Raw genomic sequence first — 72,089 nt, forward strand, 5'->3', positions numbered from 1 at the left:
TTGGGTGAACACATAAAATAAAATAAAACAGAAATATTTATAGTAATAATAAATAATAAAAATAAAAGTAATAATAATTATAATAAAATTAAGGCTCCCTAGTTTTTTTAACTGGTAGAGCCCTTGTCTGTTCCTTTTTGTTTTTCTTTGTCAAATAAACATGTACATGAATAAGTATGGGGGAGATCTCTCATGCATAATGAACACACATCCGAGATCCCCCACCAACACGATGCACAACATCAACGATCAAGCATGTAGAAGGATAGGACAGATAACTTCAGAGAGGATTGGCTGAACCTCTTGTTGAGCCAAACCATGTCTGATCCTTTAACTCCTTCCTCAACAACGATGGTTTGTGCAACAATCCCCTCAACTCTCCCGAATTTTGAAATTAAAAATTGAACAAATTCAAAAATGCAATGACGCTCCATCTCCATGCTATCCTTTGATAAAATTTGCATACTTTTTATTCCTTGCTAATATTCCTATAACTTGTGAACAACTATCATAGGGACCCCATGTTATCTAAGTAATTGGAATATGAGATATAGTGGGATGAAAATGAACCTTGCTCTCTTATGCAAAGAACTTGGGATTTATTTTACATAGTCAAAATTCAAATAGCATGCTCCTCAATTATGTTCAAATTCCTACCAAAGCCATATCTAGTGATTAGAACTTAAAACTTCCAAAATTATGCTACTTATTCCTGCATTGAGTTTTGTCAAGTCTTGTTGACCCTTGTTGAGAAAGTTATCATGCCCCCAAGATCAAGATCACGTACACACCACATATATTAAAGCTATTCCTACACTGGGAGTAGACAAAAAATATCTTAGAAATAAATACTCCATGGTCTATGAAATAGTGATCTCTCTCAATATGTGGTTTAAGAGACATGTGCTATGTAAAAGTATTTTTAAAAAATAGGACACATGAAGGTCCCAAGGTATTAAAAAAATATTGGACACATGAAGGTCCAAGTACAAAAGAAAAAAATGATGAGCACACGAAGGCTCATGTAAAGAGAGAGAGAGAGATAGTCATGTTCTCTAAATAAAAACTTATGAGAGAGATCACTCATATCAAGGAGTATAGTATAGGTTTAACATTGTTTTATGCACACATTTGCACTTCTTGATCTAAGGGTATGGCATCTTTTCTCCTTGGATCCGAGATTTGACTTAACAAAATATGCAGAGTAAGTATGCCTTCATATCTTTTCCTACCCAAAGACCCATATAAGCTTTTTAGAAGTAGGAAAGAAAGAAGGCAACACTATGATATGCCTTGGTGAGGAACCAAACACATATATGAGTGATTTGAAAGAATCATTTAAGGAGCTAAGCTATGTTTACATTTTCAAAATCTAATGAAAACTCAAGTTTCTGAACTGGTTGATGCAAGGGGATTTGAATCCATGTTGTTCCATTATTCAATTACCCAAGATAATATGGTAGACACTCTAAAGTTCACAAGTGCAAGTGAAGCTTGGAATAACTTGTATGCAGATGTCATATCAAGGAGATGACCCATCTTAGTCCTTAACCTTACTCAAGGACGAGCAAAGGGCTAAGTGTGGGGGAGTTTGTTGGCGGTCCTTAACTCCTTTTATTAACAACCAACTATCACATAAAATGAAACAATATGGACACCAAACTTAGAATTAGGGCTTATTACTAATCAATTCCATGAGTTTTGGTGATTCATCCATTTAGAGGAGGACATGTCGAAATAACAGGGAAAACACACCCAAATATGCAACAGGAGAAGGCGTAATATCATTTGACATGAGCCCAAGGGGAGAAGGCCCACTTACCATGCAAATCAGGGCCCCGTCAGGTGGAGGAAAAAGCCCAAACCCCAAAGCAAACATGCTCCAAATAGCACGAAACTTTGTAGGCCCACTCTAGAAGGTCACAGGAGGCCACCAGCCGAACCTGGGGTCATTTGGGCCGAGTTAGGGCCTGGAGCGGCCGCGCCGCCACTAGCGCACCTTGGGCCAAACTTTGGTTGGTTGGTTGATTCCACCTTTGCAATGACAGTTCCGTAGGTCCCCGGTCAGGTTCAATGCATCTTGAGGTCAGTTTGCACCTTCCGTGAGGGGATGAGACATTTTCCAAATGACCCCTCCTCTCCACCTATAAAAGGAGGCCTCGCCTCTCCTCATACAACAACATTCGAGGATCAAGAGCTAGACCACTAGAGTAATAAGAGCTTCACTCCATGGGCTTATGGCCCTAGCTAGCTAGTAGACTTGGTTTGGGAAAGATGTGAGGGAGAGTACGGGGAAGAGCCGGACTTGTCGGTATCTCCCCAAACTTGTACCTTGACGGAATATTCGCTAAGTGTTCATGGTTCCTTATGGCATTAAGTCTTTTGATTAGTTAAGCTATACTCTTACTTGTTTGCGGGTTTGTCGTCCGTCCCCATGGTGGATACTCTAGTAGAGGGCCTTAATGAAGACGGATAACCCTGCACAACGCTAGAGTAGTAATTAATAGCATTGATGTTGTGTCTAGGCTAGAGGTTACCTTCATTTGCGTCATATCCTATAGTTGAGGGGGTAGGTGGCAGTTGATGATAGCCCTATCCGTCCCTCATAATCCCCCATGTCCGGGTACGGCATAGAGCTATAGACCGGCATCGACTGGCAAACCAGTTGCAACCCGATGCCCAAAGTAAACAAGTGAAACTCACTACCTCAGAAATCTTTATTGTGGTGGGCAAAATCGATTAACTGAGGCAGTTTTCGCAACCGCCTCGGTGCAAAGGTCACGGTAAATGAAACCTTAACCGAGGTGGTCCAAATGTCCACCTCAGCAAATCAAATAAAAAAACAAAAAGAACCTGTATCCCGCCCTAATCGTGCCTAGATCTAGGCCTCGAGCCACCATCGCTACCCGATGCTGGATCTAGAGCCACACCACGGATCCACCGCTGGGGCACTTCTCCCTGCTGGATCCACCCTTCTCCTTGTCAGATCCACTGCCGGCATGCTCGTCCCCGCCGGATCCGCCGCTAGAGGGCTCCACCCCACCAAATCCATCGCTGGAGGGCACCTCCCCACCAGATCTGCCGCCTCCACATCGCTGCTCCCCGCCGGATCCGCCCACCGCCGCCGTGGATCTAATCATCGGTGAGGGAAGGAATGAGGGAGATGAAGAGAGGAAAAGAGAGGGAGATGGGGAGAGCGGACCTACCTCGGACCCACATCGGCCGTAACCCCGTCGTCACCAGATCTGATGCATGCCGCCATCGCGAGGCCCACCCTCCACGGATCTGCCGCCGTGGAGCTCCCCTTGGCCCTCCTCATCAGATCCAACACCGGTCGCCATCATGAGGCCCACCCACCATGGATTCGCCGCCCTGGAGCTCCCCTTGGCCCTCCTCACTTCTCTTGCTGCGCCTAGCTAGGAGGGGGCGCCGCCGAGAGGGGGCCCTGGCTGGGAATGGTAGAGGGAGTGGGAGGGGAGGGAAGGGGAGGGGAGAGTAAGAGAGTGGGCGCATTGGGCTAGGAGAGGGAGTGGGAGGGGAGCGCATCGGGAAGAGGAAGCACGCCATGCGAGGAGAGAGGGGCACCGCGCAGGTCGCTAAGAGAGAGAGGGCTGTTGTGTGAGTGAAACCCCAAGTCTTATATTTATATGAGTCCGATAAAAGGTCCTTGTTTGGTTTTGGTAATTGAGTGACAACCGAGGTGGACTAATTGTGTTTAATGTCAGATACATAGATGATTAGTCCACAAGTACATGTGTGTGAGCAACATATGCCATGGTGGTGAAAATGGCTCGAAGATGTTGCAAAGCTCACACATGTGATGTAGGAGCACATTGCAATTGAAACATGACATTGAGTCATGTGACCAAGGTGGAGAAGATCAAGACAAGGCTTGGCTTGATGGACTGGTTGCAAGTGTGAAGGGCAAGTTGAGTGATGACTTGGCACCGATGGATCGAAGCAATGGTGAAGAGCAAGTGAAGTCAAGATCGATGTACCAATATGGTCATGTGATGATATGAAGTAGATCATATCATTTGTGACTTGGTTGGTGCATGTGTTGCATCAACATTGGAGGAGACAGAATGGAATGCGCAAGGCAGATCATATCATTTGTGACTTGGTTGGTGCTTGTGTTGCATCAACATTGGAGGAGATAGAATGGAATGCGCAAGGCAAAGGTATATTTATAGGGCATTTCATTTCACCAGTCATAGGTGTGTAGAGAAGTTTATGATCGGGTTTACGATAGATGGTCGTACTATCAAGAGGGGCAAACTTGTTTACATATCGGTCATCAAGTGCCACTTGAGCGATCTAACTTTGTATACTTGTTAGGATCGAGTGGTGATGTGAATTGAGTGATTAACTCCTTAAAAATGATCATGAAAATGCTAACACACATACACATAGTGGTGTACACTTGGTGGTGTTGGCACATTTGCTAAGGAGAAGAAGTTGGAGTTGTTCTGGATCAACTTAGAGATGAGAAAAAGGTTTTTCGGTGTACTCCAAACTATAGGCACTAGTAGAGAACAGACCTTTGATCCTCGGCCAAAATGGGCTCAAGTCCCGGAATTTTTTGCGCCCGGGACTAGAGATACCTTTAGTCCCGGTTGGTGGCTCCAACCGGGACTAAAGGTCCCTACCCAACGGCTACTGCACCAGAAAGAGGTGGTAGGGACCTTTAGTCCCGGTTGGAGCCACCAACCGGGACTAAAGGTATAATTTTACTCCCGGTTGGTGGCTCCAACCGGGAGTAAAGGTCTACTCCCGGGCCGTGGCTGCGCCCGGGGTTGGAAAGTTACCTCTAGTCCCGGTTGGAGCCACCAACCGGGACTAAAGGTCCCCCCTTTATATTCTGGCCGTCTCCTTCCTCCCCGAGCCTGAGCTCAGCACATTTTGAAGCTCACTGCAGTAGTGTTCTTGCTTCCTCCCTCCCTCCATTGTTCCTCCATCCATTCTTTGATTCCTCCGTCAATTTCTTCGATTTCTCCATCGATTCTTCAGTTGTAAAGGTTACCAATCTCATACACTCATTTTTCACCATTGTCTTATCTCATTTTGTTCACTATATATATATGATTCTTTATTGTGGTTTTTTTCATTTGTAAGCAATTTGAGTTTAAAATCACTTCAAGCTTGCATATTTACATGAAAGAAGGTTAAAGTAGCTAGTTGAACTTGCGGACCGTGTTCATCTCGGCGACCATGTTCTCTGCCGAGCGGTAACGGACATCAAGGAGGAGCTTTGATTCTACGAGGGAGAGCGGCAATGGTCGTGGAAGACCGTGTTCCCTTCCTCGTAGAATCAGAGCTCTTCCGTGGCAAGTATGGTGCCGTCCAGTGGAGAAATGCTCGCCGAGATGATCACGTAAGCAAGTTCAACTAGTACGGATGGTTATTTATTCACATGTCCCGATATTGTCGTAGTAGTCTGTCAATCACCGTACTTTTTATTTTAACTTTTTATGAAATGAAAAACTTAGAAAATAGTTAGAAAATTATAGAAAATCCGTACTAGTTGAACTTGCGGGGCGTGTTCAGCTCGACGACCATGTTCTCTGTCGAGCGGTAACGGACATCAAGGAGGAGCTTTGATTCTACGAGGGAGAGCGACAACGGTCATGGGAGACTGTGTTCCCTTCCTCGTAGAATGGGAGCTCTTCCTTGACCAAGTACGGTGCCGTCCGGTGGAGAAATGTTCGCCGAGATGATCACGTAAGCAAGTTCAACTAGTACGGATGGTTATTTATTCACATGTCCCGATATCGTCGCAGTAGTCTGTCAATCACCATACTTTTTATTTTAATTTTTTATGAAATGAAAAACTTAGAAAATTATAGAAAATCCGTACTAGTTGAACTAGCGGACCGTGTTCATGTCGGCGAGCATGTTCTCTGCCGAACGGTAATGAACGTCAAGGAGGAGCTTTGATTCTACGAGGGAGAGCGGCAACGGTCGTGGAAGACCGTGTTCCCTTCCTCGTAGAATCAGAGCTCTTCCGTGGCAAGTACGGTGCCGTCCGGTGGAGAAATGCTCGCCGAGATGATCACGTAAGCAAGTTCAACTAGTACGGATGGTTATTTATTCACATGTCCCGATATCGTCGCAGTAGTCTGTCAATCACCGTACTTTTTATTTTAACTTTTTATGAAATGAAAAACTTAGAAAATAGTTAGAAAATTATAGAAAATCCGTACTAGTTGAACTTGCGGACCGTGTTCAGCTCGGCGAGCATGTTCTCTGTCGAGCGGTAACGGACATCAAGGAGGAGCTTTGATTCTACGAGGGAGAGCGACAACGGTCGTGGGAGACCATGTTCCCTTCCTCATAGAATCGGAGCTCTTCAATGACCAAGTACGGTGCCGTCCGGTGGAGAAATGCTCGCCGAGATGATCACGTAAGCAAGTTCAACTAGTACGGATGGTTATTTATTCACATGTGTCGATATCATCGCAGTAGTTTGTCAATCACCGTACTTTTTATTTTAACTTTTTATGAAATGAAAAACTTAGAAAATAGTTAGAAAATTATAGAAAATCCGTACTAGTTGAACTAGCGGACCGTGTTCATGTCGGCGAGCATGTTCTCTGCCGAACGGTAACGAACGTCAAGGAGGAGCTTTGATTCTACGAGGGAGAGCGACAACGGTCGTGGAAGACCATGTTCCCTTCCTTGTAGAATCGGAGCTCTTCCTTGACCAAGTACGGTGCCGTCCGGTGGAGAAATGCTCGCCGAGATGATCACGTAAGCAAGTTCAACTAGTACGAATTGGTATTTATTCACATGTCCCGATATCGTCGCAGTAGTCTGTCAATCACCGTACTTTTTATTTTAACTTTTTATGAAATGAAAAACTTAGAAAATAGTTAGAAAATTATAGAAAATCCGTACTAGTTGAACTAGCGGACCGTGTTCATTTCGGCGAGCATGTTCTCTGCCGAGCGGTAACGGACGTCAAGGAGGAGCTTTGATTCTACGAGGGAGAGCGGCAACGGTCGTGGAAGACCATGTTCCCTTCCTCGTAGAATTGGAGCTCTTCCGTGGCCAAGTACGGTGCCGTCCGGTGGAGAAATGCTCGCCGAGATGATCACGTAAGCAAGGTCAACTAGTATGGATGGTTATTTATTCACACGTCCCGATATCGTCGCAGTAGTCTATCAATCACCATACCCAAACGTAGTATATATATAAATATAAACGATAATCGATTGTTATGTGTGTACACTCCCATTCTTCTGTTAATTTGTGGAAATATCATGTGAATTACTTACCTGCCGCAGTAAAAGACGAGAACACAATGACCATTAAAAATATCATTGTTTAGAGATATAGATAATTTTATAGTTTCTTAATTTTATTTGTTTATAAAATGAGAAATTTATAGTGTATTAAAAATGAGTTTAGAGAGTAGATGGCAACTGCTTCTGGGTCCTCGGCCTCTCATGGGTTTCCAAAGCGACTTAGGCCGGGCCTCCCTCTCATTCCATGCGGCAAGTGTCGTGATGAGACGAAGATTGTGATGGAGTACTGAGTGAAGAAGGAGGGTCCCAACAAGGATCATATCTTCTACAAGTGTCCAGATCACAATGTGAGTTATTTTATCGTATTTAATGATTATGGTTAGTTTATACCTATTTTCATGATGGTTGTGATTAAAGTTCTAATTTTTTGTTTTAATTTCAGTGGGATGGCAGTGGACGATGTTCAGGCTTCTATTGGGAGGAAGAGTATGTTGAACTCGTGCAAAAATATCTTGCACAACAGGCAGATACGGCGGCTAATGAGGTAGTGATCTAGCCAAAGAAGCCCAAAGATGTTGCACAATTGGGGGATCTGTCTGTTTTAGTTGACATTGGTCGCGAAATCCTTGTGCTCCTGAAATGTATTTTAGCTTTAGTTCTTTTAGTGGTAGTTGGGATTGTCTACATTGTAGCGATGCTTTCATAAATTTGTACCTTTTGTGGTGGCACGCATGTTGTATAAATAATTAATTATGATCTAGGTTTTAATATGGTATTTATGTCATATAATGCAGATGAGCCGGCATTGGATGTACAATGCTGATCGCCGCTCCCAAGAGTTCATTGAGGGCGTGCATTCTTTGTTACGTGCGGCCGAGGCAAACAAACGCAACGGTTTTATGTGCTGCCCATGTGCCATATGTAAGAATACGGTGGAATATCCTTGCTCAAAGACTCTTCATTCACACTTGTTCAAGTCGGGTTTCATGTCAAACTATATTTGTTGGACGAAGCACGGAGAAACCGGTGTTGTAATGGAAGAAGGTGAAGAAGAACAATGGGACAACAATGATATTATTCCCGATGGTGCGTGCTTCAATGATACTGCAATGGGAGAAGCTGAAGAAGAGGTAGCCGCAGAAGATGATCTGACTGATGATTTGTGTCAGGTCATTCGTGACGCACAAAGAGAATGTGAAAGTGAAAAGGAGAAGATCAAGTTCGAGCGGATGCTAGAAGATCACAAGAAATTGTTGTACCCAACTTGTGATGTAGGGCAGAAAAAGTTGGGAACCACACTAGAATTGCTGCAATGGAAGGCAAAGAATGGTGTATCTGACAAGGGATTTGGAGAGTTACTAAAAATCCAAAAGAAGATGCTTTCGAAGGACAATGAATTGCCCGCCACTACCTACGAAGCAAAACAAGTTGTCTGTCCTATGGGGCTAGAAATCGAGAAGATACATGCATGTCCTAATGACTGCATCTTGTACCGTGGCAAAGAGTACGAGAAATTGGATGCATGCCCGGTATGCCATGCATCGCGGTATAAGATCAGGCGAGATGACCCTGGTGATGTTGAGGGCGAACGTCCGCGGAAGAAAATCCCTGCCAAGGTTATGTGGTATGCTCCTATAATACCACGCTTGAAATGTCTGTTCAGAAACAAAGAACATGCAAAATTGTTGCGATGGCATAAAGAAGACCGTAAGGTAGACAATATGTTGAGACACCCTGCTGATGGGTCCCAGTGGAGAGCAATCGACAGAGAATTCCCAGATTTTGCAAATGACGCAAGAAACTTAAGGTTTGCTTTAAGTACAGATGGTATCAATCCTTTTGGAGAGCAGAACAGTAGTCATAGCACTTGGCCTGTTACTCTAAGTATCTACAACATTCCTCCTTGGTTATGCATGAAGCGGAAGTTCATTATGATGCCTGTGCTCATCCAAGGCCCGAAGCAACCTGGCAATGACATCAATGTGTACCTGAGACCACTTATTGACGAACTTCTCATTTTGTGGAATAAAGAAGGTGTACGTGTGTGGGATGAGTACAAACAGGAACACTTTGATCTATGAGCATTGTTGTTTGTAACAATCAATGATTGGCCTGCTCTAAGTAATCTTTCAGGACAGTCAAACAAGGGATATAATGCATGCACACACTGCTTCGGTGATATTAGAGGTGTATTCTTGAAAAAATGTCGAAAGGTCGTGTACCTTGGCCATCGTCGATTTCTTCCTGCAAATCACCCCGTAAGAAAAAAAGGCAAGCATTTTAAAGGGAAGGCAGACCACCTGACCAAGCCTTGCAACCGAACCAGTGAGGATGTACTCGATATGGTCAATGATGTGAAAGTCGTCTTTGGAAAAGGACATGGAAGCCAACCTATTCCGAACGACGCCCATGTGGAAGAAGAAGTCCATATTTTGGGACCTACCCTATTGGCAAGTCCAAGAGGTCCGCAGCTCGATCGACGTGATGCACCTGACGAAGAATCTTTGTGGGAACCTGCTAGGCTTCATGGGTGTGTATGGAAAGCCTAAGGACACATTTGAAGCACGACAGGACCTGCATTGTTTGAGAGAAAGAGACAACCTGCATCTAGAGAAGATAGATGATGGACGCCATTACTTACATCCTGCTAGCTACACTCTAAGCAAAGAGGAGAAGGAAATCATGTTTGAATGCTTAAACAACATCAAGGTACCATCTGGATTCTCCTCGAATATAAAGGGTATTATAAATGTGCCAGAGAAGAAATTCTGTAACTTAAAGTCCCATGACTGTCACGTTCTCATGATGCAATTACTTCCAGTTGCATTAAGAGGAATTCTACCTCCAAATGTACGTCTAGCCACCATGAAGCTATGTGCATTCCTCAATGCAATTTCTCAAAAGGCAATTGATCCAACTGATCTAGCTAAACTACAGAATGATGTGGTTCAATGTCTCATCAGCTTTGAGTTGGTGTTCCCTCCTTCCTTCTTTGATATCATGACACACCTCCTAGTTCACCTAGTCAAGGAGATTTTCATTCTCGATCCTATGTTCCTACACAACATGTTCCCCTTAGAGAGATTCATGGGAGTCCTGAAGAAATATGTTCACAACCGTGCTCGCCCAGAAGGAAGCACCGCCAAGGGCTATGGAACAGAAGAGGTCATTGAGTTCTGTGTTGACTTTATTCCCGACCTTGACTCGATTGGTGTTCCTGAATCGAGACATGAGGGGAGACTAAGCGGAAAGGGGACACTAGGGAGGAAAACATATATTGGTACGGATGATGATTATTTCAATAAAGCGCACTACATAGTTCTACAGAACTCCACTTTGGTAGATCCGTATATTGAGACACACAAGGATCTCTTACGATCCGAGTTTCCAGGGAAGACTAAAGCTTGGATTACGCGTAAGCACATGGAAACTTTCGGCGGTTGGTTGCGAAAAAAATGTCAAGGTGATGAGAGCATCCATGAGCAACTGTATTTATTGGCTATGCAACCATCATGGCATATCGTCACATACAAAGGGTACGAGATAAATGGGAACATATTCTACACAGTAGCCCAAGATAAAAGGAGTACCAACCAAAACAGTGGTGTCCGCATAGATGCCACAGACCCGAATGGGAATAAGCAGACATATTATGGACGCATAGATGAAATATGGGAACTAGAATATGCACCTACTTTGAAGATCCCATTGTTCAAGTGCCAATGGGTCAAGGTGACCGGAGGCGGGGTAACAGTAGACAATGAGTAAGGAATGACAACAGTAGACCTTAGTAATATTGGGTACAAAGACGAACCATTCGTCCTTGCCAAGGATGTGAATCAGGTGTTCTATGTCAATGATATGTCCACCAAACCAAAAAGAGGGAAAAACGATAATGACTCAACTAAAGAGCCAAAGCGCCACATAGTTCTTTTAGGGAAAAGAGTCATCGTGGGAATTAAGGACAAGTCGGACATGTCAGAAGATTATGAAAAGGATGACCGAATTTTGCCCTTCAAAGTGAACAAAGACCCTAGCATCTTGGTAAATGATGAGGACACTCCATGGTTACGACGCGATCATAACCAAGGGACATACATAAAGAAGAAGTTCACTGTTGTGCCCACTTGATGATATAGTGATTTAATGTAGTGTGTGTTTGAGATATTATGTAATAATTGTGAATTCAGATGTTTATTATGTCATGTTTCAAATTAAATCAATGTTTGATTTGGTGGGATTTCTCTCTCAAAAAGGTAAATTAGGATATTGAGTGATGAAAAATTAAAATATTAACGTTAAAATGATGTGAAAACAAATTTCCTGTCCAAAACCAATAGTTTTAATAATTTTAATTAAACACTACATTTTTGCATTAACGAAATAATATATATTAGTTACATTATGTTTTATAATTGTAACATAAAATAAAAAAAGTTAGGTTATAGATTTTTCCTATGTGCAATAAAGAAAAAGAAAATCCATATTTTTAACAAAATAATTTTATGCCTTTTATTTAATTTACTATGTATTTAACAAAAACTATTGCATTTCTATTGTATTTAACAAGACTATTGCTTAAAACAGGCGGGAAACGAAACTGCAGGCCACCTTTACTCCCGGGTGGGAAGCCCACCCGGGAGTAAAGGTGGGCTGCAGTTTTGTAGCCCGCCAAAAAAAATCCTTTACTCCCGGTGCGTGTTACCAACAGGGAGTAAAGGTATACCTTTACTCCCGGTTGGTAACACGCACCTGGAGTAAAGAGACATTTACTCCCGGTTGGTAATACGCACCGGGAGTGAAGGACTTTTACTCCCGGCTGGTGGCTGGCACCGGGAGTAAATCTCCCTGATATATAACCGCCAGCGCCTGGCATAGATCGATCCGCTCCTCTTCTTCCTCGTCGAACACCGCCGCCCTCTTCTTCCTCGCGCCGCCGTCTGTTCGTCTTAATCCGTGACACCGCCGCCCTCTTCTTCCTCGCGCCGCCGTCCGTTCGTCTTCCGTGACACCGCCGCCCTCTTCTTCCTTGTGCGGCCTCCACCACGCGCGCCCATGGCCCTCCTCCGCGCGCGCTCGTGGCCCCTCCATTGCGCTCGCTGAGGTGACAGTTCGTCTCTCTATAGCTACGTACATTCTCAGACGGTGGATCGAGTATTATGTTTGGAAACATCACTAGCTAATGATCGTATGTTGATATGGGCAACAATCTTATTTATTCTGGTTCAATTATTCGTAGTTGTTTCGATGAACACTATTGGGACTGGAATTTTCCTAGCGGTTCAAAACTGTCAAGGAATGAATGAAATAAGCAAAACTGTCAAAGTATTTTTCTGACAGCAAACCAGACAGTTTTGGCATGCGCGAAGTAGTTAAAACGTTACAGCAAATAAAATCTGCACAAACAAAAAATGTTATATTTTGCTGTGATACCGAATATAGATGTTCTAAAGTAAATTACAAATGTCCTAGATTTTATATAAGCAAATATCATATAAAAATGAAGGAAAACTTCAACGTTTCTTCATTTGTGAACTTTGAATACAGATATAATATATTAATGTTGCTAAAGTAATATGAGCACTACATATTTTTTCGGGAAGACTATCTTCAAACTTTATATCATAGCATCAGAGAAGTACTGTGCTTGTAGAAGAAGAAAATAAATTCTTATCATTTCAGAAATAGTAATGGTTATATTAGCAATAAGACACATATACTTACATTTCATAATGACTTATACTTACATTATCAGCATAGAATTTTCTCATATGATGAATGACTACATGGTTCACATGGTACATAGGATCACAACATCACGCACCGACACCGCCCCGGCCCACCTCAGGTCGTCGTCTTCAGCACGCCAGCCCGCCTCACGTCGTCGTCGTCAGCACGCCAGCCCGCCTCACGTCGTCGTCGTCAGCACGCCAGCCTACCTCACGTCGTCGTCATCGTCAGCACACCGGCCACCACGCCGACACGTATATATACGTCATTTGTATTCATATGCATGTATATATACATCGTGGAGCACCGCCGCCCTCGTTCGCCCATGCGTTTCTATGTATACGGCGGAGCACCGCCGCCCTCGTTCACCCATGTGTACAGACATATATACGGCGGAGTGGAGCACCGCCACTCTTGTCACACCGCCCTCTCTCGTGGCCTAGTCGATCAACATTCATATTATCGTTATCGTTAACGCTAAACAATCACACTAGGGCGAACCGCGCTGTTGATGTCACCAACGTGGTTCGCCCTAGTCACCGACGCAATTTGCCCTCGGCCGTTTATGTATAGCCCTAATTCACCCTAGTACCGACACAGTTCGCCCTAGTGTGGCGAATTGCGTCCGTGATCGAGGGGCAAGATTTAATAATGCATATTGTTCGTAGATTTTACGCATGTAAGCAAAGATTTGACGTACTATATATTGGTTTTGTTTTTTGAAGCTAGATGGCTGACCCGAGAAACATGGATGAGGAGGAGTTGATGATGAATTTGATCAACACTGGCACTCAAGTTGCCGGCGATGATGGTGCTAAAAATAACATGCAAGAGGATGCAGATGACGGGAGTCAGTACTTAGCTCTTGAACAAAATGAGCAACAACATATTGGCCAAGTATATATTTTTTATTGTTAGCTATATATATTATCATATGTCTTATGTGTGCTCATGACATTAAAAATAATGTTTATGTTTTGTAGCCCTCTGGATCGACATCAACAACTACAATGAAGAGTAAAAATGTTCGAGGTCCCAAAAAGCCATTGGAGGGCCGCTTCATCATCTCGGAGTTCAATGTGGATACAGGAGAACCGGGGGGGCCGAATAAAATGAAATTCGTGCACCACTATAGTTACCTTGTATGGGACCGGCTCCCGATCAGTACCCGCGAATGGAAGAAGAAGACCAATGCTCCTCATATCAGTTTTGTCTCCGATCGTGACAAGACGTTAATTTGGAAAGATGTCTTGGTACATTTCACGCTCCAAACAGATGGTTATGATGATATAATAGATGGTGATGAATTGAAGGAGCGAGTTAGGGATTGGGCAATGAAGAAGATGGCCACCCAGTTTCAGACTTGGAAGAAACACCTATACACGACGTATGTCAAGAAGAACATAGCACCAGATTTTACTGTCCCAGGCCCGATCTCAAAGCAGAGGCCCTATTGGGATGAGTTTGTATAGTACAAGACTTCGGAAGAGGGTGTGAGTCAGGTGATAAAGAACCAACGTAATGCCCAACAGAAGACATACCACCATAACTTGGGATCAGGTGGCTACCCGACTGCCATTAAGAAGTGGAACAAAATGGAAGCAGACCTTCTTGCCAAGGGTATCACACCAGAATCACTCGAGTGGGGAGAACGTGCAAAGAATTGGTTTTTCGCTCATGGGGGAACACTGGACCAGGAGACAGGGAAGTGCGTTTATGGCGCAAGACTGCAAGAAGCAGCAGAAAGATTGTTTTATGCTCAGAGAGCTACTACTAGTGGTGCGTTCAGGCCCAACAGAGAGAAGGATGAGCTGACATACACCATTGGGACTATTGAACATGGTGGCTGAACTAGAGGCAAAGGAAGTGTCTCGTGGGAGCATGGATTCCCTCAGGACAGACCTTCCTAAAGAAGCCGCCAGAGAAAGAAGGAAGAAGAGGCACAGTGGCTCCAGAGGTTGGAGGAAGCGGTGCGTGAAGCACAGGAGCGGGAAAAAAACCTTGAAGCGCGAATGCAAGAGGAAATCAGAAGGCAAGTGCAAATAGTAGTGAGTGCAAGCAAGCAGGCATCAGATCTAGGAATCAACATTAGCCAATCTATTCAGTTGAAAAGCAGCTGTGCTTCCACGGAGATACCAAATCAAGGGGACACAGGACTGCGCTTCCCTGTGGATGATGTCACTGAACCTTGTACATCGTGTGAGCTACACATTTCGAAGGGGAATTCCACAATCAAGGTGGCTATCGGTCTTGTTAATCCTATCGACCGAACCAAGACACCAAGGATTCATGGGAATATAATCCAAGAAGGATATGCTACCATCTCAGTAGATAAAGCTGAAAAAGGTTTTAGTAATTTGCCTCTTGATATTCCTGGAGGTGACGGTGAGAAGACTCTAGGAGAAGCGGAGAATACATTCATTCTATGGCGCAAGCGCTACATCATCATTCCCAGGATGTCGTCTCCACCTCCTCCTGAACTACCTCACCATAGGTACGTGCGGATGAAACACTACATCATTAATTTGTATTGGCTTAAATAATTAACAATCTGCTCATAATAATATGCCATTCCTTTTTTTGTAGCAGATCCTCCCCCAACCTAAATCCAATTGTTCAATCGCCAGATCATCATAGTGCTCTGTACGATGACATTGTGTTGGAAGGCGAGGCTGCATCCACACCATCTCCAAGGAGGTCTCCAACGCCATAGCCGCCACCTCCAAGGAGGTCTCCAACGCCGCTGCCAACACCTCCAAGGAGGTCTCCAACGCCTCCCCCGCCGCCGCCTACCAAGAAGCCTAGCAAGAGGCCAGCCCCGCAAACAAAGAACCAGTCCCCGCCGGCAAAGAAAGCCACCGTGAAACCAAGGGCTATTCCCTAAATAATATCTGAAGAGAAGGAAGAAGGAACTGATGCATATAAAAAAGATATGTCTAGATTCTATGACAAACTTAAAAAGAATCAAGAAGCAAGGAGAAACCCGAAGAAACCGTACTTCTTCGTAGCTCCAGATATTCTAAGAAAAAGGGTGGCTTCTTACTAGCAACAACAGCGGGAATCTCATAAGCCGTCCAAATCAACGTTATCGGACTATGACCGCACTCTCACCAAGTCAATTGAGGCGGCACAGAAAAAGAAGCGGGCAGGGAAAGGATTTGCCCAACTCGGACAACAAGCGCACCAATCAGTCGCCCCGCTAGTTGTTGGTAATGAATATGGTTCGAATTTAGGATTAATGCATCAGGCAAACATACCTCCGGATGTCGATTTGGATCACCTTGGTGAATTTATTGATGAGACTGGTCTCGACCTTTACTAGATGTTTGGTGATGGAAACATTGAGAGTGCGGCGGAGGTTGATATTTGGAAGAAAAAATTTGTACTAGGCCAGAGTCTATACAACCCTCAAGCCTTATCTGATATGGGGATGCAAATGTACCTGCTAAACAAGTGGTACATGCAGGCGTCTACCGGTGGAGACTTCTGCATTGGTGTCAGAATTAGAGACGAACATTGGTTCCGTGGCGATGATGTTATGTATGTTGACTTTGCAGAATTTCATCAACTATGCCACCTGACCTCTCTGGACAAATTTATCATTAGCTGCTATTGCCTGTAAGTAATAATTCTTTTGATCTATTATTAAACTCATCATATGTGTGTATATGCATATAAATTATCCTAACAAGTACTATATATATGCAGATTTACAATGACAGAGCTCAGAAAGGAAGGCTGCAATGAAATTGGTTTTGTTGATCCCCATATAGTATTCAAAGACCCAGTTACTCCAAAGACTAATTGGAAGTCTGAGTCAGAGAGTAACCTCATGAACTTCTTAGTGAACCAACGCCACAAGAAGGATATACTCTTTCCCTACAACTTCAAGTGAGTGTTAATAATGTCGATCATCCTTAATGGCTCATATGTTGATTCTAGTTAATTAATGAGTGTTATGCGTTATATCCTATAAACACATGCATCAATCGCTGGATATTGATGGACATCGATCTAGTGAAAAGTCACTTGATAATCTATGACTCGATGAGAAAACCACAACAAGACTACCAAGATATGATAGATATTATCCAGAGGTAATTTCGGTATCTCTAGCAACTATATATACACACAAACATGATGATTAACTATATCTGATGATGTGGCAAATTTTTTATTGGGCAGTGTTTGGAAAACCTTTATTGAGAAGCAACACATGGGAAAATGCAAAGCGCCACTGAATGTAATCCCTTTGAAAGTAAGTCCCCTAAATCGCATCATCTTTATTAATTAAACATATAGCTTTCACCGGATCACCAGATTGGATGACAAATCTTTTTCTCATAAAGTGGTGTCTGAGGTAGGAACAGGGGAACAACTACTGTGGTTACTATGTTTGCAAGTTTATCAAGGTGGTCTCCCAAAGAACTCCTATAGAGAGACTCAAAGTACGTTAAAAATACACTATATATTCATTTAATTATTATTATTGATTGTGTTACTATGTCTTTATATATATATATATATATGTACATATATTAATTTATTTTCCTTTAATTCAAACCTGTAGACTCGATGGTTGGAGGAAAAGGTCATACGGCAAGACCAAATCAAATCAATTCAAGAGTCTATAGCCAGATTTTTTAATGAGCAGGTCATCGATTCCAAGGGCGAGTTCTACTTCGACCCAACACTGCCATGGAAGCCAAGCTAGAGGATGAGAGAAAACTTGTTATATCACAACAACTGTAATGCAATCTTTTTGTAATATATGCACATGAAATAATATAATGTAAAATACACATATGCATGCATGCATGTAAATATATATATGATGCATGCATGCATATATATATATATATATATATATATATATATATATATATATATATATATATATTTCTATGCTTGAATTGTGTGATTTAATACGTTCATTGTGCTTGAACCGAAACATACTATACGCGCGTATAAATGTATAATTAGTAGCGTACAATACGACTTCAAAAACCTATTTTGAAAAGAAAACAAAAAAATGAAAAAAATGAAAAAAACCTTTAGTCCCGGTTCGTATTACCAACCAGGACTAAAGGTGCCGTCCACCGTGGCATGTCAGGAGGCACCTTTAGTCCCGGTTGGTGTTACCCACCGGGACTAAAGGTCCTAAAGGACCCCCCTTTAGTCCTAGATGCTTGCTCCCGGGTGGGGAACCGGGACTAGAGGGGGTTCCCCACCGGGAGTAAAGCTCTGTTCTCTACCAGTGAGGATGGTCCTTGGGTTGGAATTCTGCATTGATCCATTGTGCTTCCAGATAATATGCAAGTGGGATGTGTAGCCCTCTGAGTAAGCTTTCCAAAATGTCCAAGATCTTCGAAATCGGAGGTCAGAGCTAAGAGTTATAGTCGTTTTAGCAATGAAAGGTCTACGACCGGACTCTGCGACCTGTGTATCCGGTCAGCACCTATGAGTCTAGTCAGAGAGTCCAGTCAGTGTTTCTATCATGTGCAAAAGCGACCAAATGCTAGGAGAGACCGATCAGTGATGACCTAGCATGTCCGTTCATCATAGGAGCTCTCTGGAATCTCTCTGGAAGTGACCGGACTCTGGGAGAGTCGAGTCCGGTCGTGAGAGAAAGCGGAGTCTAGTCAGTTGTGCAGTGATGCGTTGGTAACCGGACTCAGCCTTGGCGCGTCTGGTCGTTGGACCTAAGCGCGTCCAATCAGGAGTATGCGCGCGTGGGAGCTAGCCATTGGAGCCCAATGGTCAGCTTCGAAAGGAGGGGACATCTTATTGCTATTAAATCGATGATCCCCATAGGACGTGGTAAGTGAGCGTGGCGTCATCCTAGCGACTAGACTCTATGACCTACACGTCCAGTCATTATGACCTATGAGTCCGGTCAGTGCATGTTTTGTCCAGCGAAGGGGCAATGGCTCTTTTAGCCCTTGGGGCTATAAATAGAAGTGGTGTCCAGCCTTGGGCTGGTTGCTGAGCACCCTCATGCCTATGTGGTTTGTGTAGGAGTGCTTGGATGCCCTCTAACTCACTTGTGCTTGCAAGAGTGTGAATCAATTGCGAGTGAGTGTGATTCTAGTGCGTCGCATTGTGAGACATCGAGTGGCACTAGGTGTTCAAGTTGCATGCTGGTAGTACTTGTTACTCTTGGAGGATGCCACCTCCTAGACGGCTTGGTGGTGGTCTCCGTTGAAGCACGCAAAGAAGATTGTGCGGTGCCCCGAAGAAGTGATTGTGAGGGATGTTGTGATCACCCTACGGGAGCCGCGAAGAGTAACTCCAGTTGATCGTGTTATTGAGCTACCCTCACTTGTAGGTAGGTTCTTGCGGTGCCCAACATGTGGGCTTGGTGGGTGATGCCAATTAGCCGCCACACCACCAAGTGAGCGGTCGACACAATAGGGACTAGCTTGGTGGCAACCAAGTGAACCTCGGGATAAAAATCACCATGTCATCCTTGTCTTCCCGTTGGTTTGCATCCCCTTTACACAAGCTTGTATTTACATTCATATACATTGTGCTTGCATAGTTGCTCTTGTAATTAGTTACCTTCTTGCTTGTGTAGCATAGAAGTAGCTCTTGCGTGACTAATTTAATTTGAGTAACCTTGTTAATCACATTGCTTAGTTTGTGTAGTTAAGTAATTTGCGCTCTCTAAATTGTCTTGTGTAGCCTTGTTATTGAGCATTGCGAGTGAGCTTAGTTGGCTTTGTGCTTTTGCTTACTAAATTGTGTAGGTGCTCCTCGGTTTGTTTGAAGTACTAGTTGCATAGGTTTGTGTGACCTTGCAAGCTAGAATTGGATAGGTGAGCACTAGCTAGCTCGGCACCTTTGTTCCCTCTTTAGGATCTTTATAAGGTGCTTCTGAACTTAGATAGAGGGGTGTAGTCTTGGCTAGACTGATAGTTTTAATTCTGCATTTGTTTTTGTTAGCCGGCGCGATTAAGTTTTAGATAGGACTATTCACCATCTCTAGTCTGCCATCTCGACCCTACACGTGGTATCGGATCTTGGTCTCTCATTTGTGGTCTTCACCGATAGGATGGCGTCTAGTGGGCTAGATGTTTGTGAGACACATTTTTAATGGCACAAACTTTGCACATTGGAAAAATCACATGCTTGATCATTTTTGTGCAAAGGGACCTAAGTTTTGGTGGATTGTCACTAGTGGTCTCACTCATGTCTTGGACCATAGTAATCTAACCAAAGCTCAATTAGTTCTCTTTGAACTTGATGCACATGCTTGTTGTTATCTAATAGATGCTTTGAGCTTTGATTTGATGAAAAAGATAAACTACATGGGAACCGCACGTGAGATATGGGAATCAATCAAGCACACCTTCGGTGATTCCTCCACATGGGATGATGGAAAGTTCAAGGAGGAGCCCAAGGAGAAGGTGCATGAGTGTGTTGAGCATGACCATAATTTGGTGATTGTGTAAGATTGCTCCACCTCATGGTCAAGTGATGATGATGATGATCGATCCACTACAAGTTCACTAGACAAGATTGATGGTGATGCCTCAAGTGATGCAAATGATGACTCTACCTCAAGCACACTTGATGGTGTTGATGATGGTTCATGCTCGGACCATGATCATGGTGTAACTACAAGCTCTCCTACATCACCACATTGCTTCATGTCACAAGGTGACACTAAGGTATCTAATGCTAATGTGGTTGATCATGTTGATTCATATGATGAGCTTGTTAGTAAACTTGCTAGCATGACCATGTCTTTAGAAAACGAGAAGGTTAAAACATTGAAATTAGAAAAAGAAAACTCATTTCTAAATAACCCATGTGAAGAATATAAGCACTTACTTGATGTTCTTAAATCTTCACATGGTGAGCTAAAATTGACTCATGAGACACTACTTGCATCTCATGAGGAATTATTGGAACAACTTGCTTCTCTCATTAAAGTGTTTTCAAAGAAACTTAAAAAGAATGAGAGCTCATCACGAGTCAAGTGATCAATTGCTACATTTGACTAACTCTTGTGATGTAGGGAAGAAGCATGTATCCACCTCTCATGATGATTTATTAGAAATGCCATGCTTTTCACATATAGATGCTTATTCTACGTCCTTGTCTTGTGAGACTGACATTTTTAAGGAGAACAATGAGCTCAAGAATGAAGTGAAGAAATAGAGCAACAAGTTAGAGAGGTGCTACAACACCAAAATCACTTTCGAGCATATGTTGAACAACAAAAGAAGCTATGGTGATATGAGTGGCATTGGCTTCAACAAGAGCATAACCAAAGGGGAAAGAAAAAGAGAAAGAAAGATGAAGAAGCAAGAACAAAGGAGGTTTTCTCATTTCATGTGCTTCAAATGACATGAAGTGGGACATCTTGCAAATGGTTGCCCCAATGAAGAGAAGCTCAAGTTGAAGAAAGAAGAAGAGAGGCTAAAGCATGTTAAGTGCTTCAAGTGCTGCACTTGGGGACATTTCACCTCAATGTGCCCAACCAAGCAATTGGTGAAGCAACAAGAAGAGCCTCAACCAAAGCCACAAGTTGAGCAAGAAGAGAAGCCCTAAGTTCAAATCAAGATCAACCATGAAGATGGTGGTGACTTGATGATGAAGAATAAGAAAGCAAGAAGGGGTGGAAGAGCAAGGCATCCAATGCTTATTCAAGATACCAAGATGATGAGCAAGAATCAAGATGAGAAGAAGGTGTATGCTCACATCAAGTGCTTCAAATGTGAAGATATGGGACACTTTGCCTCGAAGTATCCTACCATGGTTGAGAAGAAGGCTCAAGCAACACATGAGAGGCAAGGCAATGAGAAGCAATACAATAGCAAGGAAGAGAAGACTCTAACCAAGAGAAATTGCTACTCATGCCAGGAAAGGGGACACATGGCTAATTCATGTCCCCTAGGTAATAATTCTAAGCCTATTTCAATTGATGATAATATTGTGGTTAGGAAGGATGGTGATGGTACCTCCATGGTTATTATTGCAAAACATCTCGCTACCCATACTAAGGCATTGCCGAAGTATGTTGCACCTAACTTGAGAGGACCCAAACTACTTTGGGTACCATCAAAGAGTGGATGAATGTTTGTAGCTACCATCGACATTGGAGGCTTGGTTCAAGTGGTATTCATCCTGTAGATCATGGGATTGAGCCAAGTATTAAAGAGTATCGATTATCATCCCAATGCCATGACAAGTTAGTGAAGTCCAAATCTGCTACGTCATACAAATGCTATAAATCTAGTTGTGGTGATTTATTGGCTATAATTGATGGCTTGCAATTATTTGAGTTGAAGTTTGCAAATTGGACGATCATGAACTACCAAGGTATATCTCTTGTTGATCATTTCATTTGGGTGCATATGAGTTGATTGAATTGGATAAATATGCAATGTTGCTTGCTATGAGATGTTTGAATGGATTTATTGATTAAGTAATCAAGTTTGGATTGATTTGAGTTGGATAAATTCATGAGATGACTTTAGTAAGTGGATTGAATGGACATATGTCTTGTGAAAGTATTCAAACAAGTTGATTTCAAGTTTGGTTCAATTTGATGAAGAATAGCTCAATAGTTGAAATCTGTCCTATATTTGAAAATCTGAGTGAGCTGTGATCTTAGCCATGTTTGAGTGACCAAACTTATTGGATTGGCATGAAAATTAGTGTACATGCTCTATACTTATGGTATGAGATACTGTAGAAATTTCATGATAATTGTATAAGATATGCTTTGGTTTTGGAGTAGATCTTTTTAGCTATAGTGCAATAGTTTTTAGCATGTAGTAGTGAAATCTGGTATCAATCTAGAAGTCAAATGAAGCTCCAATTTTTATAGTTGCTACATGAGTTAGTAAACCACATCTCAACCAAATTTTGTGGTATTTGGATTTGTACTTTGGGATATATATAGATATTTCTTTGAATGGTAGAGAATCTACCAGAAAAGTGACATCTATTGGATTGATCAAGAGTCACTTTGATTGAAAGGTCCTCAAGTTGGAAACATGTTTATAAGTGATTGAGGCACCTAAGTTTGGTTTTGAGATGATCTACAAGAATGACAAGCAAAGAGTACAAGGCCATTTGATTGTGGAGTGTATTTGGCACACATTTGGTACTCAAATTGAAGATCAAGACCAAGCTCAAGATGAAGATGAAGTTTAAGTTCTTGAGATTATTGGAGATCATTTGGTAGAAATAAAAGGACTTAAACAAGTAGAAAGAAAAGGACTTAAAGAAAGAATCAAGGTTACTCATCAAGTTAAGTCCATCACTTGGATCAATCAATCAAGCTATTTCAAGTGAGTGTCAAGAATGATTCTTTGGAGAGAGGTCACTTCTCCCTAGTGTAGGGGCTTGCTGTCTTTTGTTGGTAAACCAAGTATGGCACTTGGAAGGCTAACATGGAAGTGGTGATCCAAGGAATATTTGAGATGCTTAGTTGAAGCAATCAAAATGGTTGATCAAGAAAAGCAAGAAACACCCAAAAGAGAGCTAGCCATGATATTTCAAGTGCTATTCTCACATTGATGCTCTCATGCAAGCAAAGATGAAATGAAGAAGCAAGCAAACCACAACAAGAAAGTGCACTTGATCATTAGTGGTTCACATTTCATGTGGGTAAAGAATGGATTTCAATATTGATGATTGGTCTTCACCAAGCTATAAATTGGACTATACATTGCTATTGGAGTAATGAATTGGAATCTATGTGACTATCCTCTACTCCAAGATAGCAAAGGTATCATTGTAACATGCATGATCATTTCATCCCTTACTAGTATGCGGTTAGTGCATATAGTACATGCTTCATAGGATCATGCATAACAAATGAAATTTTAAAATTCATAGCCTACCACTATTGCTTGAATGATTAAATGATCTAGTTGTATGTGTATGAGTTTGTTCATGAGCTAGTGAACCCACAGTACTTGATCTATTTTGAATTGCTAACAAGTGACAAGTACAACATTGGCAAGATAACCCTTGCAAGAGGTGTAAAGAAGCTTGTCATTAGATCAAACCGGACTTGGAAGCTTAGGCAAATCATTTTAGCTCAAGTCAAAGAGAAAGAAGCTCATGGAAACAATCTAGTACAAGAAATGGTTATAATTGACAAATCTTACAAGTGGTACCATGATGGTTCTTACACATGGTATATCTAGATTATCACTTTGTTACAAGTAGCATTCATACAAGTGGTATCTAGCACATCAAATGGTGGTTCCACAAGTGATCCTCAACTTTAAGTGATCATCGAGTGAAGCAAGTTCCCTCACATACAGGAGCTCAAGTTTATCAAATGGATGACCCATGCTATGACATAGGGGGAGGTGTCCCACCAATTGGTATCAAGGTCAAAGATCCTATATGTGGTATCTCAAGAACGATACAAGTGGTGTCATTCCAACATATTTGGTATTGTCCATAAAAAATGCAAGATTCAAGTGTCAACCATCTACCCCAATGCAATCCTTTGTATCAATAAGATGCACACCTTTTATGGAAATTGATGACAAAGGGGGAGAAGTTGGTACAAAGATATGTAAATGCATCATGGGGAGAAGTAGAAGTTGATTTGGACATGGGCAATGGACAAAGAGGGAGCAACATTGAGGAATGTGAGAGGATCAAAAACTCTTGGACAAGTAAAGCACACAAGTAGGGGGAGCAAGCTCAGGAACTTTGTTTGTTTTTCATTTGATATGTGCATTTTTATGAACTTGATTGATGAAATAAAAACTAGCATGCATAGGATAATAGCTAGACACTTGGTATGCTTTGAAGTAATACTAGAACCTTGCTTATGTAACACCCTAAAATTTGCCTCATTTAAAAATAGGTTAATTTGATTTATTTAGACATTTTTGTGAGCATTTAAACTTAGAGAAATAATAACTTTTGTTAAATTAAAAATAACTATAAAGTCTAGCTACAAGTTTGTGCATACATGATGCTGCATATTATTTTGTATTGTGTGGTTTGAAACCAAACTCCAAAATGATTCAAATGGATTTGAAAAACATTTGAAATAAAAAGAAAAAAAGGAACTCTTTTCCTCCCCTCTCCCTCCCTGGCTTTTGGCCCGCTCGACCTCACCCTCCTCGCGGCCTAGCTTCTCACCCGCGCCCCGCTCTTAGGCCAGCCCAGCAAGCCCGCGTGGGCGCTCTCTCCCTCTCTCCATTTGGCTGACAGCTCTAGCCCACGCGTCCTCTCACCGACAGGTGGGCCTGCCTTGTCAGCGCTGTACCTCACCTCCTGTCGTCTTCAACCCAGACTCCGCTTCGATCCGAAGTTTGACTCCACACCGTCTTTGTCGATTGGCGTGCGCGCCACGCCTCTTCGCCCCTTAAATAGGAGCCCTACGCCTCGCATTGCCCTATCCCAAAGCCCTAGCTTGTGCAGCCCTCGTCCCGGGCTCGCGCCGCTACCGTAAGATCTAATCCGCCACCATCAAGCTCGCCCCGTCGCTCCGTTGCTTCACCGCCACCGTAAGCGCTGCTCCGAGCTTCGCATCGAGTTTGCAAAGCCGCCGGATCTTTTCCCTTCCATTTTCTTGCCTTTGGTTGCTCTCTTATCATTGTCGTCATTTGCAGATCGACACCATCCGCCCTGCTGAGCCGCACATCATCGTAGTCCCGTCTTCGTCCATGAAAAGCCCTTGGGTGAGTTCGCCATTGTCTCCTCTTACTCCTTGTGCTTTCGGTATGTTTTCTTGTGTCCCATAGGCCTTTATTCATGTGCGCTGGCGTGGTTCTCGCTGCTGGCAATGGTGGACCGCTGTGCTTGGCTCTGTTTTGGCCGGCTGGTTTCTCTCTCCCGCCAAGATCTAATCTTCACCATCCAACTCAGATCTAACAGTCCAGATCGGCCAATACCCCTTCGCTATCACTTTTTGCTAAAGAGCCCCTCTGTTTTATCTAAATAGAACCCATAGTACATAGTGAATTCTTAGAATACGTTTTCTCTTTCTGAAAGCGTAGATCCTCTCTATTAGATTCAAAATACGTTTTCTTTATTTACAGTTTTTCCACTAGTCTTATTTAAGCTATAACTTCTTCGTTTTAACTCCGTTTTGATCCATTCAAGTTGCGTTAGATTCATAATTGCATAATTAACATGTTTATACTACTGTTAGATATGTTTTAAACTTTTGAAATTTGAGGTTAGATTTAATCTATTATTTTACTAATGAAAATTTTGTTTAATTCATAACTTCTTCATTATAGCTCCGATTTTGGTGATCTTCGTGTCTGTATGTTCGTAGCAAGGCGTAGATTCGTTTTACAAACTTTTCATCTTGATTCTATGTTGTTGATGTACTGTTCTAATCGATAGCTTTTGTTTGCTATGCATGATTGCCTCTAGATGCTTGTATGTTGCTGCGTTGATCGAGTATAGACGGTGAGCGATTCGTGGGTAATCAAGAATACTACTTTGATTAATGAGCAGGATCAGTAGAAATACTTTGATCAATGCAAGTATAGCATGTGACTATCCTTGTTTCCTATTAATCATAATACATTTAATTCATTTGCATGTGTCACCTTGAACTAAAGATTTCCTAGAATTGGACTTATACCTTGTCACCTATGGGATATGCATTGGGTAGCTATTGCTAGTGCTCAACAAAACCATGATCTCATAACTTGACTAATGGTATATGCAATAAACAGTAAAACATGACTTTTTAGCAACTTGGAAAAAGAGGTTTGGAGTATTTAGCTACTTTCTAAATGCTTCAGATTCATCTCCCTAAGGACTTATCTGTAAGTGATCATCCGAGACTTACAATACAACTGTGAGGGCCACATGGCTCTGGCTTTAGTCAAGTATGAGGACATTTTCTAGCTTGTTAGTGGTTACCTTTATGGGGCGGGCAAGAGGGGCTTTACGAGTCCGGAATAGGACAACCTCTACTCCTATGTGTATAGCCGCGAAGGAATTGTGCCATTCAAAAGAGGGTTCCTATATCTGCTTGCCAATTGGAAACCTAGTGGCCCTAACTTGTTAGAAGAACCTTTGAAAGGCTTCATATTGTACCCTGCCTGCTCACCTTGGTAGTATTTTGGGGCCTTGCAAACCCCGGGCAAATGGGAAACACGACTCACAGTGAAAGTGTACAACCTCTGCAGAGTGTAAAACTGATATATCAGCCGTGCCCACGGTCACGAGTGGCCTTGGAACCCTTATTGAATAGATGATCACTATTAATTATTTATTTATGCTATTCCTTAATCATGTTTACATTGATCATGTGTTTACTACGGGATTATGACAACTTGATGCTGCTCATATGCTAAAATTGTGATAACTAAAAGCTAAATGCAGTCAAAACCTTGTCAAGCTTTTGAGCCTCATAAACCCCATGTTACACTTGTTGAGTACGAGATGTACTTACGCTTGTTTATTTTTATTATTTGGATAAAAATCCCGGATGGGTAACAGATTGCTATGGTAATGACGACAATCCTGAGGATTACTAGTCTTGTGGTCAACCAGTTAACGTCCCTGTGCTATGGAGCTTCTGCGAGAGAGTTATCTTTATACTTCCGCTATATTTCTGTGAAGACTATGTGATAATATTCGTGATGTAATAAACACTTGTGATGATACTTTTCATAATTTGTCGGCTTATGTGTGTGATTGATCGCTGGGCGCACATAAGATTATGCATCCCATTTTATCCTTTAAATTGGGTGTGACAAATTGGTATCAGAGCCGTGTTGACTATAGGATGCAAGCCTAGTTAGTAATGGTCTTTTAGCCTCTTTTGCTTCACTCATTTTATACTTACTACCTCACTTTTGTTATTTGCTAAAATTTATGCTTCTTTTGCCTCACTCTGTTATGAAAAATATTACTTTTATTCTAACTAAACCTAACTCTAAAGATGGCTTATGCTACAGTACACACTTATTCTAATGATGGATTAATTAGGCTTAATAAATTCATCTCACGGTTTACTGACGGATTCTGTAATTTGTTTTCTTATTAGTATCCGAACACCTCATGCGACACCCCCATACAACATCTGATGTGACACCCTAAAACTTTACACCCTGGATCTAAACACCACCATAATTTCAATCAAGTCGATAGAAACCAAGTGTCATAAAGTACACATATTGTCCAAGTTCATACAAATGTAAGTAGACTAAATTGGTAACCTAGTATAAATCAAGTAGAACACACCCTCTTGCGCACCCACTATGCCGAATGAGATCATAACCTAGTATAAATTTCTACGTGATACAAGACTGAGCCTAGCTCTGCTTCTGCACAAATGGAAGCCTTTCACATCATGCCAAGCACGTTCTCTGCGCCATGCTGACCAAAGCTCGTTGGACGTTGGTCAATAGTCTTTTGTCTGCATCAGTGGAGAAGCCACTCAAGTTCTTTATACGAGGACGGAAGACTCGCCATTGTTCGTCATGACGTGACTGTCAGTGCAATTTTACCGTAATCGTCCATCAGCGAATGAGATTAGTTTCTCGGTGTCGCCTTTGGCGCTGTTAGTCTCAAAAGTGGCACGAGAGAATTAAGAGGCCAGCCATCCAATCCAGCACAATATGAATTAATCACAGACTAACAGCTGACACCACACCAACCAGCCGTTTGGCCAGATGACCTATTCGGTCATATTGCACTGATGGTCACATCAAAGACTAAGAACGGTGAGTTTTCCGTCTTCGTTAGAAGATTCTAAGTGGCTTCTCCACTGATACAAAGGAGGACTATTGACTAGTGAGTCTTCGTTTGGAAAGCCTGGGTCATCACGGTGCAGAGCAAAAGCAGATCGAGGCTCACAGTCTTGTATCACATGAAATATTATAAAGGCACAAGACTAATAAACCATCAATATATTGAGTTTGTTATATCACGTAAATATATGTGTAGTAGTATGCTTTTAGAAAATATTGAATATTTAAAATTAAATTAGCAATATTAATATGACATATTGTTTTAAACAAAATGTATAAGCTTATTTTTAAAAAATAACTTTTGTCATATTTATAGTGTTTATTAATATAACTTAAGGTTTGAAAAGAGTCTACGGATGTCACTATCTCACCTCTCAAACCAACTCCTTCAAAGGTTCAAAGGGCAAAACCTCCCCCTCTATTTTTGCTATTTCTCACCCTCCAAGTGAGCTAATGGTGCTCAGCATGCAGACCGTCCCGAGGAGGAAGAAGGGGTATTTAGGGGTGGGATTTTTAGGGGGAGTTGACTAAAGAGAACCGCCTCTGTTAATTCATCTGTAGGGGCGGTTCCCTTGAGGAACCGTCTTTGAAAAGACGTCACTTTTAGAGACGATTTTGTAAGGAGGACCGTCTCTTGAAGATCCATTTTCAGAGGCGGTTCTCTTAAACCAACCGCCCCTAAAAATGGACGTATTTTAGAGGCGGTTTTCCTAATAGAACCGTCATGGAGATACAGTGCTCACCGACGCGGTTAGAGGCGGCGTGCTAGTTGAACCGCCTCTGGTAGAAAAGGGTGGCGTCGCTAAAAATGATTTCTGTACTAGTGTATAATTAGCTAAACTTTAGCTGGTCTTTTAGCTGAATCCCTAGCAGCTAAATTTAGCCAGCTAAAGTTTAGTTGGTGATCAAACAGGCCCTAAACACTACCGGAGGCGCCCTCTTTGCCAAGGGCCCAGGGCACTCGACAAAGGCCCAAAAGCCCTATGCAAAGGCTTTTCCGAGTGCCACCCTCGGCAAAGAGCCCTCGAAAAAAAAATTAACGGCAAAGAGGCTCTTTGCCGAGGGCCATTTGTCGGGCACTCGGCAAAGCTTTTTCCGAGTGCCAACAGCGGCACTCGGCAAAGAAAAGCAACCGTCAACAGCGCTGCTCCATTGACGGCGCCTTTGCCGAGTGCCGACAGTTAGGGCACTCGGCAAAGACATTTTTTTTTTTCAAAAACTCTTTGCCGAGTGCCGCGGCGGCAAGGCACTCGCCAAAGACATTTTTTATTTTTTTTAAAAAAACTCTTTCCCGAGTGCCATGGCGGCGCGCACTCGGCAAAGCCATTTTTTAATTTTTTTAAAAAGCTCTTTGCCGAGTGCCTCCCCAGCTTGGCACTCGGCAAAGATTTTTTGCTTTTTTTAAAAAAATCTTTGCCGAGTGCAATGTCCTGGCACTCGACAAAGTTTCCCAGCTTTGCCGAGTGCCATGACCATTGCACTCGGCAAATCAACCGAAATTGCAATTTTTTTTGTTTTTTGCATTCCACTGACACAAACAGTTCAAATATATATCACATGTCACATATATATCACAAACATCACAATAATCACATATATATCACAACGAAACCATTTTCACACATTATATCACAACCACAACTCAAATAACAACATATCGCAACCACAAGTCACAAATTCACAACCACAGTCCGTCAAGTCCAAGCACAAGTCACAACCACAAGTGAAGCTCAAGTCCAAGCACATGACGAAGCACAACTCCTCAAAAAAGGCGGCCTATGACATGATGGTGAAGCAAAGGCTCCATCATTCGGTGACGCATGAGCGGGGTTATTCGAACCCGCTGACGGAAGCTGCATAAAGGATAAGAGGTTGCATGTGTGAGATTCATCTAGTAAGTTTCTATGTGAAGCACTGGTGTATGTCATAGCTAGTGCAAGCATCTAGTAAGTTTCTATGTCAAGCATCTAGTAAATTGAGAATGTCAAGCATGGTCGTATGTCATAGCTAGTGCAAGCATGTAGTAAGTTTCTATGTCAAGCATCTAGTAAGTTTCTATGTCAAGCATCTAGTAAGTTTGTACGTCAACCATGGTTGTATGTCAAGGAAGCATCTAGTAAGAGTGAACTTTCATACTTACAGGAGTGGCTGTAGGAGTAGGCGGTGGAGGAGCTGCCAACAGCAAAGGTACACCCCCTTGCTGGACACTCCGCATGAAGGCCTCCATTTCTTGCATCCTCCTCCCCTGGGCCACGAACGCTTCCCTCTAGGCCTGCAGCTGCGCGCTCTGAGCCTCGACCATGAGCTTCTGGGCCTGCAGCTCGGCCTGCAATACAAACTTCAATGTTTCAGTAATGCAAATGTAACTTAGGTGTGCAAAGATGAACGTACGACGAGTAAAATAGGACGTACCTCGAGAGCGTCGACCCGCTGTAGTGACGGAGTAGGCCGTGGGCGTATGGGCTGGCTAGAGCTCGTGCTCCGTGCTCGGAGCACGTCAGGAGAGGGAACAGTGGTGGAGTCGATGGCGCCGTCTGCAATCCACAGCCGCACATGCTTCTTGCCTCATCCTAGCCTCATGATGGTCTCTGCATCAATGGGCTCAGTGCGCACATCGTAATCTTCCCCATGGACCTCCCTTACCTTTGAGGTGTACTCTTGGACCTTAGTGTGCACGGTTGGGTCAGAGTACACCTCGCGTGGGGCAGACAGGTCGAAGGAGACAGAGGAAGACGCCATGCCCATGTGGGACATAGCCCTCGCAAAGAACTCCGAGACCTCCACGCCCGGGTGTGCAGCCTCCTGCGAGTAAGATGGCAAGATGGTGAGAAATAAGGCAGAACTCAACGTCAAATAAGATAAAAGAAATCACTTACATATGCTTGTTTGTAGGCGGGGAGGCTACGGCTGCCTTGATGGTGAGTAGCACCTCGCCTCAGCAGACGCTGGTCCCGCTGCCTCGTGTGGTTCTCAGCGAAGTCGTTGGACAACCACCTGTCCACGATCATCTCCCAGCACACGGAGTGGGATCGGCACCACCAGGGAATCACCTACAAGTCATCGATTATTTGACACAGAAAAAGATAAAATTAAACTGACTTAATCTCAAAATGAATCATTATTAATGTTTTTCATCTACCTCATGGTACTGGGCCCAGGACAGCTCCACCTATCTTGCATCAGGCTTGCTGATGGACTGCTTCAACACCACGGTGTAGTAGTCTCTATGGGCCTGCACGTGCGCCTCGTGGTGCATGTCGATGATGTACTTCCTACAGGCGGCGGCAGCCGCCTGATCTGCCCGGGCCTCAAGTCCTTCTTCTGGCTTGAAATACCTCAGCATACAAAACCGATGTATCCATTCATTATTTCAATAAAAGACCTGCCCAACAAAAATGTTGTGTGAGAGAGACTTACCCAAAACTCCGCCAGTATTACATGTATTAGGAATAATCTTCATGATTAGGATCACAGGTGTCGTCATCACTATCAAAATTGTCCAAATGGGCAACACTATCTGAAGGTTCTATGTTGTCTTCGTCGTCATTGCCTAGCCTTAATCGGTCAAGCATTTCTATGTCCTTGGCATTTTGCACCACATCTCCGTCAACCTCGTCATCCTCCATTTCGTTGTCTACTTCCATTTCGATCGTTTCGGGTAAGACTATCTCAAACATGCCTAGTAGCCCATCTTCTTGATAGAACTGTCCATCATATGTGTTTGCGTTGAAGTTGTAATCATCATCGTTTGGGGCAGGTAGTTTACCATGTGGAGACACCTGGTGCACAATAGCCCAACCCTTAAGATCTGCTTTGTCTTGGTTGGCATATCATGTATAGTACACCTGCACGTCCTGTTGAGCCACAATGTAGACATCTTTTCCTGGATAGACGAAATCTTCTTGAATCTCGACTAGCCCAAGATGAGGGGTCCGTCTCGTTTCTCGAGGATTAAACCAGTGGCATTTGAACACGATAGGTTTATGTTTGTGACCATGAAATGAGAGTTCATAGATTTCCTCAACTCTACCATGATAGTCGAGGCCATTAGTGTCGGGCTTACAAACTCCGCTATTTGTGGTTTTCCGTTTGGGCCGAGTCTGCTCATATCTTGTTGTGTGGAAGCGATATCCGTTCACGTCATAACCGGTAAATGACTGCACCCTAACGTCATAGCCGCCTACAACCTGTCTCAACTCCTCACTCATGGACGAGTCAGTCTGGGCCTGCAACCTCAAGCATGATAGGTCGTTATATTAATCGAACGAACGAAAAACTTGGAATATGGAACGTGGGAGCTAAATTGGACATTACCTTTTGTTTGAACCAAGAAATGAAATTAGGCCTCCCCGCACCCACACCCTGAGAAAGAAGGGTGTCATGTTCCTGCGAGGTAGGATCCCTTGATTGATGCTAGGACTCACGAACAAATTCCCTGTCCGAACAAGAATTAGTGGGGTTGCATGAAGAATATTCAGGGCGTATTGAAACAAGTTCGTTGAGAACTTACTCGACGAACGGCTGCACCTTGGGAAGGTTGGTCAACACATATAGCATGACACTTCGCCACTCTTCATTTCCCAATATCTTATTGGTTGATCCACTTGCGCTGCCGAGTTGGCCTTGGAACAGGCTGTGGGTCCATTCATTTTTGCCAACATTGTAACGAGGGAGTGGATTATGATTGCTAGGAAGTTTCGGCTTGTAGTATAGTGTTGTGAAGTTTGCCACCTCCTCCCTTAGACTTGCCTCTGCAATGGAAGCCTCAATTCTAGCTTTATTTATACATTTCTTGTGAAGAGTCTTTAGACATCTCTCGATTGGATAGCACCACCGGGCTTGCACGGTCCCCCCCAAACGTGCCTCAGACGGGAGGTGCACAATCAGATGCTGCATGGGCAAGAAGAAGCTGGGTGAAAAGATCTTCTCCAGCTTACAGAGCAACACAGGTGCCGCTTTTTCCAAGTCCTGAGCGACGGTCCGAGATATCTCCTTAGCACAAAGCTGACAAAAGAAAAAGCTCAACTCTACCAGCACTTGCCAGACATGGTCAGGGATTCGCTGCATATCCATCTGGGAACATTAATGTCTTGATCCATTTTAGTACTTCCCTCCTTTGATCGGGTTCCAAGACGAAATCAACCTTAGGTCTTTTCCATTGTTTGTTTTGGCCACTAGGAGGCCGCATCTCTTGCTTCAGTCTATCACACAACGTCGCTAGGTCCACTCTAGCCTTAACGTTGTCCTTAGACTTGTCAGTGTTCATGAGAGTTCCCCAAAGTGCCTCGACGATATTCTTTTCAGTGTGCATTACATCAATGTTATGTGGCAGAAGAAGGTCATCGAAATAGGGGAGCCTCGTCAAGCCGGACTTATGAGTCCACATATGTTCCTCACCATATCCCACAAAACCACCTCCTTCATTGGGCACGAGAGCATCTATCTGAGCACGCACCTTAGCACCACTCTTCATGCGCGGTTTAGGGTCTATCACTGCAACACCTTTCGTAAAGTTCTTGATGTCTTGTCTGAATGGATGGTTAGAAGGGAGGAATTGATGATGCCTGTCGAACGACGAATACTTGCCACCCTTCTTCAACCAAATGAACCTCACAGCTTCCTTGCATATTGGGCATGGGAACTTCCCGTGGACACACCAGGCGGCGAATAACCCATATGCTAGGAAGTCATGCAGGGAGTAGTGGTACCAAACATGCATCTTGAAGGATGATTTTGTAGCTCGGTCATATGTCCATACCCCCTTCTCCCAAGCATCGATCAATTCATCAATCACAGGCTCCATGTACACACCCATATTAGTCCCCGGGTGTCTAGGAATTATCAACGACAAGAAGACGTTATGCCATTGAAAGGAGATGCCGGGGGGAGATTCAGGGGATAACAAACATGGGCCAACATGTGTATGGGGCAGACAACTGTCCATAAGGATTGAACCCATCTATTGCCAGCGCGACATGTACATTACGAGCCTCAGCTACTTTGTCAAGATGTTTGTCATTAAAGTACGACCATGCTTCGGCATCGGACGGATGCACCATCGTCCATGGCTTGTATCGTACACCTTCTTTATGTCATGTCATCTGTTTCGTGGATTCCTCAGTCATGAAAAGCCGTTGGATCCTCGGCACAAACGGAAGGTGTCGTAGGACTTTCGCGGGGATCATAAGCTGCCTCTTCTGGCCATCTCCGGAGTCTACCTCCAGGTACCTTGAGGATTTACACTTCGGACAGTACTTTGCATCCTTGTGATCTTTCCTAAATAAGACGCACCCCTTCGGACAAACATGTATCTTGTCATATGGCATCTTAAGCATACGAAGTAGTTTCTGTGACTCGTGCAAGTTCTTTGGCAGAATGTGCTTCTCCAGTACCATGCTGCCAAACACGGCCAACATCTTATCAAAGCCTTCGTGACTCAGATTTAACTCGGCCTTCAACCCCATAACACGTCCAATGGCATCTAGCTAAGAAACCGTTGTACTCTCATGAAGGGGTTTCTGTGCCGAGTCCAACATTTCGTAGAAGGCCTTAGCGGCTTCCTCCATCTCCTCCTTCTCACGTCCTTCTGCGAAGTGAGCTTGGTGAGTGTCATCTAGCATGTCTGCTACTCTGGCATCATCATCAAAAGCCTCGAGGCGTGGTCTCACCACCTCCGCTCTTATACGATCTACTTCACCATGGTGGATCCACCGGTAGTAGCCAGCCGTATAACCATTGTACACAAGATGTTTACCCATGGTCACCTTGTCTACCCTTCTGTTGTTGTCACATTTGCTACAGGGACACCCAAGTTTAGAATGTCCTTTAGCTACACCCGAGCTCCATGCATGTTCCAAGAAAGCATATGTCCCATTCACCCACTCAATGTCAAAGTCACTCCTGCTTCTCCGGCCCGTGTACATTCACTGACGGTCTTCCATCTTTCCACATATACAGCACATAGTAATGTAACCATCAATTGCATCTACACGGTGTTCCTACTCTCTAATAGGTGAGGATAGGTCCTAATCCCACCCGCGGATGCGTAGATGAGGTTAGTTTCCATGCTCCGCTCCCTATCCGAGATAGAATTTCGGTAGCACCTCCCCGCCGTTCTCTCGATACACATCCTACAAGGGAGAGTGTGTATCCAGAGAACAACAAAGAGGTGATGCCGAAAGTCTGCCTCGGACCAGAGCAGACCATGGAAACTAACCTCATCTATGCATCCGCGGGCTGTCCAAAAAATGTGGACAATCCGAAACAGATACGGTCGTAGATATGCAAAGATCTGCATACCTCCGACTATATCTGTTTCGGACGGGAGACGCCTAACTGGGTTACGTGACCTACGACCATGATACGGATAGAGGGGTTATACCTAAGGTGCCGGTGAGGTCAGGCTAGCAGGGCGGTGTTGAGTCGATGCACTGGCGAGGCGACGCGGTGCAGGCAGACCCACAACGCCCATGAAGATGATTGGGGTCCTCTGGTCCCCTCCGACGGATCCTCTGCAATATTAAAAGGCAACAGGTTAGTATTTGTTAAAAAATTTGGCAGCACCTCCCCTGCATGGTGAGGTTTCCATAACCTGCAAAAAGGAACGGCACAAAGGCCGACATTCACAACGGCACGAAGGCCAACAACGACAACGGCACAAAGGCCCTCATATCGACATATGGCACGAAGGCCCACACAACCACATACGGCACGAAGGCCAATTACGAGAGTTTTACCTAGTGTTGCGGCGGAGTCGGGCGTCGCGGTGCGAGGTTCAGTTTCTTCTCCGGCGAGGTTGAGGGCGCCGGAGTACTCCTCTCCCCCTTCCCTTCTCCTCCTCCTCTCCTTCCTCTTCTTCTCCTTCTCCTCTCCTTTTCCTCTTCTTCTCCTTCTCTTCCCCTTCCTCCTTCTCCTCTTTTCCTTCTCTTCCTCCTCCTAATTCACCTCTGCCTCCTCCCCTCCAACACCAGCCGGCGATCAGGCCGAGCTGAGGGCTGGCCTCGGGGTGGCGGTGGGGACGGGGCGGCCGGGCGCAGGGGGCCACCGGTGGGGGCCAGCGCGGGGGCAGGAGGGCCGGCACGGGGGGAGGAGGGCCTGCCGGGCGCGGGGCGGCCGCCGGTGGAGCCGGGGCGGCCGGGCGCGGGGGGCCACCGGTGGTGGCCGGCGCGGGGGGAGGAGGGCCGGCCGGGCGCAGGGCAGCCGCCGGTGGAGCCGGGGCGGCCGGGCGTAGCTACAGGGGGCCCCGGCGGTGGTGGCTGGGGTGGAAGAGGGGGGCCGGCGTGGGGTGCGGGGTGGCCGCCGGTGGGAGCTGAGGTCGGGGGAGGGGCGGCCAGGCGTGGGGCGGTGCGGAGGCGGGGCGGCTAGTGGCATGGCGGGCGGGCGGCGGGGGTGCGGAACCGAGCGCGGGCGCGGGCCGGAGGGAAAAAGATAGGGATTTTGGGCCGACCCCGGTTTTTTAGGTTTTGGGCCTTTGCCGAAGGCCCAGATCCAGGGCCCTCGGCAAAGATGTTTTTATTTTTTTAAAAAAATTCTTTGCCGAGTGCCCCTGGCCCAGCACTCGGCAAAGACAGTCTTTGCCGAGTGCCAAGCTGGCACTCGGCAAATTTTCAATTTTTTTTTGTTTTTTGACCCCAAATTTTTTGTTGGGCCCGCCTACCTTGTTTACAACTTCATGTTCAAATTTGGTGCTTTTTCTAGTTTTTTTGTTATATTTGGTTGATTAATTTGATTATGTTGAATTTTTATATATAATTCAAATTTGAACTACAAGTGCATGGAATATTGTAATCTAGTGCTTCGAAAAATGTTATTCATGGTATTTGGTGTATGTTGAGTCTCTATCCACGAACTCGCATCAAATTTCGCGCATCTTCTTCACGTAACATGACGAGCCACTTGCCGGAAAAGTGTTTTAAAATTATATAAAGTCCATACGAAGTCCGAAAATCACGAAACTTGTCGAGGTGTCATGTTATCGTATGTGTAGGCTGTGGTAAAAAATTGAGAATGTTTCGAGCAAGTTGCGACGTCAGATGCATAAAACCCAGACATCTCCATCACATTGCTTCGTGACGATGTTGACTGCACTACTAGAGAATAGACTTTAGAACGATGTCCCAATTTGGCATTAGCCTCGGCATTTTTTTGCCCCCGGGACTAAAGGACCCTTTAGTCCCGGTTGGTAATACCTACCAGGACTAAAGGTCCCTGCCCAACGGTCGTCCGCGGGGCAGGGATCTTTACTCCCGGCTGGTATTACCAACCGGGACTAAAGCTTTTAGTCCCGGTTTGGGTGATGCCCCGGGAATAAAGATTAATCTTTAGTCCCGGTTTGGCCCCCTAACCGGGACTAATTATCCCGGCCTATAATTCAGCTCATTTCTTCCCCCCCGAGCCCGAGCCATTCCATTCAAACTCACTGCTTCTGTTCTTCAGCTTGCTGTTGTTCTTGCTCTCTCCCCCTCCATTGGTGTTGCTCTTCGATTTTGGAGGTAACAAACTTAATCCTCTTATGTTTTATCAGTAGCTTATCTCATTTTGTGATGTAGATGCATGTGTAACTTTATATGTTGGACTTTATTATGATTTTATATGTCATTTTTAGCTCAAAATCACATGATGATTTGCATATATGTTTGGATAAACAAAAGTTAAATTAGTTCATCAAAATCACGCCTCGCTCGTCCTCGCTGGAGCACGCGCCATCCTCGTCCTACGGTGGCTTACGTGATCTTAGAATTAATTTTTCCATGAAATGAAAAACTTAGAAAATTGTAGAAAATCCGTACTAGTTGAACTTGCGGACCGTGTTTAGCTCGGCAAGCATGTTCTCTGCCGAGCGGTAACGGACGTCAAGGAGGAGCTTTGATTCTACGAGGGAGAGTGGCAACGGTCGTGGAAGGCCGTGTTCCCTTTCTTGTAGAATAGGAGCTCTTCCTTGGCCAAGTACGGTGCCGTCCGGTGGAGAAATGCTCGCCGAGATGATCACGTAAGCAAGGTCAACTAGTACGGATGGTTATTTATTGAAACATGTTTTTGAGCTATAATTTTATGGATATTTGATAACTTCAGACCTACAAATGTCATCTACAAATGTTACTATCCTCGGCAACCTAAACGCCCACGAGCTCGCCGATATCGAGCAGGTCACTTAGAATTATTTTTTCCATGAAATGAAATACTTAGAAATCATGCCTTTTATTTTGTAGAATTAAATTTTCCATGAAATGAAAAACTTATAAAATTGTTAGAAAATTGTAGAAAATCCGTACTAGTTGAACTTGCGGACCGTGTTCAGGTCGGCGAGCATGTTCTCTGCCGAGCGGTAACGGACGTCAAGGAGGAGCTTTGATTCTACAAGGGAGAGCGGCAACGGTCGTGGAAGACCGTGTTCCCTTTCTCGTAGAATCGGAACTCTTCCTTGGCCAACTACGGTGCCGTCCGGTGGAGAAATGCTCGCCGAGATGATCACGTAAGCAAGGTCAACTAGTACGGATGGTTATTTATTGAAACATGTTTTTGAGCTATAATTTGATGGATATTTGATAACTTCAGACCTACAAATGTCATCTACAAATGTTACTATCCGAGGCAACCTAAACGTCCGCGAGCTCGCCGATATCGCGCAGGTCACTTAGAATTATTTTTTCCATGAAATGAACTACTTAGAAAACATGTCTTTTATTTTTTTGAATTAAATTTTCTATGAAATGAAAAACTTAGTAAATAGTTAGAAAATTATAGAAAATCCGTACTAGTTGAACTTGCGGACCGTGTTTAGCTCGGCCAACATGTTCTCTGCCGAGCGGTAACGGACGTCAAGGAGGAACTTTGATTCTACGAGGGAGAGCGGCAACGGTCGTGGAAGACCATGTTCCCTTTCTCGTAGAATCGGAGCTTTTCCTTGGCCAAGTACGGTGCCGTCCGGTGGAGAAATGCTGGCCGAGATGATCACGTAAGCAAGGTCAACTAGTATGGATGGTTATTTATTAAAACATGTGAAATCCGTACTAGTTTTGTTTAAATATATCATTTTAGAAAATATGAAATTTACACTAGTTTGCAAAAATAAGTATAGAAAGTAGATGACAACTAGTACCGGATCCTCGGCCTCTCGTTCGGTTGCGAAACGTTTGAGGCCAGAACTCCCTCTCATTATCTGCGGCAAGTGTAAGCAGAAGATTGTGATGGAGTACCGAGTCAAGAGATAGGGACCCAACAAGGGTCGTGTTTTCTACAAGTGCCCGGATCGCGATGTGAGTTTCTTACGCATTTTATAATTATGGCTAATTGACCTGCTTTTCTTGAATATTTTTGACTAAATATTTTATGGCTTTAATTTCAGTGGGAGGGCAATGGATGCGATGGTTGGTACTGGGAGGAAGATTATGCTACATACGTGCAGAATTTGGGTGCGCTTGAGGTAGCGGCTGCTGATGATGAGGCAGTGAGCCAGCAGGAGAAGCTTATTGATATTCAATAGAAGAATAATTTGTCTGTTTTAGTTGCGTACGATCACGAAATAATTATGTTACTAAAGTGCATTGTAGTTTTAGTTTGTTTAGTGATAGTTGGGATTGCTTACGTTGTAGCCAGGCTTAGTTAATTAATCAACCGTGTGTGTGTCATCTATGTTGTGTAATAAAATACTTAATTATGTTCAAGGTTTTCATAATTTGTCGTGTAATGCAAATTATGTCATGCCATTGGATGTATAATGCCGATCGCCGCTCCCAAGACTTTATTGAGGGCGTGCACTATTTCTTAGGTGTGGCCGAGGCAAATAAGCGGGATGGTTTCATGTGCTGTCCATGTGCCATATGTAAGAATTTAAAGGAATATTCAAGCTCAATGAGTCTTCATTCACATTTGCTTAAGTCAGGTTTCATGTCAAACTATATATGTTGGACTAAGCATGGAGAAAGCGGGGTCATGATGGAAGAAGGTGAAGGAGAAGATTTAGACATTGATGACATTATTGCTCAGTATGCTGCCTTTGATGATACTACAATGGGGAGAGATGAAGAAGAGGTAGCGGCAGAAGATGATCTCGGTGATGCTCTTAGCGATGCCATTCGTGATGCACAACAAGAATGCGAAAGTGAAAAAGAGAAAGTTAACTTCGAGCGCATGCTTGAGGATCATAGGAAGTTGCTATACCCGACGACTGAAGAGGGGCAAAAAAAACTGGGTACAACACTGGAATTGCTACAGTGGAAGGCAAAGAATGGTATATCCGACAAGGCATTTAGGAATTTATTGAACCTCATAAAGAAGATGCTTCCGAAGCCAAATGAATTGCTCACCACTACGTACGAAGCAAAAAAGGTTGTCTGCCCTTTGGGATTAAAAATCCAGAAGATACATGCATGTCCTAATGACTGCATCCTCTACCGTGGCAATGAATACGAGAATTTGGATGAATGCCCGGTATGTAAAGCAGCACGGTATAAGATCAGGCGCGATGATCCTGGTGATGTCGAGGGTGAACAACGTCCTAGAAAGAAAATCTCTGCCAAGGTTATGTGGTATGCTCCTATAATACCACGCTTAAAACGTTTGTTCAGAAATAAAGACCATGCAAAGTTGTTGCGGTGGCATAAAGAAGAACGTAAGGTAGACAATATGCTGAGACACCCAGCTGATGGGTCCCAGTGGAGAGCGATAGACAGGGAATTTCCAGAGTTTGCAAATGAGGCTAGAAACTTAAGGTTCACCTTAAGTACAGATAGTATGAATCCTTTTGGGGAGCAGAGCACTAGTCATAGCACTTGGCTAGTTACTCTATGTATCTACAACCTTCCTCCATGGTTATGCATGAAGCGGAAGTTCATTATGATGCCGATCCTCATCCAAGGTCCGAGGCAACCTGGCAACGACATTGATGTCTATCTGAAGCCATTAGTTGAAGAACTTCTAGTTTTATGGAACAAACCAGGTGTACGTGTCTGGGATGAGTACAAACAAGAACACTTTGACCTACGAGCAATGTTGTTCGTAACAATCAATGATTGGCCTACTTTAAGTAATCTTTCATGTCAGACAAACAAAGGATATAATGCATGCACACATTGTTTTGATGACCTTGACAGTATATATTTGAAAAGATGTCGAAAGGTCGTGTACCTTGGCCATCGTCGATTCCTTCCTTTGAATCACCAAGTAAGAAAGAAAGGTAAGCATTTTAAAGGCAAGCCAGACCACCGGAAGAAGCCTCATAACTGAACCGGAGAAGATGTACTCGCAATGGACAAGGATGTGAAAGTAGTATTTGGAAAGGGACAAGGCAGCAAATCTATTCCCAAAGATGCTAAGGGACACGCACCCATGTGGAAGAAGAAGTCCATCTTTTGGGAGCTACCCTATTGGCAAGTCCTAGAGGTCCGCAACGCAATCGACGTGATGCACCTGACAAAGAATCTTTGTGTGAACCTGTTAGGATTCATGGGTGTGTACGGGAAGCCAAAGGATTCACTTGAAGCACGCTAGGACTTGCAGGGCATGAAAGAACAAGACAACCTTCATCTAGAGAAGACAAATGATGGACGTCATTACTTAAGTCCTGCTAGCTACACGCTTAGCAAAGAAGAGAGGGACAGCATGTTCGAATGTCTAAGCAGCATCAAGGTCCCATCGGGATTCTCCTCCAATATAAAGGGTATAATAAATGTGCCAGAGAAGAAATTCCTAAACTTAAAGTCCCACGACTGCCACATGCTTATGATGCAATTGCTTCCAGTTGCTTTAAGAGGAATTCTACCTCCACATGTACGTCTAGCCACCGTGAAGCTATGTGCATTCCTCAATGCAATTTCTCAGAAGGCAATCAATCCATTGGAACTAGCTACTCTATAGAATGATGTGGTTCAATGTCTTGTCAGCTTTGAGTTGGTGTTCCCTCCATCCTTCTTAAATATCATGACACACCTCCTAGTTCATTTGGTGAAGGAGATTAGTATTCTTGGACCTGTGTTCTTACATAACATGTTCCCCTTCGAGAGGTTTATGGGAGTCTTGAAGAAATATGTGAAAGTCCGTTCTAAGCCTGAAGGAAGCATCGCCCAGGGCTATGGAATAGAGGAGGTCATTGTGTTCTGTGTTGACTTTATTCCTGACCTTGCCCCGATTGGCGTTCCCGAATCGCGACACGAGGGGAGACTCAGTGGTAAAGGAACTTTAGGGAAGAAAACATATATTGGCATGGAAGACGATTATTTCAATAAAGCACACTACACAGTTCTTCAGAACAACATGTGAGCTGCACATTCCAGATGGTAATAATGCATCAATCATGGTGGCTGTCGGGGTTGTATCTCCAATAGACCAAACGAAGACACCAAAAATCCATGGGTTAGTTATTCAACCTGGATATGCTAGCGTCTTGGTCGATAGAGTGCTCAAAGGTTACAGCAATGTTTCTCTTGACATTGAAGGCGGTGATGGGGAGAAGACACTAGGAGAAGCAGAGAAGACATTTATTCAATGGCGCAAATGCTTCATCATCATTCCTGGGGTGCCACCGCTTCTCCTACCTCACCCTAGGTACGAATGATAGTGAATGAAATATTATTTTTCCATTAATTTTATATTGGCTTCAAAAATAATTGACCACAACTTGTTTTTGTAGCAGGGTCTCCCCCCAGCCTAGCCCAATCATTCATTCCCCATCTCATCATAGCATCGCGGGGGGCGAGACAACTTCATCCCCACGGCGATCTCCAACTCCTACACCGGCCCCATCGCCTCCACAATGATCTCCAACTCCTACATCGACCCCACTGCCTCCACAACGATCTCCAACGCCTCCACGCCGGACTCCAACACCAGCCTCATCGCCTCCACGCCGGTCTCCAACACCGCCCCCACCACCTCCACAGCGACGCACTACAAAGACGTCTAAGGTCCCGGCGGCAAAGAAGACCCCAAAAAAAGAGTTATTTCTCAAGAAATACTTCCTGAAAAGACTGATGAGCAAATAGCAGCTGAAGAAGGCAAAAAAGTGAAAGATTTTTTTATAGATATCCAAAAGCAGAGACAAGCGAAGCTTAAGGAGAAGTCGTACTTTTACATACCACGAGATCAGCTGAGGCAGAAGGTCGAAGCTCACAAGAAAAAGATGCTTGAAGTTCGTAAGCCACCGCCACTATCAGACTATGACCGCTCCCTCGTGAAGTCACATGATGCACATAAGAAAAGGAAAAGAGCATCAGGGAAGGATGTCCCACATATCAGACAACAGAAGCAACCAATGTAAAATCTTGTTGTTGCTAATCAATATGGTTCCAACATAGAAGTCTATCGACCAGACAACTCTGGAGAAGTGTCGGTTTAAGACCTTAATGATTTTTTTGAACAAACTGGTTTAACCTTGGATCAAGTGACGGGCAAAGCTCCAATCCAGAACCTGGAAGTTGATACCTGGAAGACTTATAAATTTGGCAAAAGTCTGTACAACCCTGTGGCTCTGAATGAATTGGGTACGCAAATGTACTTGCTCAACAAGTGGTACATGCAGGCGTGTGGCAGGGGTGAGCAGTGGATCTTTGTCAGATTTAGAGACCATCATTACTTCCGTGAGATGACATCTTACATATTAGTTTCGAAGAATTGCATCAACTATTCCACTTGGACGCTCTGGACAAATCAATCATTAGCTCCTTTTGTTTGTAAGTGATTCTTACTTTTATTTAATAAACTCACTTCCATGCGTACGTGTATATAATTATCCTCACATGTAACTTATATTTATATACAGATTCCAGATGTCAGAGCTCCAAAGAATACAAGACACCAGTGTTGGCTTCATTGATCCTTATATCGTATTCAAAACCGATATTATTGTCAAGGACCACTGGGTATCTGAAGCACAGACGAATATCATGAAGTTCTTCGTGAAGCAGCACGACAAGACAACAATACTTTTCCTGTACAACTTTGAGTAAGTGTTAATAATAATGTAGTCTACACATTTTATGTAATATCAATACAACTTATATGCATGTACGTGTGTGTATAAACCAATGCAGGTTTCACTGGATACTCATTGTCATTGAGTTAAACTCAAGTCAGTTAGTAATCTTGGACTCATTGAGAAAAGAGCGAGCACAATACCAAGATATGATAGACATTATCCAGGGGTAATTTCGATCTCTCGCGCACAACTATTATTGAATAGACTTTGCCATAATTTATTAACGATCGTACATTATTGGTCGCATAGGGTTTGGAAAGAGTTTATTCGGCAACACAACAAGGATTGCAAGGCACCACTTAATGTAGTTGAAATACCAGTAAGTAGTACTATATATACTTCCCCACGTGTTTAATTACTATATCGTACTTCAATTTACGTGTGAGATGATGAGAATAATCTTCTTCTCGTACAGTGGTGTTTGCGGCAGTAACCAGGTAATAACTTGTGTGGATACTACGTTTGTGAATTTATCACTGCATACATAAGAAGAACCCCTGAAGATGTCCTCAGAGTACGTATATATCAATTTTTTATTTATTTTTAAATGAATATATATATATATGTATTAATACTTTTCCTTTTATTTCAAATGCAAGACTGAATGGTTGAAACGAAGGGTCATGCAAAAAGACCATCTGAAAGCAGTTCAAGAGTCAATAGTAGGATATCTTCTAGAAAAAGTGCTAAATCCCAACGGCGAGTTCTACTTTGATCTAAGGAACTAATGATGTAAATTAAATGTTTATTGATATCGTTATTTTCGAGAACAAGATTATGAAAGTGTTGTATATATACATATATATCTATAATACATATAGTTTCATACTTTATTCGAATATAATAATGCTCGAGATGAGAATTAGATGTAATTATATGCGTGCATGTATTTATATTAGCAGCGTAGAATACGTACATAAAAACATATTATATATTAAACAAATATGTGTAACTGAACTGAAAACAAATTAAACAAAAAAAGAAAAAGAAAAGGAACCTTTAGTCCCGGTTGGGGTTACCAACTGGGACTAAAGGGTGCAGCCAGGTTTGCTCGGCTGGAGGACCTTTAGTCCCGGTTGGTAACACCAACCGGGACTAAAAGGTCCCTTTTTAGTCCTGGCTCGAGGACCCGGGACTGAAGGTTCCACCTTTAGTCCCGGGATCGTTGTCCCGGCGCGGTAACCGGGACTAAAGGCCGTTACCGCCTGGGACAACAAGTCCATTCTGTAGTAGTGCTGGCTTCCATTGCTGCAATAACAGAGGGTGACACGTTGTATCTTTACTCGTTCCGTCCAAAAAAAAATACAATTCTAGGTTTGAAACAAGGAAAAGAATTTAAAATTTATTACATTTATAGAAAAATAGTATCAACATTTATATCTCTAAATAGATTTACTATAAATTCTATTGTATTAGTAATCTAATAATATTTATTCGTTATCACAAATATACATAATTCTAAAAGGTGAGTTACATTGTTTCTAGGTTGGAGGGAGTAGAAAGTTACACATGCATCGAATACTTGATTTTCATGCTGATAGCCACCCAGTTTAAGATGAACTGAATTTTTTGGGTAACTGAAATTTAAGATGAACTAAAGAACCGATTAGTTCTGTTTAGTCTAACTGAATGGCCAGGAACTCTGTTTAGTCTATTAATCTATGCCAGGCAAACCGGATGCTTATTTCTAAAATGAAAAGGTGCATGATACTAGACATCATCACTTGCTCTTGTAGTCTTGTTGATTGGTCAAATGCATGATACTATACATCATCACTTGCAAATACAGAGTTTGGCTGTTTGGGCAAATGTGGGGTTTCATTATTCTCACTCATTTTGTTATTTTCTCTCCTCTCCATCGACTTCAAGCTTTGAGCTCTCTGGTGTTGGAGGAGCTCACTTGTTTGCTATGGCATTTTACTCCCCAACAAACATTATTTGTGGTAAAAAAACATGACAAGTACATGAGATTGCAGTGATATAGTGCCTATTAGCACTACTTTGGTCAAAAAAATTATGTCATACTTTTAGGAATGTGTTCAATAAGCTGTCCGAATTGTCAGCAAGCTCCTTTACTTTGTTTACATCAGGCGCATAGAAAATCTGGGCCACTCTGCTTTGGTCAAATAATTCACATATCATATTTTCAGGAAACGTATTGACTGAGCTGTCCAAATTGTCTGCAAGCTCCTTTATTTTGTACATCAGAGCGCAATATAAAAGCTCCTTTATTGACTCTTTGCGGCAAGATGTTGAATGGTCCTATTGCTGAAGAAGCAAAGGGTGACAGGCTTGTGAAGTCAGATTCATACAGTGCAACAGGCATGAAGCTCTATATAACCTCATCATATACGGTTAGCCCAAGGCAGCAGGATGATCTACACATGCATCCATCCATATATGCATAGAAACAATGTCTCACATAGCCATCCACAGCAATTCCATCCTGCCGCTGCTTGCTTTCATCTCCATCCACTTCCTTGCCTTGTGTCAACACACATCACCCGCCGCACTGAATGAATCCAGTGCTCTCCTCTGTCTCAAATCTCAGCTCCTCGACCCATCAGGTGCATTGGCCTCATGGAGACACGAATCCCGTGTGTTCTGCAAGTGGCATGGGGTCACATGCGGCAGCAGACAGCAGGCATCTCGAGTCATTGCACTGGACCTTGAATCCAAGAACATCGCTGGCAGCATATTCCCTTGCGTTGCCAACCTCAGCTTCCTTGAAAGGATCCACATGCCCAACAACCAGCTCGATGGCCAGATTTCTCCTGACATCGGCCGGCTAACCCAGCTTCGGTACTTCAACCTCAGCATGAACTCCCTTCGCGGTGAGATACCAGAGGCAATATCCGCATGTTCCCGTCTTGAGACAATCGACCTTGATAGCAATTCCCTCCAAGGTGAGATCCCTCCAAGTCTTGCTGGGTGCTCATCCCTTCAGACTGTTATTCTTGGCTACAACAATCTTCAGGGAAGCATCCCTCCACAGCTTGGCCTGCTACCCAATCTGTTCACACTGTTTCTCCCCAGCAATAATATCACAGGAAGCATTCCTGAATATTTAGGGCAGAGCAAAAACCTCACGTGGGTGAATCTTCAGAACAACAGCCTTACTGGAGGGATACCCAGTGCTCTGTTCAACAACACATCTCTTTCTTACATAGATCTCTCACACAATGTTCTTTCCGGGTCTGTCCCACCTTTCTCTCAGGCATCTTCCTTGGCACTGAATTACCTTAGCTTATACGAAAATCATCTCTCTGGAGAGATTCCTAGCTCACTTGGTAATCTTTCTTCCCTGGCTTTCTTACTGCTTTCTCATAACAGTTTAGGAGGAAGGATTCCAGAGAGCTTAGGTAAGCTTAAAACCCTGCAAGCACTAGACCTCAGCTATAACAACTTGTCAGGCACCGTTGCACCTGCACTTTATAACATCTCCTCTCTTACTTTTCTTGGACTTGGGGCCAACCAACTTGTTGGTACGCTTCCCACCAGTATTGGCAACACCCTTACAAGCATCACAGATTTGATATTGGAAGGGAGCAGGTTTGAAGGTCCAATTCCAGCTTCACTGGCCAATGCCACAAATTTGCAATATCTAGATCTCCGTAGCAACGCATTCATGGGTGTTATTCCTTCACTGGGATCCCTGGCCTTGTTGAGTTACCTAGATCTAGGTGAAAATAGGCTTGAAGCTGGAGATTGGTCTTTCATGTCCTCTCTAGTGAACTGCACCCGATTAAAGAATTTAGGGTTAGACAGAAACAACCTTCAAGGTGTAATATCTACTTATATCACCGATATCCCAAAAAGCTTAGAGGTCATGGTTCTAAAAGCAAACAAATTGACAGGTTCTATACCGTCAAAGATAGGAAACCTCATGAATCTCATGGTCATTCAGTTAGATAAAAATTTTCTCTCAGGGAATATTCCAGACACGCTTGGGAACCTCCAAAACTTGTCCATTCTAACCCTATCCAAAAACCAACTTTCTGGAGAAATTCCGCAATCAATTGGGGAGTTAGAGCAGCTTACTAAACTACTTTTTCAGGAAAACAATTTGACCGGACTCATACCTTCAAGTTTAGATGGCTGCAAACAGTTGACAACACTCAATCTTTCTTCCAATAGCTTGTACGGAGCCATTCCACGGCAACTCTTTCTGATATCTACACTTTCTGAAGGCTTAGACTTGTCCAATAACAAACTCACTGGGGACATACCTTTTGAGATTGGTGGATTGATCAATTTGAATTCACTTAGTCTTTCCAACAATCGATTATCAGGTGAGATCCCCTCCACACTTGGTCAGTGCCTTGTTCTGGAGTCTCTCCACTTAGAAGCAAATAATCTGCAAGGAAGCATCCCAGATTCTTTCATCAACTTAAAAGGCATCACGGTGATGGATCTTTCCCAGAATAACTTGTCTGGTAGAATTCCTAAATTTTTGGAGTCACTTATCTCTTTACAGACTCTAAATCTATCCTTTAATGACCTTGAGGGCCCTGTCCCTGGAGGCGGCATCTTTGCTAAACCGAATTATGTGTACATCCAAGGAAACAATAAGTTGTGTGCAACGTCTCCAGATCTACAAGTACCACAGTGCTTGACATCAGGACCCCAAAGAAAGAAGCATTCCTACATTTTAGCTGCTCTGGTTTCACTTGCTAGTGTAGTTGCAGTCACAATGGCGTGTGTTGCTGTCATTATCTTGAAGAAGAGAAGGAAAGGAAAGCAACTAACCAACCAATCATTAAAGAAGCTAAAGAATTTCTCGTACGGTGATTTATTCAAAGCAACAGATGGTTTCTCTCCTAACAGTCTTGTTGGATCCGGAAGATTTGGATTGGTGTACAAAGGTCAATTCAATGTTGAAGAATGTGCAGTTGCCATAAAGGTATTCATGCTTGACCAATTAGGAGCACCAAGTAACTTCCTTTCTGAATGTGAGGCATTGAGAAATATTCGCCATCGGAATCTTATAAGAGTGATTAGTGTATGTTCAACATTTGATCCAACTGGAAATGAATTCAAAGCACTCATTCTTGAGTACATGGTAAATGGTAACCTAGAAAGTTGGCTCCATCAAAAAGAGTACACAGAAAGCATGACAAGACCATTGAGTTTAGGCACACGAATAGCAATAGCTGTGGATATCGCTGCTGCATTGGACTACCTTCATAATCGATGCACTCCTCCTTTGGTACATCGTGATCTGAAACCAAGCAATGTCCTTTTGAATGATGAAATGGTTGCATCTCTCAGTGATTTCGGTCTTGCAAAGTTTCTGTCTGTTGACCTTTCAACAGGATTCAATAATTCATCGAGTGCTGTAGGACTGAGAGGATCTATCGGATACATTGCACCAGGTGACCACATGTTTCACTCTTGTTTTTTTAATCAGAATTAATTGTACTTATGTATATATGATATTTGTCCTGTAAATGATGCTTTGGCATCTTAACTATATTTTTCCCAATTTTCTGAAAAAGCTAAGTGGAGGATTTTCTTATTAAGTTTTGCACAACATTGCAGAGTATGGCGTGGGGTGCGAAATCTCAGTTGGGGGTGACATCTACAGCTATGGAATTATTCTGCTGGAGATTATTACAGGAAGGCGACCAACTGATGACATGTTTAAGGATGGTGTAAACATCCGCATCTTTGTGGAGTCATCACTTCCACTGAATATCCATAACATTTTAGAACCAAATCTCACTGGATATCATGAAGGTGAAGACGGAGGACAAGAAATGGTTGAAATGCAGCACTGTGCCATGCAACTCGCAAATCTTGGTCTAAAATGTTCTGAGATGTCACCCAAGGATCGGCCAAGAACAGAGGATGTTTATGCTGAAATCTTCGCCATCAAAGAAAAATTTTCAACATTGTGCTCATTGGGAAGTGTATCTATGTTACTGTAATTCACTTAGTACCTCTGTAGCAGTTGCACTTCGCATATGAAAAAAGATTTGTACAAGGCAGTTGATCAAATAAATATGTAGCCATGTGTCAATAACAACTGCAATAGTACTTTTCCTAGTATAAGCAACTGGTGCATTACTTGGAATCCGTACTAAGTGTCAACCCTGGCTATAGTACTAAGTGTGGTACTGGGAAACAATACCATGTGTCAATAACAGTACCCATGACCGCTTCTACCACCACATGTTTAGTTCAGAATCACCACATGTTTCTATGTGACCCCTAACTCCCTAAGCATCATAGCCCAATCGTGCATTGACCTAAAAAATTCGAGCCCTTTTAGAACAACTTGAACTCCCTGTGAAACATTAATGATTGATACAATCAAACTAGTGATGTTATACTAGTCCACAGTGTTAAAATACAACATACTTCACCCCCATATAATATATAACCAAAGTCTTAGTTAGAAACTGCAAAGCATGATGCCCTTTTTTTCGAGCAATAACTCCAAAGTGCGATGATGAAATAAACTGAATATTCTAGGCATCTATATAACGTGTGTTTCGATCATGTGTTCCTGGCCTCCCACTTTACATTTCATAGCACATATTACCTATCTTTCGGTATGTAAAAAAGCAAGATGACCAACCTTCACTGAGATTTAGAAATCTGAAGAACAGAACAAAAATTCACATAACTGAACAGCCATTTTCACTAAACAACAGCCTCTGAACTACAGTGTCAATTCCAATAAATAACAAAATCATTCATATAAATGCTTTACTATATCCTAGCATTAAAACCGTATTATGGGAGACACTTAATGAAAATTAGTATGCGCATGGGGGCCATAAAAAATATTATGCTCCAATGTTTATCTTTGTAAACTTTTCTTTTCCTTGGTTATAGCCTACTATCTATCTGACTTTACTTTCAATTTGTTTCACTGTGGGTGTAGGGTATAGGCTCCTTTTTCTTTGAATAAAAATGGCAAAGTAGTAGATAATCTCAATCTGTATAATGGTTACTAGTGCTTGGACCTCTAGTTGTAATGACTGATAACACACAGCGGTAAACTGTTTTACTGGGAATGGGCCAGGTAAACAGCGTTGTGTAAACCTGAAACGATGTGATCCCGTACACTCTCCTCACTCGACAGTCAACAGGTCTCTGCCTGGCTGCTCCCCTCATACTGAAACTCTGAAAGGTAGCAGAAGACCTTGTATGGTGCAGGTATGTGTAGGCATGGACAAGGTAACACCTTTCTCAACCAATATTACACCAAACAAAGAGGATTAACAATAAACATCATCATCAAATCAAAACATTAAAAAAAAAGAAATCGCAGGCCAATGACAAGACTAAAATGTTGAATACCCTGTTCGCTTGATCGTATCAGCCATGATACAGTTTTTTTCTCTCACAACAAAACAGCATCAGCCGGCTTAATTATAAGCCACAGAAACGATCAAGCGAACAGGGCAGTGCTGCTTACTAGACGCAGGCAGCCACACCACCACTACCGGAAACACCTAATTTGCCGAGTGTCCCCACGTTTGCTGTGGGCACGATTTCGGGCACTCGGCAAACATGGTGTTTGCCGAGTGTCCCAAATAGGAAACTCGGCAAAAATAACACTCACGGCATAACAGTTTATACCGAGTGCCTACACTCGGCACAGAATAGGCACACGGCAACATCATGTCCAGTAACACCGTCGATCTCCGTTATCCTATATGCCGAGTGCCAAAATACAACACTCGGCAAACACATATCGATACCGAGTATCACCTTTTGACACTCGGCAAACGGTATTATATGCCGAGTGTCCGACTCTTACACTCGGCAAACATTTTTTTTTTATTTTGCCCCCCCAAACTTTTTGTACTGTTGTCTTACAATACCTGTTGCTCTCTGTTCAAGTAATGTACATTTCTGAGTTATTTTACTATATTTCATCAATTTATTTTAGTCAAATGAATTTTCGGTAATTTTTTGGATTTGAACTGCAAGTGCTTCGAATATCCGAAAAAAGTGAATAAAAAAATGATATTCTTTTTACTGAGTTTGTTTTGATACCGTATCCAAGGCCAGACCATAAATCTCGAACATTGTGTTCGCGAAACATGAGCAGAAACACGTGGCGGAAACGTCTGAAAATTCTATAAAAAACAAACAAAGTCTAAAAATCATGAAATTCATCGAGTTGTCATGATATCATACGTGGAGGCTATGGTAAAAAATTGAGAGTGTTTCGGCAAAGTTGACACGTATGTTGTTTACAAATCGGATCATCTCCGGAGAAGTTTCTGAGATGTGAGAAAGATCCGGTAAGATGAGGAGACAATTTGAATGTCGATTTGGAGTTTCACTTCAAATTTTTTTTGTATATATAATAGAGAACAAAGATCACTTCTTGTGAATTTTTGGCAATTTTTCGAAGCCATTTCATAATTTTTATTCTTTCGTCGCAATTATTGAATTTTATATGCGTGATATACAAACACAGGAAATAATAATCCAATTTTTGTACAAGCTTGAAATATACATTTGTGAGTGCACCTAACAAAGTGTAATGCAAGTTCATTTCATGAAATTAGTGAAACATGAAATAGAGGAAAGTAATTAAGTAGAGGAAAGAAAAGGGTAGCATGAAATATAGAAATAAGTTTGCCGAGTGCTGCATAGATGGCACTCGGCAAACTGATGGATTTTTTTAAGGGAGAACCGGGATTTTTAAGTAGTTTACCGAGTGCGCCATCGGCCGACACTCGGCAAACTGATGGAATTTTTTTTTAAAAACGTTGCCGAGTGTCGTATCGTGCCGACACTCGGCAAACAGGCCGCAAAATAGATAGGCCGCGGGCCGGCTCTGGCCATTTCTCCATTCCTCCCCACTCCACTCCCTCCCCACTCGCGCCGCCGTCGACCTCCCTCCCCTCGCGCCGCCGTCGAGCTCCCCCCCACGCGCCCTCTTCCCTCCCCACTCCGTGGCCCCCTCCCTCCCCACCCCGCCCGCCCGCCCGGCCGTCGACCTCCCCCCCGCCCGGCCGGTCTCCCTCCCCTCGCGCCGCCGTCGAGCTCCCCCCCACGCGCCCTCCTCCCTCCCCACTCCGCCGCCCCACTCCATCGTGCTCCCCACGCCCGCCACCGTCGAGCTCCCCCCCACGCGCCCCCCTCCCTCCCCACTCCGCGGCCCCCTCCCTCCCCACCCCACCCGCCCGCCCGGCCGTCGACCTCCCCCCCGCCCGGCCGGTCTGCCACAGCCACCGGTTGGCCCACGCCCCTGTCCCCGCCGCGAAACCGAGCGCGGGCACGAGCACGCCCACGAAACCACCCTAGGGTTGTGGAGAGAACCTTGAGACTTCGCCGTCGCCGCAGGAGCCCACCGCAGGATCCCACCGCTTCCCCCATTCTCCGGTAAGCCCCATTGTATTCTCACTGCTTCTCATATTGTCCTGCTTAGATAGTTTAAGCATTCATCAGAGTGATTTCAAAAATAGCTGTTCATTTGAGGATGGAGATAGTTTATAAATTAGAGTTGATGGCTGATGAATGCTTGAATTGGTGTTAGCAGGTTGTCATGATTTGTGATTATTAGTCTGATTATGTTCCTACTGTCCTTGATATCCTTTTTTGAGTCAGATTTGCCTTTTGAAGTCTGATTGCTTAAAGTTTAATCTACAGTTGATTTGTAAATATCGTTTTGAAACCCAGAAGGGAGGAATGGACTAGATATTCCTCTTTTGAGCATGTCTTTCATTGTGTATGCGTGATCATGGGTGCGAGTCTTATGGTTGGCCAACTAGTGAGGAGTGAGTTAGTTTTTTAGCGAATATTATTTGATCCTACAATTGCTCAGGTATCTCGTATTTCAGGATGAAAAGGAGTACTAGGTACTACGGTCTATTTGGATCTTGCTAACTTTAGCATCCTATAACATACATTAATACTCGATTCGTTTTAAATTATAAGTTATTTTAAATTTTATGAACAAATAGATTCGCAGGTGTGAGCCACAGCTGTTAACTAGTGCCTGACACCCCCTATTTTGAAAATTTGTAGGCTGTTTTTTTCATTAGCAATCTTCCTAGTTGTAGCATGCCTATGAATATAGTCGTATGTCTGTCTTTACAAAGCTCACTTGGTGGACTAGCAGCTGTTCTCTTGGCCATTAAGTGTGTGTGTGTGTTGTTTATCTTAAAATAAAATCCTGTGGATTTTCCATTTGAGCTAGTTGTTGGTGACACACTACTGGTGCCATCCAATGAGGATAGATGCGCAAGGTCAATCCTGTTATAGATGTGGAGAAAAAGATGCTAACTAGATCATGTAAGAAAAAGGTGCTGAGCATGTAAGAATGAGGAGAAGTTTACAACCATCCTAAAAAAGACAATAGAAAGATAAACTTCACTTGTTGAAGCAACCGAGTCACCAAACAAATAAAGCAAACGTACATGATTTTTTTTTAAAGATCAATACATGGGTAATATTATTTTAATAAACTTCTACAAATGGGTAACGGGTGTCACCATCATATGTGGCATTTATAGTAAAAGATTTGTTCGATAAAATTAAATGTTACAAGCTAGGATCCAATGTCAGTGAGTTGAGATCCTATATCTTTGGATGCTTTTGGTAGGGACAATGATGTTGGAAGCCATGATCTAAACATATTTTTCTCCGAAAACAAATGAATCCCTACCAAACATACATGATTATAGGATTTTGAGTTAGAATCAGAAACGTTTCCTGGATCTACTAGAAACTAGAAACTAGAAGGACCAATTTCACCTGAGAATCTGAGATTAAGAATCAGTTTCTCCCTACAAACCTTTTTTTGGGAGAAACAAAATCGCTGCCACTTTGTAGGATACAGATTTGAATTAAATTGCATTCAACATGAAGCCACTTTGTATGACACTAACTAGCTGATAGAAGGTAACTCTAGGGGAAGATGTCTATGTTGTTGCTCAACAGGCGACGCAAGTTTATTATCTGCCATACGCGTGCCCAAATGACGACCGTCTTAAGGGTTGGTATATTGTGCAGAAGACATCGCCACATGGTAGACTACCTCTCCCAAATGATCAAGATTACAACTTAGACGGGGAGTTCTATCAAGAGGAGGGGCTAGAAGGGAGTTTTGAGATAGACTTAACTGGTGCGATCGAAATGGAAGTAGATAATGAAAGGGTTGATGAAGAGGACGACGGAGATGAGGTGGAAAATGTGCAAGACTTAGAATTACTTGAGCGAGTGCGTATAGGCAATGCCGATGATGACAACATTGGTCCTTCGGATAGTGTTGATTATTTCGACATGTGTGATAGTGATGATGAGAGTTATGATCCGGCTGATCCCGATCATGATGCCTATTTCTAATACAAGTAATACTATCATTTTCTAATTATGTTTCGTTTATTTTGCATTTCTTTTTCAGGTTGTCCTGTTTATATGTGCTTATTGGTTTACTCTTTTTAATTGCAGGTGATTGACAAAAGATGGTGGGCGGTATGAGGTCCGTCGGGTCGTTTTATCGGAGCTCGGTGTCCGCTCCAGCTGAGGAGGCTCCTGCAGCTGAGGAGCCGCCGCGGAGGCGCAGGGGTCGGCCGAAAGGCCAGGGTCGGCCGAGAGGCCAGGGTCGGCAGGCGCGTGCAGCGACTCGACCGCCGTCACCTGTACCTCCCTCGCCTCAGGAGGAGGCGGAGGAGGAGCAGCACGAGCACGAGGAGCAGGCCGAGCAGGAGGAGGGCGAGCACGAGGAGGAGGGCGAGCACGAGGAGCCCTCGGCGGGGGGTTCCTCTTCCTCTGCTTCGAAGATCTGGTTGCGAGGCCCTTCACGCCTCCCGGAACAGGCTATACCTTTCATGAAACGGCCAGTGATTCGCCCCAATGGGCCAAGGTAAGTATCTTAAGATGTTATCGCTACTTCATTTGATATGTTTAACATGGCAAAATACAAACTAATATTTTTTCGTTAATCACTTGGACAGGGGATGGAAGGTTGTGGCTGCAGGTGATCACAAACGCCTTCCCGGTGGAATCCTAGGCCTTCTGTGTAGGGAACACTTCCCCGGCCTGGTGGCCTGGGCAGGAGGGGTGGAGCCGGCCTACACGTTCGAGCACTACGCCTCTGCCCCCGATGCACGAGATCGGGAAGGCAGGAAATTCGACAACAAGGCGCAGCGGGTTGTGAAAGAGTTGTGGGTAAGCCTTCCCCGCACTATCTTGCTCAATACATCGCATTCCTATCACATCCTTGAAATAATGACTACATACATAATGTTTATATGCAGGATTACTACAGATGTGACGAGGGATACGAGGAGAGGGCCGAGAGGCACGCTTACAAAGCCTGCTACAAGCTCGTGAAGGACATGCACTACGAGGCGCGTATCCTGGCTGTACAGCAATACAAAGCTGTCTTCGAGGAAGTGAAGATCGACAAAGACCTCGCAAGAACCTTGACGCTGACCAAAGAGCAATACATGCTGGTAAATACTGTTTCTTCCTGAGATTAAGTACACTTACTGTGTTCTTATATGACAAATGCATGTTGACGTGTAGGTGCCTCCAATTTGGGTGGCCGGTAAAGGCGAGTGCTGGAGGAAAATGGTGGACAAGTGGTGCTCCCCGGAGTGGTCGGAGACACACGCCGCTTGTCGGGAGCGGCGTTTGATGATGACAGGTGCACCACACCATCAGGGGAACCTTACCCTTGCCGAGTACGCGGAGAGATGGGTACGTGACTTCATTTATGTATTCCAACGCTTGCTTCTGCATAGTTTCTAATGATCTTACTGTTTGTTTCACAGTCGGCGTCACATGGTGGCGCACCTTGCTCCCAGGTGAAGGCATGGGCTATGGCCCACAAGGGCAAGGCGACGTCCGTCGTCGACTTCAACCCGGTGGACCCCCCCTCGGCGTACAGCAATCCCTCCATCCAAAGCCGTCTCACCGAGTACACAACGGCGGCCAAGGCGGTCCATGGGCCGGAGTACGATCCGAGCACCCAGGATTTCGAAGGTGACCTTGTCATGAGGGTGGGAGGAGGCAAGAAGCATGGCAGGTATTGGCTTGGCGACAGCGTCGTCGACACGGCCACTACCCCCACTCTCTCCCAGATCCGAGCAAGCGACACGGGCCAGAGGCCGCCCATACGCCCACGGCCGACCAGTACACAGCACGCCATGCAGACTTTGCAGGTTATTACTCTTTTATTCGTCGTTCATTGTTTCTTACATACCTTTGACTTCCATTATAACAGTGGGGTGAAATTTTGTAGGCCGAGCTTGAAGAAGAGAGGAGGCAGAGAATAGCGTTGGAGGCGAAGATTAACGCTGATCGGCAGAGGCAGGAGCACATGTTTCAGTGGATGCAAAATCTCGGCGCGAAGATGGGTGAACCTCTACCACAAGCGCTATTCCTTCCTCCTCCTCGTCCTGATGACACTCCTGTGAGTACATCTATCCTCAGTGCCGATTAGTCTTTAGCAATGGGAATGATGGGGTGATTTGCATCAAAGGTTACTCAGCTTGTTAATTTGAAGTTTGCAGAGCTGCTAGTTCACTTCTGCCCCTTTTGCTTACCTTGGTTTGGGTGTTGTTCCGTGTTCGCTGCAGCAGCTCTTGCTGCTTTACCTCTTAACATGTACAACTGTAGATAAAACTTGAAAAGTCACACTAATTAAGGATTGGAGTTGAAACGCTCGTTGATCCAGCCTCCACATGTACAACTGTAGAACAATTACTGGCTGGCTGGCTGGCTGCCGCCTGAGACTGACTGACAGCAACGTGTGCCGACCCATATACTGGTATGCGACATCGAACCAGCCTGCTGCATATGCTGCCTTCTAGAAGCTAGCTAAGCCTGCATCAGGATGTGAAATTAGCCCTGTAGTGTGTACCTGGTCAAAGGGGTACATACCAGTACTTGTACACGTACGAGTGGTGTCGGAGTATACAGGATTGAGACCGGCCGAGTACGTACTTGTCTAGAAGAAGAAGAATTTTGGGCGTAGTACGTCTGGCAGTGCAGCCAGCCACCGATCGATGCTGCGCTGTGACACTGACACCGTGAGTGATGCCAATCGAGTGCGTGTGACTGACAGACAGGTGTAGTAGAGTCTCCGAGCGTGGGAAGAAACTGTCATCGAGAGAGAGAGAGGTCAGTGTACGCACGTGTGGCATAGGAGTGTGTCTACTGGTACACTGTTTTGGCTGCGCTCTGTTGGACCGGATATGCTTTCCTGGCCTCGGGAACCACACAGCTGAAACAATCAGAACCTCCTTGCCATGGAATAGGTTTTCAAGGCATTGTTTTATCACCTGCTGTATTCCCATATTCTGTTGACCTCCTTGGCTTGGTAGTTGAGAAATTATAGAACTTCCTATTTTGTTCAAATTGAAATCATGGGACACATAAACTCATATACGATGATCATACATTTTGAACTGGGCATCATTGTAAACTAGTTGTGCCAAAGTACTCTTACCCATGCCTGCAAGGCCATAGATAGGAACAATCACTATCTCATCATTGTTGGTATTTGCAGATAACAGCTTTATGATTTCCTGCTTTTCTCCATCCCTTCCTATTAGTGGTTCTTCAGGCAAATCTGACGTTGTTTCACGTTCATCATAAGGCAGCTCTGTAGTAGTGCTACTGCCCTTTATAAAGTTAAAGCTACCAATTTCGTTTCTGAGTTTTGTCAGTTTTTCTCTCAAACTCTTCATCCTATTAGCCACGGCAATATTCTTGTATGCCACCGGGAGACATGAGAGAACTCCTGCCATCTGCAAGAATTTTATTTCTTTCTCAGTTGGAACCTGGACTGAGCAAAGAGGCCTAACAAACTATATCGAACTAGAAACTAAAATAGGAACATGCTAGATGCTTCAAATCTCCTATAAAGAAGAATCAGCCATAATATCCCTACATACTATCATATACACAATAAGAATTACTGTTTTGGCATGACAGACGTCTCTAAGGAGACTAAAAGTTTCTTCTGACAGATCAATGGAAGTTTAACCAATCGATTAGCTTCTCCAGAGAATTAATCTTATCTATTCTTTGTGCAGGGTCAATCGGCGGCATCAAACGATGTACCTCAAGACCCACCGCAGCAGTCGCCGTGGTCTCATTGGTGATTTGCTTCTTTTCATGTGTTGAACTTATTCCTTGTGTTGCACTTATGCTTGTAATGCACTTGTGGTGGATACTTTAAACTCGAACCTTATGTTGGTATTGTGGTATGACATTTGTGTACCATTGTGGATTATTGTGACATATGTGATGTGGTGTGTGGAGATGATATATATATGTGATATATGTGCTGTGAAACATATCTGTGCTGTGATATATATATATGTGCTGTGAAATGTAATGCAAAAAAAAAAATTCAGATTTCTGAGGCTTTGCCGAGTGTTATGACCAAGACACTCGGCAAAGAAACACAATTTGCCGAGTGTTATTACTAAGAAACTCGGCGAAAAGCTATTTTAAAAAAAAACCAAATACTGTTTGAAAAATATTTACCGAGTGTCTTACAGTGCCACACTCGGCATATGTTTATTAGTTGCCGAGAGCAACACTCGGCGAAAAGGATTTTTAAAAAACCCAAATACTGTTTGAAAAATATTTGCCGAGTATCTTATAGTGCGACACTCGGCATATGTTTATCATTTGCCGAGCGCAGCACTCGGCGAAAAGGAATTCTAAAAACCAAAAAATATTTTTATAAAACTATTTGCCGAGTGCCTTGCCGTTTGACACTCGGTGAAGTAACTGTTAACGGCGGGTCCGGCGTTACGACCGTTTACTTTCGCTGAGAGCTAAATTGCACACGGCAAAATGTTTGCCGAGTGCCCGATAAATGGCACTCGGCAAAGTTGGCTTTGCCGGTACTATTTATGGCGAGTGCTATTCGCCGAGTGTGGCACTCGGCGAACAATTTGCCGAGTGTTTTACGTAGTTTGCCGAGTGTTTCGGGCACTCGGCAAACGCACGGAGTCCGGTAGTGCACACACTAGACACCAGTTCATGGATTTCTCAACAAGAGTACATTCTCCCAAAAAAAGGCTAGCTTAATTAATTTTCCCTGTCCATTAAGCTGCATTCTCTTCCCCATGTAGTTTCAGAAACCAACACTATGATCCTAGCTTGTTCTCACATAGAAAAGCAAATTCAACAGAGCAAGCTAGCTAATCGACAGTTCAAATCTCAAAAGCAAAGGAAAATCTGAAGGCCACTGACCTCGGGGCAGGCCAGCGGTGGTGTGTCTGAGGCACACACAGCAGGGGAGCCGGGGGATTCGTCAGGGCCACGGGCGCCTTCCTTTCCGGGCTCAGTTGCACTGTCCTGTGCCCCCGCCACCCCCCCCCCCCGCCTCGGGGCGTGGGCTCCGGTTCCCACTAGTAGAAATCTACGCATACATGACAATCAGCTTTCGTCAGTGAACAAGCGATATTCGTTATAAATTCAGTTTTATGATGAATTTATGTTGAAAAATTGTTCGTCAAAAAGTGCGCGTCATATTTGTTCATGTAGGATGAACCCGAGTGACTCGTCATAGAAGTGGTTTGCTCTGTGACGAAAAATTGACCGTCATAGAATTGTTTTGGCATGCGTGGCAGGGGGCAGCCACACTGGCGGATGCTTCCATTGGAGATGCTTCCATGTGTAGATACTACAGCCGGTTACATTGGAGATGCTTCGGGTGACATGTCACCTTCTTATTGGACAACGTGGCCCTCTCTTGTTCTTACACGTTTCAGGTTCTTACTAGACCACATGTCGTGTCTGTGTTGTTCCACTTGTCAGGTTTTTATTGGCACACGTGTCGTGTTGCCGTTGGCCCACGCGTCACTTCTTCATTGGACCATGTATCGTATTTTTATTGGTCCACGTGGCATGACCACAATATGGCACGTGTCTTTTTCTTATTCGGCAATGTTGTACGTCCGCACGTCAGTTTTTTAGTGGACCATGTGTCGCGCCCTAAACTACCCACGCGTCTTTTTTTATTTCGACCATGTGGTTAGATGGATTTGTACCACGGCTTTGGATTTGTATTGGACAACATGTCGTGTCCTAGCTCTTACACATGTCATTCACTAGTTTGTCCATGTGTCAAATTTTTATTTAACGACGTGGCGTGTGCCACATGCACAGCAATCATTACATCAGAAAAAATAATTCCAGATAACATTGCTGCACAAAAATGACTACATACATAATTATTGAACCTAAATCAAATAACAGCAATTCAGGTCAGCAACAAACCACTGACATAGTTCATATATCAAGTAGTCACATGAGTTCACCTCATCAAACTAGCAAACAAACCACACATGTTCACTGCATCAAGAAGACTGAGAGTTACCAGTGTTGAAGAGCATGATATGCTCACGGAGCTTATTGTACTCCTCTTGTTGCTATTTCTTGAACTCCTCAAACTTCCTTTCAATCTTTTCTATCTTCCTCTTCAGATGATCCACTTGTTCGACGAGGCCAGCTGAACTTTTCTATTCAGCAACAAGCTGTTCCCAAAGCGCTCTCTCTACCGATATCTGTGTTCTTGAGGAGCTTGTCCGGATATCAGCATTCTTCAAAAAAGATGTTGCAGTTGGCCTGGGAGAGGACCTTGAAAACAACATCAGCACTAGGCATGTGTTCCTAGCCATCAGCAACAGTTATGCTTATATAGTTTCCATAGCTTCTTGTGAAAATCAAGGAGTAAATATTAGGCTACAGATAGTGCAAGAGGACATAAATTGTAAAACCAAGACATTAATTCATAAACAAGTAATGCATAGGTCTTCCTCAGCCTACTACTGATAGAGATTACATAAGCACAATGAACATATTGACTGGTGTAAAATTACAACTTCAAAATGATGGTGCCACATTAGGCTCCTACTACTTTTCCTTCTTTTATGGCAATGGCTGCGGCAGATTTAAAGGAAAGCAAATGAAGGTACTTTCAACTGCTTCTCTTGTAGCATCACTCAGTCCCTTTTTCCTACTATTATGGAAGTTCTTGAAGATTTCCACTGCATCAACATCTTCATGAGGTCGATCATGTTCTTCATCGAATACTTCTTGATCATGTTATGCGCCCTTGTTGTTCTTGTCCTTCTGTTAAAATTGCACATGTGTTTCTGTTGATACAAAGGTAGTGTGTATTGAATATAAAAAGAGTAACACAACCATCACTTACATATGCTTGCAACTTGGTAGGAGCTAGATCTTGTAGCCTGGTGGTACTTGACTTTTGCATGGTTTCGCTTGTTCTGCTCCGAGATTGCCTATAACTACAATTGTGTTAGACTATAGCGCAAGTATACCACAGAAAAACTAGACAAGAAATCAATAAGTTCACACACACACCCCTTGTTCTTGCAACTTGACCACTTTTCGACAAGTGCACACCACTATGCGTCATTAATGTAAGAGACAAGAGAGGTCGTTCTGATCTGATCAGCGGGGACGCCGTTGAAGTAGGCTTGCTTCAACTTGTAGTGTGTCTGTCGTACACCAGACTGGAATACACTCACATACTAAGTTGCTCAAGGCAGAGTTAAATTGCAAGAGAGGATACACATACTTACAGATAGCTTGGCCACAAATTCATCGAAATGTTGGGTCTGTCGCTTGTAATGTTTCCAGTGCGGAAAAATTGGTACTTGAGACCTGACTACTACACCTGCCTCTGAGGCAAACTTGGCAGTGTTGGTATTTCTTATGCTCATGTAGAATATTCCGCAAGCGCATAGAATACCGTTGTAGCATTTCACCTAGGAGCATTCTAAGGTATAGTATTTATCCATAGGGAAGCAATGGTTAAAAAAGGTGATAGCTAACCATCATGTGTCTACTAACTAGTATACCTATTAGACTAAAGTAGGGGTAAGTCAAAAGATAGGAATTATGGATAATGACACACATAGGAGAATTCCATGGTAAGATAGAAGAGCAGTCAAGCAAGTTGAGAGGACAACGGGTGAGTACAAAGTTCCTATATTCTTCTCTATTACTATGGTTTCATTCTAGAGCATGCCAGACGGGATAACTAAGGAATGGGTAAAACATAGCGATCACACACAATAACACTTTGGAGCAACAATACCTTTCCGACCCTCGAAGGAGGTGAGAAAGAGTGGTCGGAGGAAGGTTGCTAAAAAAGATCTACGAACACCAATCCAAACGTGGTGGATTACAAAGGCCTGATAGAGCTGTCACCTCTGGGGCTACCACAACTATTCGTGGGATTAGGCGCAAACTCAGGTAACCCATAGTCTAGACACCATGTCTAAACTATGGATTACTACTCTAGTCAAGTACTAAAACTAGAGCACTCGATGCGAGCGGAGATTCCATGCTAAGGTGTGATGCATCTATACTAACCAAACTTAGCTAAACATCTAAGGCATGAACTAGATAAACATAAAAGGCATACAAGTAAATAGATAAGATATCTTTATTAAGGTATGAGTCTTACAAAGGTAAGATACAAAGGTATACCAGACCACAGAGGACTCCTCCAGAACTTGAGTATATCTCAACTCTCCCTAACTCTCAACAAAGCTATTCTACTTCTACATTTTGAGAGTGTAGTGGAGATTGCTCTCTTGTGGTGTGTCTGTGGTTCTCTTTTGAACGCCCTTTTGGAGGGGGTCTGAGGGTCCTTTTATAGGGGGCACCTGCCACCCTTTGGGCCCATGAATCCGTGGCAAGGCTTCATCTCGGCTCACCGTTATGAACCAACCTTGATGCATGGCTTAGATTGATCCTAGAAGGCGGTGGAAGATTCCCCAAACTGACTTTGTGGATTTGGTGGGCCAGGGGGTTGGCCGACCTAAGGAGAGGGTCGGCCGACCCTCTGATTCACTGACTTGGCGCCGCACAGGCTAAGATGAGATCCTGAAGTATGTGGGAGATCACCTACCAAATTTGACGGGATTTGGCCTTCATGGTAGGTCGGCCGACCTAGGGGGTTGGTCGACCAACCTGCTGCCGGCATCGTTCGCCCCAATCTTTTGCTAGCAGGTGGGTCCACTCCTTAGGGTTAAGCCTTGACCTGACAGTGATAATGTCTTGTCACTGACGGGAGTGGAACTGGCAATGATAGTCGAGCCCATCAGTGTCGACTGTTCTTCGTCAAATTCAATTCCGGCAGTGGTACCAAGTTTAGATCTGACAGCAATCCATAGATCTGTATTAATTTTTTCACCAACCTTAGCATACCATCACATTTTGTATATTGTAAAATTGTAAAAAAAGAAGAAGATTAGTTATAGAGATTTGATCCTGCATACCTAATGGAAATTTTTGTGCCATTAATTAACATATGAATGATCATTACAATTATTTAATTTTGTACTATACTATATGTACTTGGGGTTCTCTCTATATATATATCTGACTAATAATTAATGGCTCCACCTCTACCTGATACCTTCCTGAGCTAAGATTATTAGCGTTTGCGTCAGCCGTACGTTAGGCATGGGTGCCGGCACTACTGGAAACCAGCAATTTGCCGAGTGCTTGCGGCACTCGGCAAAGCCCGAAATACACTCGGTAAAGGCTTTGCCGAGTGCCGCACTCGGCAAAGAGCAGTCGGCAAAGAACCCGTCGGCAAAGGTTTCTTTGCCGAGTGCCACATATCGGGCACTCGGTAAAGCCTTTGCCGAGTGTCACGTCAGCACTCGGCAAAAAAAACCAACGTCAAATCTGACGGCCTCTTTGCCGAGTGCCACCTCAGCGGCACTCGGCAAAGAATTTTTTCTTTTTTTTTGTTTGAAAATTCTTTGCCGAGTGCCATACTCTTGCACTCGGCCAAGAAATTTTTTTTAAAAAAAATCTTTGCCGAGTGCCATGGCTCTGGCACTCGGCAAAGCTGGGAAATTGGGTCTCTGGTTCCTAGCTTTGCCGAGTGCCATGGTCACGGCACTCGGCAAAGCCCTCTTTGTCGAGTGTGGCACTCGGCAAAGAGGGGAAAAATGCTATTTTTTTGTTTTTTGCTTTCCATCAGCGCAAACAAAGAAATCACATATATATATCAACACACAGCACAGGATATATCACATACACATCCATATTCCATCACATACACATCCATAACCCATCACATACACATCCACCATCCATAATACATCACATACAAATCCATTATCCATAATCCATCATACATTCGCATCATCCATGACAATATCCATCACAATATATATGTCTCTAGTAGTAATTCAACATAAGGCTAAGTCTAACACAAGTCCATGCAACATGAAAAGAAACAAATAAACGGTACCTACTACCAGCCTCCCCACCTGGAGTGTGAACTGCCACCTTGAGGAGGGCCAGTTGTCCACCCGGCCTGTGGAGAAGGGCCACCTTGAGGAGTTAGGTTCGAACTCGTCGACTATTGCTACACAAAGGAGAAGCGAATTCATGAGTATCTATAGGAGGGCCACACAAGCTAAAGGAATAAACAACCAGATATACTCACCAGAGTCCCTACAGGAGGAGGAGGAGCCACAACTGGAGCGAGCAACGACTGGGGCACGACCACACCTGGCAAGGTCTGAGGGCTCGCCATGAAGCTGAAACATGTCCTGCAGCCTCTGCGTCTCGGCCACCCTCTGGGCTTGTACAGCCTCCATCTGCAGCCGATGGGCCTCCGCCTAGGCCGCCTGCTGGGCCTCCAACCTCCGCAAGTCGGCCTGCAACATTCCACCCGCAATGTTTAAACAATGCAAAGGCAAGGTAGATGTGTAAAAGCAATGAACGATGAATAAAACAGTACAAACCTGGAGTTTCGCCATCTGCTGCTGTGAGCTCTGCTGCCGAGAGCATATGGGGAGGGAGGAGCTCGTGCTCCTTGCTCGAATCTCGGCGAGGTTGGGAATAGAGGCGGAGTCGACTGTGATGTCCGCCATCCAGTACCGGCCGTGCTGCTTCCCTCCTCCCAACCTCATCAGGAGGTCTGTGTCCAGGGGCTGGGTGGCTGGATCGAAGTCCTCCCCATGGCGCTCATGGACCGCCGAGGTGTACTCACTTAGCTTGCTATGGACGCTCGCGCTGGTGTACGCCTCGGGCCCGTCCATCGGGTTGTAGGTGACTTCCGGGGCCATCGTCTTGCCCTTGTGTGCCAGGGCGTACGCCATGAACTCGTTGCATTCCTGGCCTTGGTGCGCCTAGGACTACGAGGAAAACACAAAGATGATTACAAGTAATGAGAATTGAGCGTTAGAATAAATAAATAAAGATGAAAACACAAAGAAGATTACCCATGTCTAGGCGTACGCGCTGAGGCTCCGGTTGCCTGGGTGGTGTGGCGCCCCACCCATCTGCAAGCGGTAGTCCCAATGGATGTTGTGCTTCTCCACCCACTCCTCTGAGAGCCACCTGTCCACAATGGCCTCCCAGCAGAGGCGGTGCCTGGCGCACCAATCAGGACATTGCTGCATGCCATCAAGTTATTGATATGTCAGAAGATGAAATGAAGCCTACCTATTCTTCATGGAAGGAGTCAGTATTAATGTTTCGTACTTACCAAGAGGTATTGCTCCTTGGTGAGCGTCCTGGTCCTGGCATCAGCCTTCCTCACCACCTAACCAAGGACGTCGGTGCTGTAGTTGATGATGCACTGGAGCCGCATCTCGTGGTACAGCTCCGAGAGTCGGGACCTACAGACCTTGTCTTGCACTCACGCCGCCCGGTCCTCAAACCCTTCATCGCACCTGAAGAAGTCCTGCATACAGACATCATGTATCATTTCATTATTTCAAGAATGACCAATGAATGCGTAGTATTGACCAATTTAGTGCGATGAAGACTCACCCAGAACTCGGCCTTGATCCATGCCGCAACGGTGCCGAACTCGCTGTCCTCGGTGACTTAGAAGTGGTCCCACGTCCAGGGCGGCGAAGTCACCGAGGCGTAGGTGACCATGCCAGGGTAGTGCTGCCGAATCAGAAGGCCCAGGGTGCCATTGATGTGCCAGCCCGTTCCGGACACAACTTCCCAGTTGCTGCAAGAGTCATTAAGAAGAATTGTTAGTCTCCAGTTCGATTTTCAACATGTCATATGAAATAGTAGTGAAATAATACTTACTTGTCGCCGCTAGTTTGAATCACCGGGCGTCGGTGAAGTGGGATCGGCCGCACCGAGAGCTGCGAGGGCCCGCGCAAGTAGACTCCCAACGAGGTAGAGCCAGAGGCAGTGCTAGTGGACCCCCCTGGTGTCGCTATCGCCGCCTACCCGTGGTCCGACGAGTCAGAGAAAGTGCCACCCCCTCCTATGTGCAGGCCCACCACCTGGTCGTCCTCGTCCACCATTGGGGTGGCAGCCGGCTGCACCCTCGTCCTCGGACAGCCGCGGGGGCGGCCTCTCCTCGTCCTCCTCGTCGGCGGCTCCGGCAAGGGGTCCTCCTCAGCGTGGGGTGGTGAGCGCTCCCTCATGTAGAGGGAGTTGACCCCCCGACGGGCCTACCTTCTGCCCAGCATTTTGTCGAGTGCCTACAATTTCAAAGAGTAAACCAATTAGCACAGTTAAATTACAAGTACTTATAAAGAGATGCAAAATGAACGACACATAATTGCAATAATAATAATAATAATAATAATAATAATAATAATAATATAGTATTATATGAATTAGAAATATTCTTCATGATCAGCAGCGGCTGGATCATAGGTGTCGTCATCACTATCAATATTGTCGAGTAAATCGGGCTCATCTCCATCGTTGTCATCATTGTCATCGCCTAACTGTAATCGCTCAAGCATTTGTAAGTCCTCAGCATTTTGCACCTGTTCTCCATTGTCCTCATCTCCATCGTCTTGATCAATGTCATTGTCTACTTCCATGCCCATCAGCAAAAACATATCTATGTCAAACCTCCCTTCTAGCCCCTCTGGTTGATAGAACTCCCGTGTGTTTGGGTCAAAATTGTAATCCTCATCGTTTGGGACAGGCAGTTTACCGTGCGGCGATACCAACTGCACAAGGTACCAACCCATAAGATTGGGGTCTTTTTAGCACGCCCATGGGAGATAATAAACTTGCGTGGCCTGTTGAGCCACAATATAGACATCCTCTCCTTGATAGACAGAATCCTATCGAATTTCGACTTGTCCAAACTCAGGGGTTGTTCTCGTGACATTAGGATCGAACCAATGGCATTTGAATATGACTTGATTAGGAGCTTTGCAACACTCAAAATTGAGCTCGTATATTTCTTCTACTATGCCGTAGTAGTCGTGCTCATCGGTGCCGGGCGTACGAACTCTGGTATTCGTGGTTTTCCGATTGGGCCGACTCAGCTCATAGTTTCTTGTGTGAAAGCGATAGCCATTCACATCATAAACGGTGAATGACTTGACCTTGTAGGCGAAGCCTTTGGCGAGCCCTTTCAACTCAGCATCCATTTCTACATCCTTGTGGGCTTGCAAGGTGAGGCCGGATAGATCGTTACATTACTCGCTCGTAGGAGCAAAGTGGGATGTCAAAGATTGAACAAGGTAAATTGGACGGTACCTTCGTATCGAACCAGGATATGAAATCAGGCACACCATCTTTGAGAAGACTATCTTCTTCTTGAGGGGAAGGAGCCCTATTCCCTCTCCAGTATTTTTTCAGAAATTCCCTGAAAAAATAAGAGATAAGGGGGTTCGATAGATGGAGGATAGTGACAAGGGCATATGTAACAAGCTCATTGAGAACTTACTGCACATAAGGCTTCACTTTGTCAAGGTTCAACAACACATACAGCATGATAGTGCGCCACTCATCATGCCGTAAGGTCTTGGTGCCCGATGCGCTTGCCTTTTCGAGTTGCCCTTTGAAAAGGCTAAGGTTCGATGGACTCTCGTCTGCGTTGTAACGAGGGGGACGATTGTGCACGCTGGGAAGGCCATCCTTATAGTATGCTGTTGTGAAGTTTGACACCTCCTCCAGAATGAATGCCTCTGCCACAGAAGCCTCAATTTTGGCTTTATTTCTACACTTTTTCCGAAGAATCTTTAGACATCTCTCAATTGTATAGCACCAATGGGCCTGCATGGGCCCCCCATTCGTGCCTCGTACGGTAGGTGCAAAATCAGATGCTGCATCACCAGGAAGAAGCCGGGTGGGAAGATCTTCTCCAACTTACAGAGCAACACAGGTGCCACTTTCTCCAAGTCATCAATCATGCCCCGAGATAACTCCTTGGCACAAAGCTGGTGGAAGAATAGCTCAACTCTGTCAGCATGCGCCACACGTGCTCAGGAACGTATCCCCGGGTCATTGCAGGAAGGAGCCGCTCAATCCATATGTGGTAGTCATGACTCTTCATCCCTAAGACTCGCATATTGGACAAGTTCACTCCCCTACTCAAATTCGCCGCATACCCATCAGGGAACATTAACGTCTGGATCCACTGCAGTACTTCCTTCCTTTGGTCCTTTTTCAAGACGAAATCGACCAGAGTCCTTCTCCATTTCTTGCCGGGCATGGGAGGCTTCATCACTTGCTTTGGCCTATCGCACATCGTTGCTAGGTCCAGTCTAGCCTTAACGTTGTCCTTTGACTTATCAGGAATGTCCATGAGTGTTGCAAAAAGCACCTCGGTGATATTCTTTTCTGTGTGCATTACATCAATGTTGTGTGGAATAAGAAGGTCATTGAAATAGGGGAGCCTAGTCAACCCCGATTTATGAGTCCACTGGTGTTCCTCACCATATCAAATAAAACCACCTTTCTCTTTATCATCTTTGAGAGCCTCTATCTCAGCACGGACCTCGGCACCGGTCATCATCTGAGGTGCAGGGTCGGTGACTTGAACCCCTTTCCTGAAGTTCTTGACGTCTCGTCTGAATGGATGGTCAAGAGGGAGGAATTGACGATGTTGGTCAAACGAAGAAAACTTGCCACCCCTCTTCAGCCAAGTGAACCTCATAGCTGTCTTGCATATTGGGCTTGGGAACTTCCCGTGAACACACCACACGCAGAATATGCCATACGCCAGGAAGTCATGCAGGGAGTAGTGGTACCACACATGCATTGTGAAGTTCTTCTTTGTAGCTCAGTCGTATGTCAGTACCCCCTTTTCCCAAGCAAGGATCAATTCATCAATGAGAGGCTCCATGAACAAACCCATCTTGTTCCCCGGGTGTCCATGAATTATCAGTGACAATAATACGTTCTTGGGTTGAAACATGACGTCGGGGGGGGGGGGGAGATTGAGGCGGATCACGAACACGGGCCAACAAGTGTACGGGGCCGCCAGCAATCCATAAGGGTTGAACCCATCTATTGCCAGCGCTACACGTACATTCCGAGCCTCCTCAGCTTTACCATGATGTATGCCATCAAAATGGGTCCATGCATCGCCATCCGATGGGTGTACCATCTTGTCAGCATTGTATCTTTTGCCATGTTTGTGCCATGTCATCTATTTCGCGGACTCCTCTGTCATATACAGCCGTTGGATCCTCGGTATGACAGGAAGGTACCGTAGGACCTTCGCGGAGATACCAAGCTGTTCCTTCTTGCCATCACTAGTGTCGACCTCCAGATACCTAGATGATTTGCACTTTGGACAGTGCGTTGCTTTCTCGTGATCTTTCCTAAATAGGACGCAACCATTCGGACAAGCATGGATGTGCTCATACAGCATCTGAAGGGCATGAAGAAGTTTCTGTGACTCGTACAAGTTCTTCGACAGAAGTTCTTCGACAGAATGTGACCCTCCGAAAGCAGGGATCCAACAACTACCAACATACCATCAAAGTTGTCTCAACTCATGTTGCACTGCGACTTGAACGCCATTAGGCGTCCAATGGCATCCAGTTGCGAAACCATTGTCTTTTCGTGAAGGGGCTTCTGTGCCGAAGACAGCATATCGTAGCACGCCTTTGCGGATTCCTCTGGCTCGTCCTCTAATCCTTCATCGAACCGTGCCTCCTGAAAGTCATCCATCCAGTCTGCTACCCCCGCATCTCCATCAAAAGCCTCAAGGCGTGGTCTCACCACCTCCTCTCTAATACGATCGGCTTCACCATGGTGGATCCAGCAGGTATAGTTTGGCGTGAATACATACTTGCAAAGATCTTCCCCCACGTTCTTCCTATTCTTTCTTACACGGTTGTCACATTTGCTGCAGGGACACGGCATCCGACTCGACCCTCTAGCAGCCTCGCCAAATGAATGCTACAAGAAAGCATTAGTCTTAGTCATCCATTCTGGGGTCATACTTGCGTGGCCCATGTACATCCAATCACGGTTCTCCATCCTCTGGCATATAAGCGAGTAATATAACCAGCAATTGCATCTGCACGGCATTCCTACCATCTAATAGGTGAGGATAGGTCCTAATCCCACCCGTGGATGCATAGATGAGGTCAGTTTCAATGCTCCGCTCCTATCGGAGATAGAATTTCGGCAGCACCTCCCCGCTGTTCTCCCGATACACATCCTGCAAGGGAGAGTGTGTATTCGGAGAACAATAGG

General features: G+C 44.1%; 2 protein-coding genes, 1 long non-coding RNA gene and 1 pseudogene across 3 annotated transcripts; 2 read left to right on the forward strand and 2 right to left on the reverse strand.

Annotated features, from left to right (window-relative positions):
* LOC136480980 (protein FAR1-RELATED SEQUENCE 5-like) overlaps positions 1–3,140 on the reverse strand; it is a 15,132-nt pseudogene extending 11,992 nt beyond the window's left edge.
* Positions 3,141–36,664: 33,524 nt separating this feature from the next.
* LOC136480981 (extensin-like) lies at positions 36,665–37,057 on the reverse strand. The gene has a single exon (XM_066478385.1). It carries the CDS (start codon positions 37,055–37,057, stop codon positions 36,665–36,667), a length of 393 nt encoding a protein of 130 aa, XP_066334482.1.
* Positions 37,058–46,765: 9,708 nt separating this feature from the next.
* LOC136482980 (receptor kinase-like protein Xa21) lies at positions 46,766–50,687 on the forward strand. The gene is made up of 2 exons (XM_066480121.1): positions 46,766–50,032; positions 50,199–50,687. Exons 1-2 carry the CDS (start codon positions 47,071–47,073, stop codon positions 50,585–50,587), a joined length of 3,351 nt encoding a protein of 1,116 aa, XP_066336218.1. The 5' UTR covers positions 46,766–47,070; the 3' UTR covers positions 50,588–50,687.
* A 5,080-nt stretch (positions 50,688–55,767) lies between these two features.
* On the forward strand, positions 55,768–56,717 carry LOC136482981 (uncharacterized). The gene is made up of 3 exons (XR_010765268.1): positions 55,768–55,981; positions 56,082–56,496; positions 56,588–56,717. It is a non-coding gene; the product is annotated as an uncharacterized lncRNA (long non-coding RNA).
* The last annotated feature ends 15,372 nt before the right edge of the window (positions 56,718–72,089 follow it).

This window comes from Miscanthus floridulus, chromosome 9 (genome assembly GCF_019320115.1).
Source record: "Miscanthus floridulus cultivar M001 chromosome 9, ASM1932011v1, whole genome shotgun sequence".
Taxonomy (NCBI): Eukaryota; Viridiplantae; Streptophyta; class Magnoliopsida; order Poales; family Poaceae; genus Miscanthus; species Miscanthus floridulus.

Coding starts and splice junctions, on each gene's coding strand:
- LOC136480981 (XM_066478385.1), bottom strand. CDS start 37,057: ATGCCACTAGCCGCCCCGCCTCCGCACCGCCCCACGCCTGGCCGCCCC.
- LOC136482980 (XM_066480121.1), top strand. CDS start 47,071: ATGTCTCACATAGCCATCCACAGCAATTCCATCCTGCCGCTGCTTGCT. Junction 50,033..50,198: donor TATCGGATACATTGCACCAG/GTGACCACATGT, acceptor ACAACATTGCAG/AGTATGGCGTGGGGTGCGAA.